This window comes from Schistocerca serialis, chromosome 1 (assembly GCF_023864345.2).
Source record: "Schistocerca serialis cubense isolate TAMUIC-IGC-003099 chromosome 1, iqSchSeri2.2, whole genome shotgun sequence".
Taxonomy (NCBI): domain Eukaryota; kingdom Metazoa; phylum Arthropoda; class Insecta; order Orthoptera; family Acrididae; genus Schistocerca; species Schistocerca serialis.
The window spans coordinates 1,252,030,437-1,252,102,525 of record NC_064638.1 but is presented as its reverse complement, the minus strand read 5'-3'; positions in this window follow the sequence as shown (position 1 = coordinate 1,252,102,525).

Here is a 72,089-nt window from a genome sequence, read left to right as displayed (position 1 = left end):
CGTATACTAAGTGACTGAAAGTGATGGAAAGGCTACACTGACTGGTCTTCGGATGCTGAAGCAAGCGTGGTTCATTAGACTTCGAACAGCCTTGACAGAAATACGTTCCTGAAACTCCACACTCAATTCGCCGGCAATCTGACTCTCCAGATCGCCCCTTGTGGCTGTGTGGGGGTGACGTCACGTCCATTCGTCAGACACTTCTGGTAGCGCTAAGCGGCACTTGACGCATGTGGAGACATCATCTTTGTGATACTGAACGTTTGTCATATACAATGTCGACCTCGCAATCAAGAATTCTTGTGTAAACACCGATGTGCTATGACCCATGCACGAACCATCGATTATCATCTCATGTTCAAAAACGGTTAACTACGCTCCTGGCTCTAGCAGATTGCTCAAGAATCGTGTTTACACTCGCACTGGACCACCTTTATATCGTCATACGTGGCACATCTTCAAAAGGGACAACCTTTACGGTGACTTTTGGCCACTCAGTTTATACCATGAGCATCTCAGTACTTAACTTAGCTGTATCGTTACGTTAATGGGCCCGAGGTGGAAAACCTTTCATGTAATAGGTCACCTATCCAGTCAGATGTTGTAATGTTTGAATCCTATACACTGGGAGTTAGATTAGTGGAGCAGATGCAGGAATCCTGCATCGCCGTCTTAGGCAAGGTCTTAGTGTGGATGGTCTGCCTTTCTCAGACCTGTTATGAAGTGTGTCACTGTGCAGTATGGATGACAGTTATGAGAACTTGTACAGTGTGGTGTGGGGTTCGTGTTGTTACGGATGAGGCGAGAGGAAACGGTAAAACCTAGTGCCGGAACACACTCTATTCCTCTTGAATACCATCAAAGGAGCCGCCGAGCTTAATCTGACCGACAGATCACCGTCAACTGCGCCACACCTCCTCACTTCGTGAGACACTGTGGAGAGGTTTGGAATTTAAATCGGAACTTGCCGAAAATTGCTGATGAAGAACTTCACGCCAGCAACTCTTCCCCCCCTTGCGGCGGCGCGGTTCTTTCCGTCCCTTTACGACGGACCTGCACCTACCTGTGAACATTGTCTCAGTAGATCATCAGTAGGGAAGCTGAGTGAAACCTACTGTACTTCGACGTGAACCAGGCTGCAATTAAAGACACTAATCTACGTTTCGGGAGAAACACGAGATGAGAGGTTGGAAATTTTGTTCTCAGTTAATATATTCTAAAACTTAGGTGAACAAGTATCACTGCCAAGCCCATGCTACTCTTAAAACAGTCACTCACAATCCCTTTCACACACGTTAGCAAGTTTATGGTGTTGCATTTCCCGAAAACGTAATAGCTACAAAAATACTGATTGCTTTAGATCGATTATGCTCGCCAAATATTAAGTCTGTCGGTACAGAACGCAGTCACAGTTTTTAGCCACCGACCTGCTCAATACGCATCGCGGAATGTATGTCTTATCTCGTCACAAAATTCACTTAAAAATTCCGAAATTTCTACACACACGTCGGAATAATTATGCCGTCACTTTCCAACATTTTTGATGTATGAAGCACTGCTAGATCCGGCAACTTATCATTTCCGCCGGAACTACTACTGCACACGTCCGATCTCTTTCTTGGCTAGGCTTCGACTTCTCTCTAGAATACTCTAAGTCTTCTCTACCAGCAGAGAAAGGCGCGCGAAGAATATTGCTTTACCATTGGTCACTTTACTCAACAGCCAATAGCAAAACACCATTCTCCAGCGTCAGTCCGCGCTTTTCATCAACAACCAATCGCAAAATAGTAAACCTAACGACTGCACTTTTTACCGACGTAATTATCTAATATGCTGAAGTTTTGTTTATCCGTAGAGTTATTTACCATTGTTATTTATACCTGAATTAACTTTCCCTTTACCATAAACTTACTTTACAAATCTATTCTACAAAAATCCCCTTTGCCCACACCCACACTTCTTCGAAATGTTCCCACACTAAATCCCACTACATAACTCGTTAAACAATTATCTTCATATTAACCTTAAATGACACTCACGCATCATTCATCCTACTAAAACACATTTATAACATTTTACATACACAAAAAGACATAACAAGACTTTATGAAAATACTAGAACAGTTTATGAAAAACATTCTATTACTTTAATGCACTCTAGTGGTCACAATCGAAACTAAAATCACAGTCCCCCTATCCAATATCGTCCTCTATCGGCTGCTACATAAACTACGTGCGCGTCCAGTCTCGCGTCACGATCTGTCACTATCCAGCTCTGAGACACATCTCCCTCTTAACCGCCTCCAAGGCAGGATCCTTACACGGCGCTACGCCTCACCTTGTGGGCAAATACTGGCGGTGAAGATTTTCCACCAACAGGATTCAAGCGTGCATTAGCAACCTCGGCTATGAAGACCGGTTTGAGAGTCAGTGCATCAAAAGTAAACCAACAAGAATACAATTTATAGAGTTGGGAACAAGTTACCTAAAATAAAATAGGAGCTCATTACACGAAATAAGCAAATGCGTCATTAACTAATATTTACAGTGACAACGATATTAAATAATTGTCCTTTAGCAAAATTGTTCGATTTTTCCAAGTGGGCCTGTCAATACAGATGTATCTATGTCTGGCGTAAAATCGAGAGAGGTTCTAGTCTAATGTAAAGTAGACCAGTGACAGAAACCTGCATGGCATGATAGCAGTCGTTATGTCTCCGATGACGGCAGCACTAAAGCAGAGTTATTGGGGTTGTTCTGGGTGAAGAGACCAAACTGCGAGGTTTGTTTTTTGTTTTTTTCACTATGGGACATAGCTTCTGAGGTCATCAGTCCCCTAGAACTTAGAACGACTTAAACCTAACTAACGTAAGGACATCACACACATCCATGCCCGAGGCAGGATTCGAACCTGCGACCGTAGCGGTCGCGCGGTTCCAGACTGTAGCGCCTAGAACCGCTCGGCCACCCAGGCCGAACTGAGAGGTCATCGGTCTCATCGGATTAGGGAAGAACGGGGAAGGACGTCGGCCGTGACCTTTCGAAGGAACCATCCCAGCATTTGCCTGTAGCGATTTAGGGAAATCACGGAAAACCTAAATCAGGATGGCCGAAAGCGGGGTTGAACCGTCGTCCTCCCGAATGAGAGTCCAGTGAGCTAACCACTGCGCCACCTCGCTCGGTCTAAGGCAGGGTTAGTGAATATGTTTTTCCGAAAATGCTACACCAAAGAAGCTTCCGAATTATGATGCTGTGTTAATTCCGTCCGTGTAAAGCCGCAGCAATCATTCATGGCGATGGCAGCCGTGTGGAGTTGTATACTTCGTTTGCTCCTAGGATATGCGGTGCCTGAGTTTTCGAGTCGTTGCTGTTGTTCCCTCTCTTGTCCGTGAGCGCTGCAGTTGCATACCAAGGAGGTAGTTATCACCTATTATTAATTACGCCCTTTGTTGTCTATGGTTCGTTACCGGAGAAGCGAATTTTTTTTCCAGTTGTTTCTTTAGTAATTCTAAAGCCAGGATCTACGCCGTACTGTTTTGGTATCCTGCTACCCGGTTGATCAGATTCTCTGTCATTTTGATTTCGATATATTCAGTGTTGTGGACTGGCAAGACAGCCAATCCACAGTGACGGGTAGCCGAAAGGCACGCGTTTAAGCTCACGCAGGCTGGCGTGAGGTCTGGAACAGTTAAAGGAGTTGAGTCTAGTAAAATAAGTACGTAGCTTCGGGAATACTTAACTTTAATCCATAATTGGTGAACATCGGTCTGACGGTACATGCATCACAAGATTAATAGCAAATGATAATGGCGCCTTGCTAGGTCGTAGAAAATGACGTAGCTGAAGGCTATGCTAACTATCGTCTCGGCAAATGAGAGCGTAATTTGTCAGTGAACCATCGCTAGCAAAGTCGGCTGTACAACTGGGGCGAGTGCTAGGAAGTCTCTCTAGACCTGCCGTGTGGCGGCGCTCGGTCTGCAATCACTGACAGTGGCGACACGCGGGTCCGACGGACGTATACTACCAGACCGCGGCCGATTTAAAGGCTACCTCCTAGCAAGTGTGGTGTCTGGCGGTGACACCTCATTCAGTAATCACACTATCCCAAAATCTGGGATTCTGATCCAGGATCCTGGTTTTATCATAATGCATGGCTTGTTCAAGTTCTAGGCAATGTTCTGCTAATGCTGATTTAAGATAATGTGGATGACCAGGAAAAACGAACTGTAATGTTCGGAAACAGCATTAGGAGTGTACTTGCTTGACAATCACGACGTTTAAATATCTGGGCGTAACATCGCAAAGCGATATGAAATGGAACGAAAATGTGAGGGCTGTGATAAGGAAGGCGACTGCTCAACTTCAGTTTGTTCAGAGAATTTAAGGAACGTGTGGTTCATCTGTAAAGGAGACCGCATGTACGGCGCTATTGCGAGCTATTTTTGAACACTGCTCTCGTGTTTTGGGTCCGTACCAGGACGGATTGAAGAAGAACATTTAAGCAATTGAGAGGGGGGTGCTAAATTTGTTACTGGAAGGCTCAAACAACACGTAAGAGTTATGCAGATGCATCGGGAACTCAAAAGGGAGTCACTGGACGCAAGCCAAAGTTCCTTTCGAGGAACACTATTGAGAATATTTAGAGAACCGGCATCTGAAGTTGACTGTCTAATGACTCTGCTGCCGCCGATGTACATTGCGCCTCAGGACCACGGAGATACGGAGACATACAGATGGTCGTTTTTCCTCGCTCTGTCTGCGAGTGGAACAGCAGAGGAAATGACTAGTAGTAGCACAGGGTACCCTCCGCCCCCACAGTATAGTGGCTTGCGTAGTATCTATGCAGATGTATCTGGTAAAAACATTACATCATGTTTTCTTTATTTTTTTAGTCGATGGCCACTTCTCGCTTGTCTAAATAATTTTGCAGTTCATTGTGGTCTCCTTAAGACTTTACTGGGCGATAAACGACAGTTTCATCTGCAAACATAAAACATCGCTTATACGGGGTGGTCCATTGATCGTGACTTGGCCGAATATCTCACGAAATAAGCGTCAAATGAAAAAACTACAAAGAACGATACTTGTCTAGCTTGAAGGGGGAAACCAAATGGCGCTATGGTTGGCCCGCTAGATGGCGCTGCCGTTAGTCAAACGATTTTTAAAATAGGAACCCCAATTTCTTATTATATATTCGTGTAGTACGTAAAGAAATATGAATGTTTTAGTTGGACCACTTTTTTCGCTTTGTGATAAATGGCGCTGTAATAGTCACAAACATATGGTTCACAATTTTAGACGAACAGTTGGTAACAGGTAGGTTTCTTAAATTAAAATACCGAACGTAGGTACGTTTGAACATTTTATTACGGTTGTTCCAGTGTGATACATGTACCTTTGTGAACTTTTCTGAACATTTCTGAGAACGCGTGCTGATACAGCGTGATTACCTGTAAATACCGCATTAATGCAATAAATGCTCAAAATGATGCCCGTCAACCTCAATGCATTTGGCAATGCGTGTAACGACATTCCTCTCAACAGAGAGTAGTTCGCCCTCCGCAATGTTCGCACATGCATTGACAATGCGCTGACGCATGTTGTCAGGCGTTGTCGGTGTATCATGATAGCAAATATCCTTCAACTTTCCCCACAGAAAGAAATCCGAGGAGGTCAGATCCGGTGAACGTGCGGGCCATGGTACGGTGCTTCGACGACCAATCGACCTGTCATGAAATATGCTATTCAATACCGTTTCAACCGCACGCGAGCTGTGCACCGGACATCCATCATGTTGGAAGTACATCGCCAATCTGTCATGCAGTGAAACATCTTGTAGTAACATCGGTAGAACATTACGTAGGAAATCAGCATACATTGCACCATTTAGATTGCCATCGATAAAATGGGGCCCAATTATCCTTCCTCCGATAATGCCGCACCATACATTAACCCGCCAAGGTCGCTGATGTTCCACTTGTCGCAGCCATCGTGCATTTTCCGTTACCCAATAGTACATATTATGCCGGTTTACCTTACAGCTGATGGTGAACGACGCTTCGTCGCTAAATACAACGCGTGCAAAAAGATCCGTCATCGTCCCGTAGTTTCTCTTGGGCTCAGTGGGAGCACTGTACACGACGTTCAAAGTCGTCGCCATGCAATTCCTGGTGCATAGAAATGTGGTACGGATGCAATCGATGTTGATGTAGCATTCTCAACACCGACGTTTTTGAGATTCCGTATTCTCGCGCAATTTGTCTGCTACTGACGTGCGGATTAGCCGCGACAGCAGCTAAAACACCTGCTTGGGCATCATAATTTGTTGCAGGTCGTGGTTGACGTTGCACATGTGGCTGAACACTTCCTGTTTCCTTAAATAACGTAACCATCCGGCGAACGGTCCGGACACTTGGATGATGTTGTCCAGGATACCGAGCAGCACACATAGCAAACGTCCGTTGGGCATTTTGATCACAATAGCCATACATCAACACAATATTGACCTTTTCCGCAATTGGGAAACGGTCCATTTTAACGCAGGTAATGTATCACGAAGCAAGTGCCGTCCGCACTGGCGGAATGTTACGTGATACCACGTACTTATACGTTTGTGACTATTACAGCGCCGTCTATCACAAAGCGTAAAAAGTGGTCCAACTAAATCATTCATATTTCTTTACGTACTACGTGAATATGTAATAAAAATGGTGGTTCCTATTTTTAAAAAAACGCAGTGGTTATCCGTTTGACCTATGGCAGCGCCATCTAGCGGACCAACCATAGCGCCATCTGATTTCCCCCTTCAAGCTAGACGCGTTTCGTTCTTTGTTGTTATTTCGTTTGATGCTTATTTCGTGAGATATTTGGCCCAGCCACTATCAATGGACTACCCTGTGTAGATTAAGAACAGCGGAAGGGTTCTATCACTTCCTTGTAGAATTCCAGATATCATTTACGTTTCGCTCTATGATTTATTATGAACTGTGGTCTTTGTCACAGGAAATAAGGAATCCAGTCGCACAACTGAGACTCTACAGTCTACACCGTAGTACACAATGCGATTGGAAGCCGCTTGTAGGAAACATGCAATCAACTTGATACCTCCTGTTGATAGCACCCATTTTTCCACCTGAATTAAAAACCATCTGTGATACAGAAGAACAATATTTTCTAAACCCGTGCTGGTTGTGTGCGAAAAGATTTTTTCTGCGAGGTATTACGTAATGTTCGAACAATCACTGCAGGTCAGTGTTAATGATGTGGATCTTTAATTCCGCAGATGACTTCTACTTCATTTCTAATTAATTGTGTGACCTGGGCATCATTCCAGTCTTTCGTACGGCTCTTTCGTCGAATAAGCACTTGTGTACGACTTCTAAATAAGAAGCTTTCTCATCAGTACAGCCCAAAAGGAACCTAGATCGTACATAGTACGGAATGGAAGAGTTCCCTTTATTAAGTGCTGGCCGATGTAGCCGAGCAGTTCTACGCGCTACAGTCTGGAACCGCGTGACCGCTACGGTCGCAGGTTCGAATCCTGCCTCGGGCATGGATGTGTATGATGTCCTTAGGTTAGTTAGGTTTAAGTAGTTCTAAATTCTAGGGCACTGATGCCCTCAGAAGTTAAGTCCCATAGTGCTCAGAGCCTTTATTAAGTATATATACTACACCAACAGTATCTACCTCTAAATCACTAATGTCAGCAACTATCCTTGTTTGTTTTAAATTTAAAGCGTCACAATTGAGGAAGACAGAATGTGCCCCTAGATTAATGTAGAGAGAGTGAGAAAGCCACTATTGTTACTTCTTTCCATTTTCTCACTCCAAATGGCGTCGCAGTATGACTTATTTCCAAATGAGAGAAAATCATTGAATGAAAACTCTGATACATACTACTACTTTTTAAGTACACATTTAGTCACCAAGTCAGTGTTAGTTACAGTTGGCAAGTTAATACGCACAATAGAGGCACTTCTTAAGTTTCCAACCTGTCCTTATGTCGAAAATACATACGAGTGTTAATGATTACTTAACGACAGTACAGAAAGCTGCGCGTAATTTCAGTTATTAGAAATAAAGTCACAGTTTCTACAGAAGAACTCCTAAATGCGTCGTATTTACTCTCAGCTGATATAGATACACAGAGCTCACTGACCACACGACCGACCGTCATGAGCGCTGAAGACTGGCTCAGCTCCAGATCGCAGTCCGCAGTCCCGCTCACAGTATTAAAGCGCGCGTAATATTCTGATTCTGTCTGCCCATATCCCAATGTAGCCAGTCAGCTTTCGATTTAGATCCAACGAATTACATGTTTTCCACCTTGAACGAATCCCATTACAAAGCTACTTATTACATACTTACTTTACTTATTAAATATGTTTTCGAAAAACAAATAAAAGCAAAATCAATCTTTTTATTAATTGTCTGAATGACAACCGCGTGGGCTAGCCGCATGGTCTATGCCGCTTTGACACGGTTCGCGCGGCTGTCCCCCTCGGAGGTTCGAGTCCTTGCTCGGGCATGGGTGTGTGTGTTGTCCTTAGCGTAAGTTAGTTTAAGTAATGTATAAGCCTAGGGACCGACGAACTCAGCAGTTTGGTCCCATAGGAACTTACCACAAATTTCCATTTTTTTCGGAATACCAGAACTAGGTATTGTGGTTATAAGGTTCCGTGAAGTGATTCACGTTTCCCAATTCCCCCTACGCATATGACTCATATACGAGATACACATCCTTGTTCTTTATACACACAGTTATTTACAGTTGCAAAAGTTCACGCGTCACGCGTCACACTTATTCACTCATTCTCTCAAGCAAAAAACAAATGAATTTAGCAATATTTAATATAAATCATAATGTCAGCAAAAATGACAATCTTTACTCTTCATAAAGTCACTTATTTATGAAGGCTCTAAATTTCCGTGTTTTGAGTGATTTTGCGTGTCTCTAAAACTACTGTAGATGTGAAGCTAAAGTTAGCACTGCTGTTACCTATTGACATGATGTCATACAAAGTTATATGTCGTTTGTCTTGTGGAAAAGGTAGAAAGTAATTTATAACTTAACGTTTGGCAGCTGGGACGTTAGTGACACCTTTCGGTTGAAGCCACAGGCTGGCTCACGCGACGAAGCATCCGTCCCAGTGAAGGTACGACTAATTGCATGTATGCAGCTAATTTATGTCTAATTCTATATGAGCAGTGCCTATGCCACAGGAAGACACTGATCAAGTTCAAAGAAGGGCAGTTCGTATCGCGAAATACGGAGAGAGAATCAAGAATATGATACGCCAGTTGGGGAATCAATCATTAAAACAAAAAGTGGATTCATTTTATTCGATTTCTGTCACGAATGGCCAGCGTAATAAAATAATAGAAATCAGAGCTCAAACGGGCCGGCTGATGTAGCCGAGCGGTTCTAGGCGAATCAGTCCGGAACCAGGCGGCTCCTGCAGTCACGGGTTCGAATCCTGCCTCGGGCATGGATGTGTGTGATGTACTTAGATTATTTAGGTTTAAGTAGTTCTAAGTCAAGGGGACTGATAACCTCAGATGTCAAGTCTCATAATGCTTTGAGCCATTTGAATCATTTTTGAGATCGAACGGAATGTGGTTCTACGAATGTGGTTCTATGAAGGATCAAAGGTTTAATCAGTTTTTTATTACAGAAGGTGGGCAGTTCCCTGACCGATTGGACTAGGAAGATCAGTTGAATGAAATGCATATTGCCTTGAAAATAGGTTATAACATGAATACTATAAGAAGGATAATAGAATGTAGCCAAATTAAATGAGGCTACGCTGAGAAAAATAGGTTAGAAATGAATCTGATTAGGAAGTGAGATACTAAAACTTTTGCTGCTTGGAGAGCAAACTAACTAGCGTTAGACTTTGTAGACAGGATTCCGATAACAAATTGACATTAGCGAGAAAATGCTTTCCTGTTAAAGGTAAATATGCTAGTATAAATTTAAATGTTGAAATACTTTGTGCAGGTATTTTGAATGTACCCTTGTGCAGAAGTGAAACGTGGTAGATAAGTAGTTCACATAAGAAGAGAAAAGAATCTTTTGAAATATTTTGCTACAGAAGACTATTGAAGTTATATGGTACATTGAATAATGAACGAGGAAGAACTGGGAAGAAAAGTAACTTATGAATCAGTTTAACTACAAGAATGGCTCAGTTGATAGAATATATCCTGATGCATCATCTGTGATTTCCTGTCAGAGAGGTCACAGTTCCTGATGCATCATCTGTGATTTCCTGTCAGAGAAGTCACAGTTCGTAGTAACTGACGGAAAGTCATCGAGTACAACAGAAGTGATTTCAAACGTTCCCCAAGGTAGTGTTATAGGCCCTTTGCTGTTCCTTATCTATATAAACGATTTGGGAGACAATCTGAGCAGCCGTCTTGCGTTGTTTGCAGATGACGCTGTTGTTTATCGACTAATAAAGTGATCGGAAGATCAAAACAAACTGCATAACGATTTAGAAGAAATATCGGAATGATGTGAAAAGTGGCAGTTGACCTTAAATAACGAAAAGTGTGAGGTCATCCACGTGAGTGCTATAAGGCCTGACGGAAGTTCAAATCCTCCCTCGGTCATGGGTGTGTGTGTTTGTCCTTAGGATAATTTAAGATAAGATTTCACACACATTTGAACAATATTTTTTGCTATAAGGAACTCGTTAAACTTCGGTTACATGATAAATCAGTCTAATCTGAAAGCCGTAAATTCAACAAAATACCTAGGTATTACAATTACGAACAACTTAAATTGGAATGAACACATGGAAAATGTTGTGGGGAAGACTAACCAAAGACTGCCTTTTATTGGCAGGACACTTAGAAAATGTAACAGACCTACTAAGGAGACTGCCTATACTACGATTATTCGTCCTCTTTTAGAATACTGCTCCGCGGTGTGGGATCCTTACCAGATAGGACTGACAGAGTACATAGAAAAAGTTCAAAGAAAGGCAGCACGTTTCATATTATCGGGAAATATGGGAGAGAGTGTCTCAGAAATGATACATTATTTGGGATGGACATCATTAAATGAAAGACGTTTTTCGTTGCGACGGAATCTTCTGAATTTCCAATCACCAACTTTCTCCTCCGAATGCGAAAATATTTTGTTGACATCGACGTACATAGGGAGGAACGATCACCACGATAAAATAAGGGAAATCAGAGCTAGTACGGAAAGATATAGGTGTTCATTCTTTCCGCATGCTATAAGAGATTAGAACAATAGAGAATTGTGAAGGTGATTCGATGAACCCTCTGCCAGGTTCAAACGGCTCTGAGCACTATGGGACTTAACATCTGGGGTCATCAGTCCCCTAGAACTTAGAACTACTTAAACCTAACTAGCCTAAGGACAACACACACATCAATGCCCGAGGCAGGATTCGAACCTGCGACCGTAGCGGTCGCGCGGTTCCTGACTGAAGCGCCTAGAACTGCTCGGCCACTCCGGCCGGCCCCTCTGTCAGGAACTTAAATGTGATTTGCAGAGTATCCATGTAGATGTATATGTAGAAGGACTGGTCAGTCTGGTCGTGTACAGGTGCGCGGGTCGTGGTGGAGGGTGTAAAATTTTTTACTGCGGTACAGTAACTTTTACTACAGTAAACAATTTCAAGCGGATGCAGATTTCAGCAGTTATACATAGAGGAAGTGGCTTATGTGGGATAGATTAGTGTGGAGAGTACCATCATACCAGCTGAAGACCACAACAGTAACAACAGAATTACCATATTAATTAATCTGCCACATAACCTGCTGCTGATAGTTTCAAGCTGTGCAACGGGAGACGTTGCAGAGAATTTAGCTGGGTGTCTATCGTTTCATGAATTACTGGTAGCTGCACCTTCGAGAGGATATCCTGGCCCCACGTTCAAAGTCCCAGATACGATCGCGGTAGAATGTTCATGTTTTTTACTTCAAGGAGTTCAGAGATCAATTTGTCGATGAATACAGGATCCCATAATTTCCTAGAAGGTCAAAACTGTTTACAGGACCGTAATTCGAACCCAGAATCTTGCTTTCTCGAGAAATACTACTGAACTATCCACGAACGACCCAGAACCTTGCCCCCCACAGCTTCAATTCTGCAAGTTCCTCTCCCCTTACTTCCAAACTTCAGCTGAACTTTGGGAAGTACTTACGTTACAGAAGTAATTACTGGCAGAAGTAAAGTTGTGAAGGAGGGTCGTGACTCGTCCCCGGATAGCTTGCCCAGCAAGACAAATTCCGGTTTCGAGTCGTGCGTGGCTGCTCAAATGGTTCAAATGGCTCTGAGCACTATGGGACTTAACATCTGAGGTCATCAGTCCCCTAGAACTTAGAACTACTTAAACCTAACTAGCCTAAGGACAACACACACATCCATGCCCGAGGCGGGATTCGAACCTGCGACCGTTGCGGTTCCGCGGTTCCAGGCTGAAGCGCCTAGAACCGCTCGGTCACCACGGCCGGCGTGCGTGGCTGCGGCCTACAGTTTTAAACTGCGAAAAAACTTCTTAACGGTAGACCCTACGCAGCACAATAAAGGTCTCACTCTCTACGAACTGCCGACGGTCCGCTGTACGCCGCGCCTCGTTATGTTATCCGATTTTTATAGCCACTGGACGCCTCAGTGCCTCAGAGCTCATAAAAACGTGTTTCATAAATTCCCATCGTTCCAGTCGACCTTTTCGAAATGAGCAACAACAACAACCGGCGGCGTAAAACATTTAATGTTAATTAAACACAATCGTCCGAAGAAAATTCAGGCTGCAATTGAAGTAGTGTTTATTTACAGATGCGCTTTGTGGAAAGAACATAAAGCGCGTTCTGTAGGCAGAATTAAATTTACAGAACTGAAGGTCTCGCTGTTTTTATAATGTTGGACTCCCGTGTGAAAACACACAGTGGCGAATTTCTAAAAACATTTGTTTCAACAATATTTTCTTTGTTATACAAATACGTTCAGCTAAGTAACAGCTGTGTAAAATGAAAATCAGGACAACTTGTATTTTATCATATAAATATTAAGGTTGTTTTGATTGAGTGCGGAAATAAAAAATTCATTTGCGGGGCACAGTTTAACTGAGACCTTTGATATCAACAGTTTACTGGAACATGTGATTACGTAGCATGGGCTCATCGTTCGGAATAAGAAAGGAAAATCTCAGGTTTAACATTTCGTTGTCGATGAAGTCAGCAGAGACATTGCTCGAACTACCGTTAGACTAGAATTTGGAAGGTAAACTGATGTGAGTCCATTGTCTTTACAAAAACACTCCGTTATTCATAGTAGTTATCTGGAACTTCGTGTGTATATACTCATTACCTAATAAGTTATGATTTCTGATTAAAAGTTGTACGAAGTGTACTTAACATCAGAAGGTCCGGTAATGCGACGCATGATGTATGCCGTAGTGCTCTTGAAGACATAAAAAGCGATTATCTTCAGAGGAAAATTCACGACTACATCCCCTCGTTATATTCATACTCGGGTTATCTACAACTTACGGAATCTCCTCACATTATTCAGATTGTATGTAAAATGGAAATAAATTCTTACTTGTGTATTGAATTAACTTGTAAATAATTCCTAGCATCTTTATTTCCAAAGCAATCTTCTCTCGTGCACGCTTTAACACTACAGCGAAATACACTTCCGCAGCCTGCTCATATTTTTTCTGCGTGGGAACCCAGGCTTCTGATCTATAGAGCATAGCGGGTACTGCCCTGTCTTTGTAAAACTTCACCTAATTCCGTTTAGTGACTTTTTTGTAACGTATTTACAATTCTTCCACAAATTACCTTAAATTTTAGGAATTTGTTATTAGTTTCATTGCCAAAATTTCGTCCTATGTCATAACCGCGAAAGGTGGACTATCTGTTCCACAATTACATTATTTATAACACTTTTAGATATTTAGATCTCACAGGTGATTTCCCCTTGAATACCATTAACTTCGTTTTATTGGAGGAGACGTTCATGTTACATTTAAAAGCCAACAAACTAAGATCACAGCGGCTATTTCAAGATTATCTTCCTTTTATCAAACTGTTATTTACGAGTAGTTATCAGCGTATAGTAGAGTACTGAAACATTTCTTTCTGTTGATAATTATGTCATGAAGATTTTTGTTTACAAACCCTACATCTACATACATACTCCGCAATCCACCATACGGTGCGTGGCGGAGGGTACCTCGTACCACAACTAGCATCTTCTCTCAATGTTCCAATCCCAAACAGAACGAGGGAAAAACGACAGCCTATATGCCTCTGTACGAGCCCTAATCTCTCTTATCTTATCTTTGTGGTCGTTCCGCGAAATGCAAGTTGGCGGCAGTAAAATTGTACTGAAGTCAGCTTCAAATGCTGGTTCTCTAAATTTCGTCAGTAGCGATTGACGAAAAGAACGCCTCCTTTCCCCTAGAGACTCCCACCCGAGTTCCTGAAGCATTTCCGTAACACTCGCGTGATGATAAAACCTACCAGTAACAAATCTAGCAGCCCGCCTCTGAATTGTTTCTATGTCCTCCCTCAATCCGACCTGATAGGGATCCCAAACGCTCGAGCAGTACTCAAGAATAGGTCGTATTAGTGTTTTATAAGCGGTCTCCTTTACAGATGAACCACATCTTCCCAAAGTTCTACCAATGAACCGAAGACGACTATCCGCGTTCCCCACAAATGACATTACATGCTTGTCCCACTTCATATCGCTCTGCAATGTTACGCCCAAATATGTAATCGACGTGACTGTGTCAAGCGCTGCACTACTAATGGAGTATTCAAACATTTGAGTATTCTTTTTCCTATTCGTCTGCATTAATTTACATTTATCTATATTTAGAGTTAGTTGCCATTCCTTACACCAATCACAAATCCTGTCCAAGTCATCTTGTTTCCTCCTACAGTTACTCAACGACGACACCTTCCCGTACACCACAGCATCATCAGCAAACAGCCGCACATTGCTATCCACCCTAGCCAAGAGATCATTTATGTAGATATAAAACAACAGCAGACCTACCACACTTCCCTGGGACACTCCAGATGATACCCTCACCTCCGATGAACACTCACCATCGAGGATAACGTACCGGGTTTTATTACTTAGGACGTCTTCGAGCCACTCTCATACTTAGGAACCAATCCTATACGCTCGTACCTTTAACTAAGGTCTGCAATGGGGCCCCGAGTCAAACGCTTTCTGGAGGGTCAAGATGACCCTGACTAGGTCATCTATGTAGATGTTGAAAAAGTTGGGGACAGACCACTAGCCTGCCTAACTCCGTGTGTTTTTGTTAAAAGCTTAGACAACTTATATTCACTTTCGATTATAATGTTTGTCTCTGTGTGAATAGCTTTTAGAGAGTAAATTAGATGCTTTGGGATGCTACCCTTTCCCATAATCTACCACAGTAGATGTCTATCAGGGATAGAGAGCAGTTTCTGCCGTACCCCTGTTGTGAAAGGAGAGGGTGGAGCGACACTTCCAAAAAAATTAAAAAATTAAAAAAATAAAAATTGGTTCATCTGGTGCAGACGACAGTGGCTTGTAAGAGCCTCTTGCTGGGGTTACAGTGAAGACTGCAGCGATCTTCGAGGCAACATGGGACCACGTGCTCCCTCTATGTGTTAATGAGCGGAAGCAGCAACGCTCCGTAATGGAGGCAATTAACAGAGACACTGGAATGGAATCTTGGAGATGGCGGCCTCGTCGTCACCCTTACCTTGCGCAGAGCTCGTATCCAGGGGACGGCCAGGGGACACCTAAATTACTGAGAAAACAATCACATTATCACAAATAACAATTAATTGGAACCGACCAACACTGAGAACTCTTAACGCTCATTATCATTTCAATAGTGAAACGTTTCGTGTGTTTTCTGACCAACGTGCTTAGTTCAGAAGAAGCAGCTGCCTGAAATTTTCTTCATGTGGTAGTCATACGTAATGAAGTGGTTAGCTCTGTGTTCTTCCGGCCGGCCGGAGTGGCCGAGCGGTCCTAGGCGCTACAGTCTGGAACCGCGTGACCACTACGGTCGCAGGTTTGAATCCTGCCTCGGGCATGGATGTGTGTGATGTCCTTAGGTTAGTTAGGTTTAAGTAGTTCTAAGTTCTAGGGGACTGATGACCACAGCAGTTAAGTCCCATAGTGCCCAGAGCCATTTTTTTTTTTTTGTGTTCGTCCGATTTGTCTTTTGCGAACTGCAGATAAATTACGACTGCTTCAAAAATATTAGCTTGGAAAATTATGCCCAAGTTTTCAATTCCTTTCAGCTTTTTACGTACATCGCTTATGTTCAATTCACATAGAAAATGCATCCCCTAAGTCGTGAGCGGCACTGGCTTAACAGTTCTTCCTTGGGTTGGTGCCTGGCTTAATTACGAAGGTGTGGCTGGAACTGGACAGGTGGAACACCTTCTCATGTCGGGGATGCCAATGCAAGACATTAAGTCCTTGGAGTTAGTGATTAGGGCTTGTCGTTAACTGCCACGGAGCTTAAAAGTGGACTGTCGCAGTTCATTAAGTGTCCAATAGTTCATGCGATTCAGGAAATGGTTACGGATAAGATAGCAGCTCGTGCTATGCGGGAATTACTTTATTCAGGTTATGGCAAAGAACAGGCACTGAATGAGACAATAGGTGAATAAGTTCTTAGGACTAAAAGGGGCGGTATAGTCCTTAATTTAGGGTATAGTAAACAATATGTAGTCCGCTATACTGTCGAGGGCTGGAAACCTGAGGACAGATAGAGGGCGTTTTTGTATCAAATGCCGGAGATGTAACAAGAGCTATAGCAATTAATTTTTCACATTGTTTTCGGGTGATTTTGCACTGATCACAGACTAGAAGTTAATCGGTATTTAATCCAGCAGGAATAGATAGGAAGGTGGCAAGGGACGTCGGGAAGACTTGAGGAGTTTTCAGTATGGTAAAACCGGGTATATTCTTCGATTTTGCACCCAGCCCAAATCTACTCAAGCGATAGTTGGCAATTAAGGAAACAGGTTGATGAGGAGGTTGGGGAGAGGGGGGGGGGGGGGTAGGAGGGATAGTGGGCCGCTAAGGACAACCAAGTAGCGGAGACATAGGACATCCGGCCGATGGGAGATGGCCTTTTATTTGTTGGTACTTCAATAATGAACCAGTATTGATTCTGGAAAGGCCGTTTCGACAGCTGATGTTCGATGGTTGGAAAAGCATCAACAACATTGCAAGGTACCACATATTCAGATTGCTAAAGATCGGTATCTGGCGACAAACAGCTCAGGAGTGGGGGTAATAGACGCAAGTTTGCGAATTACTGACTTCACTTGGTAGACTCGGTTTAGAGTGGTTGACAGTTTCACAATGCAGACGATTCTTAGTTCTGACACTATTGCAAACGTATGGTTACTTCCAAACTAGTCAGATGGTTACATAGACTTTGCGTTTTGCCTAGATAAGCAGTTGTTGTTTTGTGGTCACCAGAGAGATAGGCGAGAGAGAGGAGAGCAGAGTAAGCTACCAAGATTACAATATCAATTAGTGGTGTCTGAGATGGGAGAACAATTGTAATACTTGTCTGTCGAAGATAAGGAGAAGGTTAAATAGATTTCTGCTCACTTCCCGATGTAGACCTTACCTAGCTCATTAAATACGAAACTGAAATAATTGATACGAAACCTGTTAGGAAACAGTGCTATAGGTTATCCCCATCATGTCTGAATCAGCTGGAACAGATGATGGAAAAGATGATATAACAGGGTGTAATTCAGCCATCATCATCCCCATAGTTGGCCCCTATATTTGCGGTGGATAAGGCGCAGTGGAGAGTTTTGCCGGTTGTTGAATATCGAGAGATCAACAAGAAGATCATTTTGGATTCTATCCTTCTCCCAGATCATTTTTGTTTTCCCTCGTTTTAGAGTACTAGGATATTTACTACTCTTGATTTGAAGCAGACATATTATCAAATGTGAGATGAGATCTCCAACATTAGCAGCATATAGTACTGACTGTAATCTCTTTGAGTTTAACGGGGTACTCTCTGGACTGCCACAGGGGTGGTAGTATTATCTCAGCTTTTCGATAAGTGTTTTGGTGGCGGTTAAATTTGGTTTCGTTTAACATTAATTGGATAATGTCGTTTTTTATAGTAGGTCAAAGGAGAAATATTTGAAACATTTGTAGATTGTTTTTGGAAGACTAAACAAGGCAAGGCTTTATGACTAAAGAATAAATATCTATAACGAGCTTTCCCTATCCATTTGTTATAGGCAATGTGCACGATTCGTTGGTATGACGAACTTATTTTGTTAATCCATCCCTGGATTTGCGCAAAAAGAGGCTCCTCTCAATCTGTTGAGAAGGGGTAAAATTTGATTGAACCGAGTCCTAGGAAGCCACGTTTTTAGCACTCAAGGAGGCGTTCTTGGCACTTCCATTTCTAGTATTTCCAGACTTTGATGAGACTTCTACTGTGTAAATTGATGATTCACTGTTGGGGGTAGAAGCCGTGTTGCTGCAACAACACAAAGAGGGCCATCGTTCCATCACCTTTACTTCACGCTCCTTAAACCATTTGAAACAAAAATATTCAGTTTAGGAATTGGAGGCCTTAGCGGTTCTCTTTAGCTTGCAGAAGCTTAAGGCTTACCTGGAGTTCACCGTCTTTGAATTAGAAACCGACAATCAGGCACTTAGCTGGATCCTGGTTTGATCCCACTGAACTGAAAGGATACCAAGACGGGCCACGCTTATCCCAACGTTTACATTCCAGATCAGACACATAAAGAGCCGCGCGGGGTAGCCGTGCGGTCTGGGGCGTCTTGTCACGGTTCGTGCGGCTCCCCCCGTCGGAGGTTGAAGTCCTTCCTCGGGCTTAGGTGTGTGTGTGTGTGTGTGTGTGTGTTGTCCTTAGCGTAAGTTAGTTTAAGTTAGATTAAGTAGTGCGTAAGACTAGGGATCGATGACTTCAGCAGCTTGGTCCCATAGCAACTTACCACAAATTTCCAATTTTTCCAGACACATAAAGGATATGGACAATGGTGTTGCTGATACAGTGAACCATGTGTTCTGCCTTCAGCATCAATAAGATGCAATCGTGGCTCCCCAAGTTGAACACCCGATTGAGATAAACATTATATTGTCTGAATTTCTCGTTCTCTTTCTAGGACCAGAACAGTGTCAGGAGCGAGAGCCTAGAGTGAAAGTTTAAGTGGAGAGAGGATAAAACAGGAAGAAGAATGTCATCCGTATATAGTGAGGAAAGATATTCGATGTTGTTAGTCTTATGACCGTAAGCCTGAAATGGTGGTTCTGATAGAAGCAGTCGTCTATATTTTACAATATTTGCACTTCTCGCCAATGTGCGGACACCTTGGAGTGTACGAAACACGCGAAAAGATGAGAGAACAGTTCACTTGGCCGGTCATGAACACCGACATTAACAAATTTCTTAAGAATTTGGCTTCTAAACCAGTGAAGAGACCAATAGATAACGAGTATGTGAATATTTTTTTTTCTCTTTACCGCATTCTAAAAGCATATATCCATATATCTTCGCCATTGTTGAAACATTTTCTAGGTTTACCTTATTGATTCAAACCAAAGCAGCTACAGCACGAGCAGCAGTCAGAGTAAATTGAGGAAAATTTTTGGCGTTTTACGTCCCAATAGTGTACTTGTTTCTGATAATGCTTCTCCATTTACTTCTAGAGAATTCAGAAGTTTTCCTTTTCGTATGGGGGTTAAACATTAACGTACTACCCCACACTAGCCAAACTGCTCCTTAGCTGAGGAAGTAAATCACTGCGTTCTATCGCAATAATCAGCCAAGGTTGGATGATACGAGAGGGTTAGATTACACCTTTAATACGTCAGCTTACAACTTTAATACCACTAAATATGAGAGTGATCAGAATTCCCCTGCACGTTTGATGTTCTTCTATATGCCCAGCTCACCACTGAGAACTTCGTGAGGAGTTTGTTTGTTGCTGGAGAGGATTTCTCCTATTGTGATTAGAATACAATCGCTCAAGATCTGGAACAGTATACTGGCGGCGCACCATAGGCAAAAGCTAACGTGTCATAAGAAGAGGTGACCTCGCGAGTACCTGGTTGGCGACAAGGTGTGTAACGTTCTTTAATTATGAATTATTCGTGTTTCTTCATGGCTATACAATGCGTAATGTTTGTCTTACGGAAATTTACTTCGTAACGTGTTGTTGAGCAAATGGTGTGCTTAATCAGTCTTACTGTAATTCAAAGAAATTTAAACAACTTAATATGGAAAACTGGTATGTAATGCCTATAATGAAATCAATCCCTCTGAAATTACTCAGTCTCGTGAGCAGCGAGTTCTGTGGCCCTGTACAATAAACTGATAAAATTGCCTATGTAAATAAACAATGAAATACATTTTCCTTAGCTACTGAGTCGCAGCGGATGTAATGTTGGTGTTCTGCACTCTCCACAGTAAGCATACAAAATATTAAATCTTGGCACAGCCAAGTGCAATGCCGGCCGTAAAATGGCTTCACACAAATAATGTCAGTAGATTAATTGATAAACGAATAACGTTGCAAATGTTCAGTGAAAATACTGGATGTTGGTTCAGCGCTGTGAAATGCTGCCCGCATTAAAGTTATTACAAACATCTAATTCTGGCACATTAAATTTTTTCTGACACTGATTGAAAAATCATTTCTTTTAAGTAATATTCATTGGATTTAAATAAACACGATGTGAAAGAGGATGAGGAACTGATAAGGGGATATGCTAAGACCGACTGGTTCAGTTTGAAACTTGTATTCAAAATGAAGTTTCTCCTTCACAAAATCTGATATGAAACATTTTACGTCAACTTCAAAATCAATGAACTTCTCAGCTGTTCTACAATTCTCACTTACTGACGTAGTTAACAATATATGAAATTGTTACACGACAAATGGTCTGACATCGTTTGCCAAAATAGATTCCAAAATTTAACTTCCTTGTATCAGGTTTACAAAATACACAAAATATTACAAATCAGGTATACCTAATCAACCTATACATTAAATCTGATGGAAGATACTTGGTTCCTATATTCAAGGGTCCGTACTGTTAGAATTAGTAAAATCCACATTGCGTTGCTGCATACTGAAAACTAAATGTGCAAAATTTCATTACCGTACAAAACTGTGTCATGGTGCGTCCATAGGCCAACAACTAAGTTCTCACAGCCAGCCGCTAGCTTAAAGTCTTACATCTTACCTTTAACTGAATGCAACGACAACTGTCAGCTGCGCTCCGCGCGCCCCTACTTACAATCGATGCTGCCCCTCAGGCAACATCTTTGGTTCAGTGGTGCCAAAGATACAATCTATCCCACGTGTGATAACCATTTCATGTCGTTCATCATGAAATGTATTACAGAAACGGGCTCCACACACAAGTGGATCCCTCACAGGTGTTCCTGAAGAATTTCGGCGCTATAATTCGATCTAGTGAGGAAGGTTTAAAGAAACCTCTGCCCCGTTTTAAGGGACCGTTTGCCATTCAATGTTCGCTCTGTCACCATCCAGCTCAAGGATCTACATCTATATCTACATCTAGATGCATACTCTGCAAATCACATTTAAGTGCCTGGCAGAGGGTTCATTGAACCACCTTTACAATTCCCTATTATTCAAATCTCGTATAGCGCGCGGAAAGAATGAACACCTATATATTTCCGTACGACCTCTGATTTCCCTTATTTTATCGTGGTGATCGTTCCTCCATACGTAGGTCGGCGTCAACAAAATATTTTCGCATTCGGAGGAGAAAGTTGGTGATTGGAATTTCGTGAGAAGATTCTGTCGCAACGAGAAACGCCTTTCTGTTAACGATTTCCAGCCCAAATCCTGTATCATTTCTGTGACACACTCTCCCATATTTCGTGATAATACAAAACATGCTGCCTTTCTTTGAACTTTTTCGATGGACTCCGTCAGTCCTATCTGATAAGGATCCCACACCGCGCTACAGTATTCTAAAAGAGGACGGACAAGCGTAGTGTAGGCAGTCTCCTTACTACGTCTGTTACATTTTCTAAGTGTCCTGCCAATAAAACGCAGTCTTTGGTTAGCCTACTCCATAACATCTTCTATGTGTTCCTTCCAATTTAAGTTTTTCGTAATTGTAATACCTAGGTATTTAGTTGAATATACGGCTTTTAGATTAGACTGATTCATCGTGTAACCGAAGTTTAACGAGTTTCTTTTAGCACTCATGTGGATGACCTCACACTTTTCGTTATTCATGATCAACTGCCATTTTTCGCACCATTCCGATATTTTTTATAAATCGTTTTGCAGTTTGTTTTGATCGTCTGTTGACTTTACTAATCGATAAAAGGATGATCAGTTCTATGACTCCAAGTTAAAGCCCTTTGGCTGCTATATCAGAACTTGACACGGGGTATTCTAAGGTTTTGGTGAGTGGAGAGAGAGAGAGAGAGATTCCGGCGGTTTGAATTGGTGCGTTTATGGTGTGCGGCGCCGTTTCGTTGGTGTCGCTATCACGCGGCTCCCTTCTGTGTTGTCACGCGAATGTTCGCGGCTAGCGAGGCACGCATGGCAGGCGTGCCAGCCCGTCTTCGTGGCTTGTGTGACTCCTGTAGCACAAACGGCAGCTGGTGCTAGCGAGCGCTACAGGCGGCTTCGTTGAGCGAGTAAGTCTTTTCAGTCAGGATGTCGGATCCTGCTGTTGTGGGACAAGGTGGACAATGCATACTTGCAGGTATTTCTTTGATGAACAGAGCGAGCAGGGAGCCGAAATCGTCGGTGTTGTTTTACATTGCTTGTCTATCACCTTGGCTGCTACCAGTAATGTTGTTGAATTTGGATCTGAGTCGATACTTTGGCTGTGTAGTTTACACTGGCTCAAGTTCAGCACAATGTGTGTTCGGCTAAAATTGTGGGTGTCATGCTGAGGAGACTTCTGCATTTTACAGTAGTTCCATTTCACTGTCGATTAAGTTGCTTGCTGTGTGAGCGTGTACTTGTACCTTCCAGCTACAAGGTTGCATAATCTTGTGGTGAATGAAGAGTGTTTGCACCTCTTGTGTTCTTAGTTTGAAGATTGAGGTTAGGACTGCTTACTGTGTCCGAAATTTGTAAAGACATCTGTGGCTGAACATCGTTCTGGCTGTTGTTTCTGGACTTGGTTACACGTAATAAAGCACCAGGTTCATGGTTGTGCGGTGCACGCTACAAGTACTGTGGCCACATTCAAACACGTTGAGGGACCTCTGTAGTTGTAGACTAAGGTTCACTACTAGGATCTGAATGGTGTATGGGATCATACCCTGATTACTAATTACTGGGTCTAAAGGGTGATTAAAAAAAACATGTACAAACTGACGTGGCATATCTGGCTTACAACAAGGATCAAGAAACGCATAGGAACCGGGGGTCTCAAAGGTCATCCGGGCTATTAGCTGGCGTTCCAGTTATTTAGTCACCTGCTGCAAATGGACGCCCTCTACAGCAGATGCTCAAAGTTTTGACGAGAGGCATAGACACACACCTGACATCGACGCTGCACTGGCCAGACATACCTGGTGTATCTCGAATACATCCAGCTGCCACAACAATCCAGCTCCTCCTGTGACATAACATGTGTTTCGCACACATGGCCCTTCATATCGATTGGGAACAGAACGGATGATTGGGGTGGCCGTGCGTCTGACCCATCCACGATCAAACCAGTGTCCAGGAAAAATTGCTGGCAATGTGTTCTCACCTGTCTGCTGAAATGCGCATGGGCTCCGTGTGCTAAAGTCGAATATGGCGACGAATAGGAATGGGAACGTAATTCAACATCTCCGGCAGAACCTCTCGCAGGAATAAGAGATACGTACGACCATCAAATCGGTGTGGTAGAACGTACAGCCCAATTAAACGGTCTCCGACGATACCAGCTGTGATTTAGTAAAATAAAAGTAATGTTGTTATTCAATGGAAAAGTTGAATTGGAGATTTCATTTACTGTTTTATCACTCACAATTGGCGTTAGAATCGTGGATTGACCATTGTCGTAAGATATTGCATTATGAAATGTTAATAGTCTTTACTTGCAGTTTCGCGTAGCTTGAGTCAGTCACAGCTAGCTTGCTATTGATTAAGAAATTGCATTATCGTCTTTCTAGTTAGTTCATGATCGTAGATAAGATCATACCCGGTTGTGAAGTTATTGTTATGACAAAACAATTTCCTAAGGGACCAGAAAGTTCTTAAGGGCGCAAAAACAACAGTAACATCACACAAATAGGGAATTCAATATCGAAGCTGATGCAAGAAGACGAGGAAACAGTTTTTTTTTTTTTTTTCAATGTAACACGCGCATTGGTCTACTTATCTTGGTGTCTGTAATCTTAGGAAAATGCATAATTAAAATGAAAATAATACTGAGGATAGGATAGGAATGAGCACTGCTAAATGATTCAATATTTCCAGAACAAATATTTATTATAACTAAAACATATATCGTACATTATGCTTGGTACAACAGTGACGTTAGATTCTTTTGCCTGTTTCATGTCCATTGAGCGCTCTTTTGTATAGCCATTGTCCTCTTGAGTCGCTCGTGCGTCGGCACGGCAAGTTATAACAGTTATTCTTTTTACACTTCACTCACACTTAGACGGAACACGTTTTTATATATTTAGTAATAATTAGATCAGACCGCCACAAATCTGTGTCCGTCTTACTAAAGAAAAATAGTACAAGTATTTTCTGCTCAAAGCTTCATTTGTTCTCCGGCGAACAAAATAGTGAAGGATCGCATATCGATCTGTATTCTTTATATTGCCCCTCCAAGACGACGAATTACATTATTTAGGAAATTCCACCGTCGATATCCGACGCCTTATTATACACTAATCATTCTTTATAAACAAGTATTCGCCTTTTGGCTGAAATTGTTAGCTATTTGCTGTTTTAATGAAGCCAAAAATAGTGAATATCACACAGCCCACACTTTAAATGTAAATAGGTATTGTGAGGCATGCAAACGTGAAGCTTGTGGGTTCATGTCCGCCATATATGTAAGCAGTGAAGGTTCATCTCGCCCTCGAATGAGAACGCAGCTTCAAGACTGAAAAGGCCTCTCGCGAGCGTTGCACTCTCTCGTGGCGTTTGCCATCCTTGGTTCCTATGTGCCTTGCTGCATGTTAGTTTGAAAACTTTTTTTTTAATCACTCTGTATGTCCTGTTTTTCCCGCGTAAGGGTAGGCGGGTTACTACCAGCTTAAGTTAAGTTATCTGTACGAAGACTAGGGTTGAAATCCTATTGCTACTTAGCACTACGTTATCCGTAAGGCGATCCAGCCAGCGTAAGTAGGCCTGTTACATTGTGGCTAAGTATACTGGGGGCCCAGATTAGTAATTGAAATAGCTGGACACTGTGTGTCTGTTTACTGGCTGATGTAATTGGTTCTCTGTGTGTCTGTGAAGTCAAGTGTGTGTTACATCGTTGTGGTATTGTGTATGTTTCTTTGTGGCTGAAGCTGATCACCAACATAATCATTTATATACATATTTTAAGTGTGATCTATTGTTAGTGAGATGAGATTCACAAATTTCAAGACTTAAGGAATTTAAAGTAATTAAAATCCTAGGAGATTTTATTAAGATACCCTTTCCAGCTACAGTGTTTCTTACTAAACTGCTGAAACATTTTAAGGCTTGCAGTCCATTTTAAAGTAATACATTTTTCACAGTCATAGAATTCATATTTAATTACCGCAATTAGTTCAGAATTTTGAAGTTGCATAATTGTAATATTGAGTTGTTTTAAGCTGCAGCAAAAAAAAGTTGTCAAATAATCCAGAGTTGGTAAATCACAGTTTTGGTAACTGGCTTTAATCTGCCCACTTTCCACTATGGAAGACACCAGAAGAGAAACCATTGTTTGTGCTGCCAGTTAAGGGCCTGCGACTTATACGGATATCTGTTTCAGAATACACTGGTAGTCCTTGTCACAAGAGCCTACTACAGGTGGCTTCATACAGTGCAGTTACTCCCTCGCTGCTAGGAAGAAGTGACACCAGAACCTCCTTGCAGATAGCTCTGAGCACTATGAGACTTAACAACTGAGGTCATCAGTCCCCTAGAACTTAGAACTTCTTAAACCTAATTACCCGAAGGACATCACACACATCCATGCCCGAGGCAGGTTTCAAACCTGCGACCGTAGCAATCACGCGATTCCAGACTGAAGCTCCTAGAACCGCACGGCCACACCGGCCCTCCTTGCAGATTCTACTGCGTTTACCAAATTTGAGTAAAGAAAGTTCAGCTCAAATAGGATGTCAGTCAAATAAAACTTCCACTCCTTAACCTCATATCCCCACAGCACATACTCTCTGGACCCTGCCTTCTGTTTCACCACACCATGGTTTCTGTGGGATTAGAGAGACACATGTCACCATTGAGCTTTTGGCCAAGGTTACCATGCTGCTCTTCTGTCAACAAGGATTTACAGGAGCTTCGACAGTGTGTACAGAGGTATGCCAAGGTGAATAACCCACGAATGCTCGAGGAGAAATGCAGGCCATCTAACGATTAATGTTATATCATTTACTTGATTGTAAACAGTCTCTATGTGTACTCTAATAAAAAAAAAAAAAATCTGGCGTTAGGAGGGTTGTGATGCTGAAGAGGGAATCGTCGGCCTGAAGGAAAATATCCACGAAGTGGCTTTGAATGTTGGAGAGGTGTATATTCTGGAGATAGAACTGCAATATTCTGCCTATTTGTATGACCTGCATAGCGACTTGGTTTTGTATGCAGAGCGCCTAGTACCAAGGAATGATTCCACCCCTTAGCTGTTGACAACACGGGAAATAAACGGCGATGTATTCTACACTACATATACCTCCAGCAATGTCTCAGGCTGAGGACAGAGATTGTTAGAATAACCTATGGCATCTCCTTGATGCAGCTTTGCTGGTTAAGGAGTACATTGATGTAAACACCAAAGATTTTTCCAAATTAACGAACAATTCAATTTTCGGACAAACCGTGGAAAATGTTAAAGAACTTGGCAAAATTCGTTAATTTCACTGGGGGTAGAGGGCATCATATAGGTTGCAAGAGATTACATCAGTAGGCCAAATTTCAAGAGGGTCACAATTTTTAAAAATCCGAGGTGGGGAATCAGATAATCATTGTGGAAGTATATTGAAAGACGATTAAAATGGTGATGGACTCTGGGTCTCAGATCTGCGCAGTTCCTAGGAGTTTATACGAAGAACTGTTGAAGACTGATGCAGAGCTTTCTGTCAGTGGTTTTATGGTAAGAGGACCCGTTGGAGAATATGCAAGACCTATAAAATGTAAAGTGTTTTGGGGGTGAATATCGAAGGAGAGGTGTTTAGAATGGATGTTGTGGTAGTGCGTAACTTGGAAGTCGAGTTGGTAACAGGATCAAACTGGCTGACAGAAAGTAGATCACTGAAGAAGTGAAACAAGAATGGGATATGGAGATAACAAGAATGGGATATAGAGGTAGACAGAGGGCTGTATATTTTTGTGGAAAGGAAATTACGGGGAGAGGAAGAGAGTTTACTCATAACTATTATGCAGCCGTAGAGGACGAAGAGGAAGAGCAGAACGAAATAATGAAAGAAAGGGAGTATCATATGTATTGGAAGAAGAAGATGCAGCAGAACCGTCGGAAGAGGAAATAAGAATAAAGGTAGCTCCCGTACAAGAATTACCAGAAGAGGCAGCCGTGGAACTCACTAATTTATTTCTAGATTATAAACAGATAATTTTCATGGAAGCCAGTTAAAGCACCGCCTTAGTAAATAAAAATGAGGCCACAAACAACGTATTTTACGGATCCGTATCAGATTCCGCAAGCAGAAAAAGTAGCAGTTGAAAGGGAATCTTGTCGGCAGGAATCACAGAATATGGATGCAGCCAATCCAAAAGTCCGTTATTTGTTGTAGACAAAAAGGAGGAGACGGGCAAGGGATCGAATGAAGGGTAGAGCCACGCGTCGTAACACATCTGAAATGTAACGTCCACTGTTCAAAGTGCCGTCAATGTGAACAAGAGGTGACCGAGACGTGTTACCAATGGCACCCCATACCCTCATGCCGGGTGATACGCCAGTATGGAGATGAAGAACACACGCTTCCAATGTGCGTTCACCGCGATATCGCCAACACGGATGCAACCATCATGATGATGTAAACAGAACCTGGATTCATCCGAAAAAATGACGTTTTGCCATTCGTGCACCCAGGTTCGTCGTGGAGTACACCATCGTAGGCGCACCTGTCTGTGGTGCAGCGTCAAGGGTAACCGCAGCCATGGTCTCCGAGCTCATAGTCGATGCTGCTGCAAATGTTGTCGAACTGTTCGTGCAGATGGCTGTTGTCTTGCAAACGTTCCCATCTGTTTGCTCATGGATCGAAACGTAGCTGCACGATCCGTTTCAGCCATGCGGATAAGATGCCTGTCATCTCGACTGCTAGTGATACGAAGCCGATTGGGATCCAGCACGGCGTTCCGTATTACCCTGCTGAACCCACCGATTCCATATTCTGCTAACAGTCATTGGATCTCGACGAACGTGAGCAGCAATGTCGCGATACGATAAACCGCAATCGCGATAGTCTACAATCCAACCTTCATCAAAGTCGGAAACGTGATGGTACGCATTTCTCCGCCTTACACGAGGGATCACAACAACGTTTTTCCAGGCAACACCGGTCAACTGCTGTTTGTGTATGAGAAATCGGTTGGAAACTTCCCTCATGTCAACACGTTGTAGGTGTCGCCACCGGCGCCAACCTTGTGTGAATGCTCTGAAAAGCTAATCTTTTGGATATCACAGCATCTTCTTCCTGTCGGTTAAATTTCTCGTCTGTAGCACGTCATCTTCGTGGTGTAGCAATTTTATTGGCCAGTAGTGTAGATAAATATTTCAAAGTTTTACTTTCTTTTAGAGTAGTCACGAGAATTGTGTATAACCAGTTGTCAGTGATGTGGAACTCATAGGATAACTTTAGGAGCGCCAGTTTTTTGATAGTTCGAGAGAAGCTGTCTATTTCCCGAATCTCTGGATGAAGGAACCACATTATGGCGTTCGTTTCAGAACTGTTACAGAGATTCGTCAGGTAGTAGACCGCTCCACTCGATGTATCACCACATCTGTCGCTGCTAAATGTGTCCTACGACTTCCACATTGTTGGCAGGGGCTTATACACAATGCTTGTGCCTACTCTCACGGACAGGAAAACTTGGAGATATGTGTCTGCTTTGTTTAAGTTGTAAATAAACATTTACCACTATTAAAGTTCCGACCCTAGTACTTCCTATACGATTCGATGTAATCTTTAAGTCACTGCACTTACTAATTAGGCTCCAGTTAAATGACAGTTTGCGTTTTCTTGACTTGTTCTATGTACTCACCAGCAGCTACGTGTATAATAAGTCACGTTACACTTTTTTTCTGAAAGCAGGTTGGTTTTGTTCTGGAGTCCAATCACACCATACTGTTCCCCATACTTTTGGATACAGAATCCTGTTTTCAACATGATCTACTTTCGGTATGGCGGCCTTACATCACCATACTCCGAGGGCCTGTGTGCCCTCATGGTACCCTTGTAAGTAGGCTGTTTATGTTTTCTCTATGTAAGTAGGCTGTTTATGTTTTCTCTATGTAAGTAGGCTGTTTATGTTTTCTCTATGTAAGTAGGCTGTTTATGTTTTCTCTATGTAAGTAGGCTGTTTATGTTTTCTCTATGTAAGTAGGCTGTTTATGTTTTCTCTATGTAAGTAGGCTGTTTATGTTTTCTCTATGTAAGTAGGCTGTTTAGGTTTTTTATTGGTAACGCCACCTCTGTATGACAATCACTGGCTGTGCTGTGGGCAGTCTGTGTCTGCTTTGCATTGTTGTAATACTCGCCATTGTAGTGTTAGGCAGCTGGCTGTGAACAGCGCGTAGCGTTGCGCAGTTGGAGGTGAGCCGCCAGCAGTGGTGGATGTGGGGAGAGAGATGGCGGAGGTTTGCAATTTGTCATGAACTGATATATATATTATGACTTGTGATGATATTAAGGTAAATACATTGTTTGTTCTCTATTAATATCTTTCATTTGCTAACTATCCCTATCAGTAGTTAGTGCCTTCCATAGTTTGAATCTTTTATTTAGCTGGCAGTAGTGGCGCTCGCTGTATTGCAGTAGCTTGAGCAGCGAAGATTTTTGTGAGGTAAGTGATTTGTGAAAGGTATAGTTTAATGTTAGTCAGGGCCATTCTTTAGTAGGGAATTTTGAAAGTCAGATTGCGTTGCGCTAACAAAATATTGTGTGTCAGGTTAAGCACAGTCGTGTAAGAATTGTTCAAAGGGGACGTTTCATATGGCGACCCTTAGCCTAGGATACCTCACTGGAATCTTCTGATTTTTTTCTTGTAGTTTGTGTATTTAGTGTAGCTTTTGTTTATTGCTAGCGCGTAATTGTAGAGAGAATCTCCTTTGTAGTTGCAGTCTTTCATTGTTGTACTGTAAAACAGTTGTGGCATGCATGTAGATTTGCACCAAGTATTTCGCAGCTGCGCTGGTAATTAACTAGATATTATTTTCAGTGCTATGTTAATGTGTTCTCTTATTTTTGATCTTCAAATTGTGCTTTTCTTTGTTATCGTGTGAAATACTCTGACAATAATGGCGTGTGAAAAACGTAATACTAGGCTCCAAAGTAAACTGAGAAATGACAGTGAAGACGAAAGCAGTGTGTTAACGCCACCATGCAATGAATTAACAAATATTCAAAGTAGTAATTTGGTAATTGTGAATAGGGAAATGGAGCGGGCTGCAAATAATGGTGTAGACATTGAAACATGTAGAGAACAGGGAAGCATTATCGATCGATCGGTCGGCAACAGCTCGCCTCAGGAATCCGAAATGACAGGAAACAATCTCGCAAATACTGTAGATTCAGGTTTTGGATCCTCACCGTTTTCTCAAATAAGTCAAGACACATTTTCTGCTTGTCAAAATGTGAATGTTGCCGGTGCAAATGCACTGCCGAACAGCGTAGAGAAACAGATTCCAGACACTAATACATTATTATTGCAATTAATGCAACAAATGGAACAAAATCAGAGACAAACACAGCAACAGTTAGACACAATGGAACAAAATCAGAGACAAACACAGCAAAAGCTTCAAAAGTTAGACACAGTGGAACAAAATCTTAAAAAGTTAGACTCATTGGAACAAACACTTGAACAAACACGTGAAGATTTAACTACTGAGTTACATAACATTGAATCGAAATGTCAAAAAGTCTGTAATGACGTAAAAACACAAATTTGTGAGCATTTTCAACCTATTTTTTCGCAGCATGAAAATGCATTACAGAATCACGAAGCAGCCATAAAAGAACTGCAAATTATTGTTCATGAAAATCATGAGACCTTGCAAGCTAAATTTGACTCAGTTGCATCTACCGATTCGGTTACGCAACTTGCAAAAACTCAGGAAAACTTTAAGGACACAGTAGATATTCTGAAACTTGGTTCAGAAAAACACACTGAAGAAATAAGTACACTATCGGAGAAAGTAGCCGAACTTTCGGATCAGGTCACTAACTTATCTACAAAGGTAGATGATGATCTGAATGACACAAGACCCGTAGCCTTCACTGACACAGAAGAGTATGAACAAATAAGAAAATTCAAACAAAATCAGAATCAAATTAATACACAACACCAAAGAGAAATCCGGGAAGTACAAGATCAGCTGACACAGGTAATACAAGAATTACGTATTTCAGAGGACACTCGCGCTCCAACACGGGAAGAGGGACTTAGAAACACGGAAAAGCCGCAAAATAATAACACAGGGCATTTCGGAAATTATGAAAGAAATTGGCAATGTGCACCGAATTTTGAGATGGAACGGCCGACACGACCTAACAATGACCGATATGCGACTCGCCGACATGACGATTTTGACTATAAGCTGTTCATTACTACACGTAAATTCAAAACATTTAAGAATTCTGGCAACGACATTCATCCACAAGCATGGCTCCATCAATTTTCTCATTGTTTTCCTCCCAACTGGTCATTGGAGCACAGATTAGAATTTATGTGTGGCTACTTAGAGAATGAACCAGCTGTGAGAATGCGATCGGTCATTCACGATTGCCACAGTGAAGGAGAATTTTACCATGCCTTCCTCTCAGCATATTGGTCGCAAGCTACACAAGACCGTGTAAAACATGGCATCATAATGATGAAACATTTCGAACAATCTGAATTCTCCAGTCTTGTGAAATATTTTGAAGACATGTTGCACAAGAATCAGTACCTGTCAAATCCATACAGCCCCTCAGAACTCATCCGCATTTGCTTAATCAAATTACCTGAACATTTACGACATATTATTTTGGCAGGACGTTGCAAAGACGACATTGAAGCTTTTCAGGGACTGTTACAAGAACTGGAAAGTGACACTGACAATCGCGGAACGCAGGAGCACAACAATTACAGATCACATCAGTCGCAATTCCGCGATGAAAGAAATAATAACTTGACACGACAAGGCTATTCTCACAACACAAATCGTGACCAAAACGGACACCACCCATATGACAACCACTGGCAGAGTAATAATAGTTACAGAGAAAGATCGCATTTCCGTAGTAATGAATATGACAGAGATAACCACAGAAACAGACAATATGGGAACCAAAACAATTATTACCAGGGGAGACAGAATAACTTCAGACGCAACAGTTCAGCGCGGAGTTACGATTCAGGGAGAAATTCTCCACCACGTGACCGACAAGGAAGAAACTACGGAATCTACCGACATGACGACAGACGATATGATCGTAACGACAGACCTGAATTGCATCAGAATTGGTGGGATTCAAACAGAGCAGGGCCCTCTCGTCACGGTGAATTTGTAGAAGTTAGGTCTCCAAATCCCAACAACGGCGCGCGCCAACAAAGAGACAGACAATGACTAGCACAGCAGGCAGCTGCGTGCGGCCGCTGGCTCAGGGAAAAATAACAAAGACGCTAGCCTTGAGAAAAGATTTAGCATTCTTTACCGATGTAAACAACATGATAATTGCTTTGAAGTTGAAAGTCTGCGTACTAGGAAGAGTAAAGGATTGCACCACATTTCTCATGTAAAACCATTTATTGACAGATAATCTGCCTTTTAACTTTGTCTTTGCCATAAAACGTTTCACTTCACGTTACTAGTATGCTTTAGAAACTGTTACCATGCAACAATGTTTGAAGTTCAATATCCAGCCAAGAACCAAGAGAAATTATTTAAACAGAAATTACGAATGCATTGTTATTGCGAACAGACGACACAGTGTAATTGTGTGTGTACATTCTTGCTTGTTAGTTGTACGATTAGAACATTTACCAGTACTGCTAATGAGATTTTAATGCAACATTTTGGTTTACTTGAAAATACATTCCGGATTTAAAGTACTTTCTGAGAGATACCAGATGACACAGAGGTTAGTTTATGTGACAGCTACACGATTTTTATCACGACGCTACTAATGAGTGACAATTTACAATGTTGCTTTTGCGGTGTATCTGTTTTATATCTGCACAGTTTTCTGAATTCTTCTGGAAAGAAAAACATGTTTTAGTAGTAACTTTTGTGGTATAGCAACAATGAGACAGCCTTTTTCGTGGCACAACATTACGTTACTGTACAGTACTTTCTTCATCACAACAATAAGCATAATAACTAAGATATCTCTACGCAAAGCATTTCACTTTTGTTTATCATGAGGTAAGTACATTGGCTTCTGCAGAACTTAGCTTTTGGAGGAAAATAACTACGACACTTCCACAGAGATTATCTTACAACAAGATGCACATTTAGCGCTACAGGACACGCATTCCAGTGATCAATTTTATACTTAAAACATTTATTTTTTAAGATTTTTGAATTACAAAGAAAGTTTTCCGTGATATATTTCATTTCATTGCTGTAATCTGTAACACCTGAGGGTATAATTACATAAATCCTCAGGGGGGTACACGCCTACTTTGTGTACCATGTGTGTGGCAACCACAAGGAACCCTAGCTAATATGGTATTTGCTTATACAACTTTACACATCGGTACCATATTTTTCTAACACACAATTTACACAGCTATCTGATCATTTAACTGAGAGAGACAAACATTTTTTTTACTATATCAGTGACAGATGTTTACGTAATTACACAGTTGGATAACTTCACACTTACGAAATTGTATTTTGTCTGTACTTTGAGAAATGCTCACATTTTTCGGAACCATTGTGATACTATGAGAGCTTTGAATGATGGATTTGGTAAAGGGATTATGATTTTTAAAGTACGTTTGAGGCAGATGACACTTTTGACATGAGCAGAGAATTTTTTTAATTATTGGAGGAAGCTACGACGATTTTGAGATTTGACTGAGGTGTTATGATGTTATTTTTACGACGACGATGTGTATTATGCTGCTGAGGTATGTTTACGATTAATAGGATGAGGCTATATGAGTTATTTGATTATGCTTCATATTTATAATGACGAAATATTGACGAGTGTCGATGGATACGTATATGTGTAATAAGGTAAGGAGTAATGAATAGTGGGTAGGGACTCTTGACTTGTGAAAAAGGATGTTGGAAACCAAGAATCGTACTTTAAGAGTTATGACATGTGTGAATCATATGTGAATGTATCACAATGCCACTGAACATTTTTTGGACACTTATATTTATAGGATTTTGTTTATACAGATTTGCAACGCTAATTCTTGACCTGTGAAATATTTTTATGTGAGACTGTCACTTTAGCGAAAAGTGCTGTCGTAAATATTTCCGTACGAAAGTTAAGTGACCACCTGCACGTAATGCGTCGCGGGCACCCAGCTGTGTCAGACGTCTGGAGAAAAAGCCATTATTGTGAGCCCTTGTCAGCGGCACAGGTAGAACAAAAAAAAAGGGGAGGCCATTATCCTCGGAAATATTTTTACATCTGCACACCTGATTATGACAAGCGTCTTTCTACGAGAGTTGAGAGAATTTCTACTAACTTATGAAATGTCACATGACTACTGAATGATATTTTTATGCTTTGCTTTTCATAGTTGCTTATTTCATTTGACATCTGTTTTCCAGCTGTGTTGCAGCATTGCTTTTATAAAATAAAATGCATTTGCTAATGTGAACACTTTCTGTCAACAGATCTATTAAATAATTATTTTATGATCCACATTCTTTAAAAAAGGAGCACTTGGAAAGGAAAGAACAATAAGAAGGATCTAGTAACAGTAACACATAATTTTCTTTTCAAGTACATGGTAATATTTCTTTTTACAATCAGTTGTTGTGGTGCACCACTTTAATTACATAGACATTAAGATGTGAATATACATTTCCCTTATCTGCATTGTTGTTTTTACTGTAATATTTTTTCTGCTTGCGCTATGTCATGTTTAGGTATAAGTTGCTGCTGTTTGCCAGGCATAGTGTTATTGAATTTGACTTTTGCTAATTTATACTGTAGCTTGCTTTGCAATTTTCCATTTTTTATTGCTGTTTATATTAATTGTTTTATGTGCTGCTGCATTGCCTCATCCCTTAGTTTAGCATCTGAGCTCAGTAGATTTAAGTTAGCTTAAGAGGGGGTAGCCTCTAAGAGAATGAGTTGCGATGAATTGGAAGAAATGCATTGAGAAGTTGTACGAAAAAAAAGTACAGAAAAAAGGTTTAGGTAGGATTTTCTTGTAAATAAATGTTGAGGTAAGAAATGTGTGAACATATAAATACAGAAAGCATGCTTAGATAGAATTTTTTTTGGTGGAAACAAAGGATGAAATAAGAGGAAAGATATATGAAGTTTTGGGTTGGACTGCAGTACCAAATGTTACACTGAAAACGAACCCTGTCCTTTCCTATTGGTGTTATCCCACTATGTGTTTGTGTACCCTTGTGTATTTGTTTTCTTCCTGTCTCTGTGTAGTTTCATAGAATTTTTTTTCTTTTAATATTAAGCTACATTCACTATGAGGAGGAATACTGTTATCCTCAAATATAAGTTGCATTAATAATATGTTATTTTCTTTGTAAGGTTGTTTACAATTCTGTTCTGTTTCATTGTTCATGTGTGAAATTAATGTTTCGAAAACTATTCTCATTATTTTATGTATGTACTTATGTCACTATTTTTGTAACACTGATGTATATGTTTATTTCTATTCTTTTGTAAAGCCTGTACTACAAATGTTATCTGTATTATTATGTTTTTAATGATGTATTTTGTACCTTTGTAATTGTATTCTTATGTTATAAAATTGTAATTGTCACCAGTTCATGACATTATTAACTTGTTAGTTACATTTCACTGCACACGTTTCTGTTGGTCATAGTATGTGGACAATATGTGAGAAGTAGGGACTGTTAGTGTTTGCACGTGTGTTAATAACTCAGCAAGGGACTGGATAACAGCATTGCTGGTTCTAAGGACAATTTCAAAAACTTTGTGAGTGCACAAGTGGTGGTTTATGGACTTGCTATATTATCCGCAAGACTCTTCAATGGTGATTGTGCACCTGCACAGTCACAACAGATGGCTGCTGGCCATCTCTACAAGGACTACAGTGGGTCTGCATCTTTGATGGCCCACCAATACCGTAATCTCTACAAGGACTACAGTGGGTCTGCACCTCTGGTGGCCCACCAATACCACAATCTCTACCAGGACTCCAGTGGGTCTGCTCTGTGATGACTTACCTACCAATACTCTTCAAAACTTCGAATGACTCTGCTGTGGGTTTGCTCCATTGTGGCCCATTACCTGTCAGCATGTCAAGAGTCAGCACTGTCTTTCCATTGGAAGAACAACACTACTTCTTCAAGACTGCATGGAAATCCACTACTTCCGTGTGCATTTTCTTTTACTGCTCAGACTTTGAGAAAAGAAACGGCAGTTTCACTGTGATGAACAATGTGGACTGTCTTTATGGACTGTGAGAAATTTTTAGCTTTTGACCAACAATGTATCAATAAGTGTGTGCCTTTGATTTCTTTGTTATTGTAATTATGAAAAATTTTTTTCAAATCTGTATTGGCCACTGCCCAACCCAATTTGTAAAAATTTTTGTGGGGAGCATGGGGGCTATGTAAGTAGGCTGTTTATGTTTTCTCTATGTAAGTAGGCTGTTTATGTTTTCTCTATGTAAGTAGGCTGTTTATGTTTTCTCTATGTAAGTAGGCTGTTTATGTTTTCTCTATGTAAGTAGGCTGTTTATGTTTTCTCTATGTAAGTAGGCTGTTTATGTTTTCTCTATGTAAGTAGGCTGTTTATGTTTTCTCTATGTAAGTAGGCTGTTTAGGTTTTTTATTGGTAACGCCACCTCTGTATGACAATCACTGGCTGTGCTGTGGGCAGTCTGTGTCTGCTTTGCATTGTTGTAATACTCGCCATTGTAGTGTTAGGCAGCTGGCTGTGAACAGCGCGTAGCGTTGCGCAGTTGGAGGTGAGCCGCCAGCAGTGGTGGATGTGGGGAGAGAGATGGCGGAGGTTTGCAATTTGTCATGAACTGATATATATATTATGACTTGTGATGATATTAAGGTAAATACATTGTTTGTTCTCTATTAATATCTTTCATTTGCTAACTATCCCTATCAGTAGTTAGTGCCTTCCATAGTTTGAATCTTTTATTTAGCTGGCAGTAGTGGCGCTCGCTGTATTGCAGTAGCTTGAGCAGCGAAGATTTTTGTGAGGTAAGTGATTTGTGAAAGGTATAGTTTAATGTTAGTCAGGGCCATTCTTTAGTAGGGAATTTTGAAAGTCAGATTGCGTTGCGCTAACAAAATATTGTGTGTCAGGTTAAGCACAGTCTCGTGTAGAATTGTTCAAAGGGGAAGTTTCACCCTCTAGTGGTCCATGTCCGAGCCAACGTCTTGCTGCATCAATAACCACCCCATCATACACCTACTACTGCTTCCTGCGGGGTGCTTCTTTTACTGGGTATTGGGCCAAAGAGATGAAGGTTATAACAATACCTCCACTAACAATTAATTAGTTCAACAATTATCACGTCGTGCACTCAAAGTATGATCTTTTTATTGCGCAACTAAAAGGTCTTTAATGTGGCAGGTATTGCTACATCAATTGATTACAGTCACTGAAGAAAATTAACAATAATATCACTTATCTTGTATTTACAATCCAACAACGATCTCTCTCTGGCTTTGGATCGTAATTAAAAATGTTGTCTACGTAGCGTGACTATCGCTGTTGGTGCGAAAGGCGCTCGGATGTTAATTACACCGACTTGAAGAACTTACGAAGACAATCTTTCAGGATTAATTTGATGATTTCTGTTTTTCATTGCAATGTGTTTCATACTCTTTTAAACAATGGTCACTTGAAAATAGTTCTTGACACTCACTTTTCACAAAAATTCACATTTATTAAACTTTTTATACTTTCGAATGTTCAAAACATTACTTCATCATACAATTTCGTAGCAGTTACTGCTCTTAATAAAACTCACAAAATTTTTCATTGTCCACAACTCAGACTCATCCTTTCATTTCCAACACAAAGTCAAGACCATATTCAACAAAAAAACTTGACTACCCTGTACAGTAGAGCATCAAGGATAACAATAAGTACAAAGATATTCACACTAGATATTATATCGATTTCAACATCTCAAAATATCGACCTACATACATATAAAAATGAAACCAAACTTGAATAAACTGAAAAATATGAGACATTACGTACAAAAATATGCATTAATCTACGGTATCGAAAAATAGGGTTGGCGGGTGGTAATGGTTTCGGATATAAAGAACCAATACAAGGTCGGGAGGTGCGAGATCCGGGCTGTAGGGTAAATGAGGAAGAACAGTCCAGTGAAGTTTTGTGAGCTCCGCTCGGATGCGCAGACTTGTGTTAGGCCTAACGTTAGGATGGAAAAGCAGAAATCTGCTCGCATTTTTGTCGCGACAAACATGCTTACTTCGTTTCTTACATTTCCTGCTGGTAGCATTGTACACTTCAGAGACGATCGTTGCAGCGTGAGGGAGGACATCAAACAGAATAACCCCTTCAGTGTTCTAGAACACCGTCGCCATGGATTTACCGCTTGAGGCTGCGGCTTTGCGAAGGAGAAGGCGTGTGACTTCACTCTATGGATTGGCCTTTTGTTTCCGGTTCGAAGTGATGAACCCACGTTCATCAGCGATTCACGAGAGACTCCCACCCGAGTTCCTGAAGCATTTCCGTAACACTCGCGTGATGATCAAACCTACCAATAACAAATCTAGCAGCCCGCCTCTGAATTGCTTCTATGTCCTTCTTCAATCCGACCAGATAGGGATCCCAAACGCTCGAGCAGTACTCAAGAATAGGTCGTATTAGTGTTTTATAAGCGGTCTCCTTTACAGATGAACCACATCTTCCCAAAATTCTACCAATGAACCGAAGACGACTATCCGCCTTCCCCACAACTGCCATTACATGCTTATCCCACTTCATATCGCTCTGCAGTGTTACGTCCAAACATTTAATCGACGTGACTGTCAAGCGCCACTCTACTAATGGAGTATTCAAATATTACAGGATTCTTTTTCCTATTCATCTGCATTAATTTACATTTATCTATATTTAGAGTGAGCTGCCATTCTTTACACCAATCACAAATCCTGTCCGAGCCATCTTGTATCCTCCTACAGTCACTCAACAATGACACCTTCCCGTACACCACAGCATCATCAGCAAACAGCCGGACATTGCTATCCATCCTATCCAAAAGACAGTTCTGATACTAAATGTAACTGGGTTTTCTCTTTTGATGCAAGTCAATTGTCAGGATGAGCATTATAAAGCATTCTGTCAGGGTGAAAATATTAAATTAATCAATTTTTCTCTCTTAACAACATGTGGGCAGGGTGGGTTCTTCCTTGGCTCGGATATGAGGTAGAATGAAACAGCATTTTTACATAAGATAACTTTTATTGAAAGTTTCGTACAACTGTATCTTACTGGATGTTCTGGTTCGGAGAACGGCAGCTGTGTCGTTTGCGTAGCCTTCTGTTGCGGCAGCGGCGGCGTCTGATTACGCGTGGCAGTGTGTATCTCGTGTCGTCGTCTCGCCCAGCTGACTGGAGACGCGCAGCGCGAGGTGGCCCGTTTAATTATTGCGAGCGAAGTCGTGTATCGGATGGTGATATCTTGGGTGTGGCGTCCCCGTGTTTCTCTTCTCTAAGCGGCCGCGTGTGTTGTGCGTCGGCCAGCGAAGCGGCGCGGCAGGGGAAGGCCAGTGTCCCGGACTCGAACAACGAACTCCCGCTTGCCAGTCTTCGGCTGTCAGATCTTGATCCCAGCTCACAGGTGACTGCTGATGTGAGGCCGTCTCCTTCCCGTCCTCACGAGTCACCCGGGTATGTAAAAACCAGACGTCAAATACCTTTTAACTTCTGTCTTCTGGCGCCAAGACTGCTGCTTGCTATTCCATTATAGCGGCGGACTTGTTGCGACTGTGCATGATGTAGTCTCTTCTTGCATGACGGTCTTCAGCACCGAAATTGACTGAAAACTACTGCTACACTTCTTCACTTCTTCGTCTTCTTCGTCTCTCGTCTCCGTCTCCGTCTCCGTCTCCGTCTGTCGGGCCCACTGCGTTTTGCGTATTTATTCACTTCAGTTTACTGGAGGTGAACGACTTCACGGTCATTGCCTCTTCTGTCACGTTGAGGAGCTTCTCGAAGAATCTTCCTAACGTCGGTCATTGGCTCTTGGAATGTAAGCGAGGGCCTTTGCTCACATGCGTAAATGAGAAACACGTGAGCCGGTCAGGCGATGCCCTGACGGCTGAATCGACAGCGCCCGCTTATGTGGAACTTGCTGACTTCACCGTCATTGTCTCTGCTGTTCTGCCCACTGTTTGCCAGTATGTAACTATCTAAACAAAACCAAGTTTTTCATTTATATTCTAATATCTACTTCACTTTGATTTCACTAATTTATTTACTTCAGTACCACTCAACAGTAGATACAAAACAACAGCGGACTTACCACACTTCCCTGGGGCACTCCAGATGATACCATCACCTCCGATGAACACTCACCATCGAGGACAATGTACTGGGTTCTATTACTTAAGAAGTCTTCGAGCCACTCACATACTGGGGAACCAATCCCGTATGCTTGTACCTTAGTTAGGAGTCTGTGGTGGGGCACCGAGTCAAATGCTTTCCGGAAGTCAAGGAATATGACATCCACCTAATACCCTTCATCCATGGTTCGCAAGATACCATGTGAAAAAAGGGCGAGTTGTGTTTCGCAGGAGCAATGCTTTCTAAAGCCGAGCTGATGCGTGGACAACTTCTCTGTCTCAAGGAAGTTCATTATATTCAAGCCGGCCGAAGTGGCCGTGCAGTTAAAGGCGCTGCAGTCTGGAACCGCAAGACCGCTACGGTCGCAGGTTCGAATCCTGCCTCGGGCATGGATGTTTGTGATGTCCTTAGGTTAGTTAGGTTTAACTAGTTCTAAGTTCTAGGGGACTAATGACCTCAGCAGTTGAGTCCCATAGTGCTCAGAGCCATTTGAACCATTATATTCGAACTGAGAATATGTTCGAGAAAGCTGCAACAAATCGATGTTAAGGATATTGGCCTGTAATTTTGAGGATCCTTCCTTCTACCCTTCTTATACAGGGTGTTACAAGAAGGTGCGTCCAAACTTTCAGGAAACATTCCTCACACACCAATAAAAAAAAGATGTTATGTGGACATGTGTCCGGAAACGTTTAATTTCCATGTTAGAGCTCATTTTAGTTTCGTACACCTACGCTCAATGAAGCACGTTATCATGATTTTATACGGGATACTCTACCTGTGCTGCTAGAACTTGTGCGTTTACAAGAACGACACAACATGTGGTTCATGCACGATGGTGCTCCTGCACATTTCAGTCGAAGTGTTCGTACGCTTCTCAACAACAGATTCGGTGACCGATGGATTGGTAGAGGCGGACCAATTCCATGACCTCCACGCTCTCCTGACCTCAACCCTCTTGACTTTCATTTATAGGGGCATTTGAAAGCTCTTGTCTACGCAACCCCGGTACCAAACGTAGAGACTCTTCGTGCTCGTATTGTGGACGGCTGTGATAAAATACGCCATTCTACACGGCTGCATCAGCGCATCAGGGATTCCACGCGACGGGGGTTGGATGCATGTATCCTGGCTAACGGAGGACATTTTGAACATTTCCTGTAACAAAGTGGTTGAAGTCACACTGGTACGTTCTGTTGCTGTGTGTTTCCATTCCATGATTAATGTGATTTGAAGAGAAGTAATAAAATGAGCTCTAACATGGAAAGTAAGCGTTTCCGGACACATGTCTTCTTTGTGTGTGAGGAATGTTTCCTGAAAGTTTGGCCGTACCTTTTTGTAACACTCTGTATACAGGCGTCACCTGCGCTTTTTTTCCAGTCGCTCAGGACTTTACGTTGGGCAAGAGATTCGCGATAAATGCAAGCTAAGTAAGGAGCCAATGCAGTAGAGAACTCTCTTTAAAACCGAATTGGAATCCCATCAGAACATATCTTTAATGCGTAAGAGACCTCTGACATCCAACAGCGAAGAAATGGAGTATCTAAATGAAACCAGCATTATGATAGATTCTGGGCGAACTTTCCTTTTACTGGAAAGACGACTTACACTTTCGGTTGAAGAATAACGTTGACGAATGAGCTCATCGTAGACAAACACGTAAATTCTTTCATACCTGAAGTGGTAGGTATTTAGAGTATAATTATTTCTGTTGCATAACACAGCTACTTGTCTACCGACTGTGCAATTTCAAGCTGATGAACTCCCCAGTGCCCCCAGAGGTTCAACTCACTGGGCATCGTGTTATGAGGCGGAGATGCTGGCAGCTAAAAGCCCTCCATCTGGCGCTGCCTGTGTGAATTATTCAGCGCCACGAAGTGCGCGCCGGCGCTCGCCGCTTGGCGCCTTGTGCCCTGACGGCGTCTACTAAAATTCCCTCGCATCCGGAATTCCGAGAGCCTTCACCTGAGGCACGGGCCGGCGCGGGTAACGCATTTAGCGACACCTGACGTGCCTCACCTGCAGAATTCGTCTCGCTTTCCGAGAACATTGTTGCGCAAACGAGTGAGCGCAGCGCCGGTCTTTCTTACAGGCGCGCTCGGCGGTAGCACTGCTTTCCTGCTGCGTGCGGAAAAGGTTCCGAGAAACGGTGATGTGTTTTTTTATAACTCTGGCTCTGAGCACTATGGGACTTAACATCTGAGGTCATCAGGCCCCTAGAACGTAGAACTACTTAAACCTAACTAACCTAAATACATCACAAACATCCATGTCCGAGGCAAGATTCGAACCTGCGACCGTAGTGGTCGCGCGGTTCCAGACTGTAGCGCCTAGAACCGCTCGGCCACACTTTATAACTCTGGCTACTGTAACTGTATAGTAAACATATTGCCGTTGTCGGGTCTGCAGCAGCAGCTTTGGCTCACCGACTTCGTCTTGTACGACATGGAACCCAAGACCTATGCAGCAAGGTGTTCTAACCGTTACAGGAGCTTTCTGTACTTCACCATCATGGCTTTCCTCATCTGGGAACATCTTTTGCTGATATCACATTAAGATACACTATGTGATCAGAAGTATCCGGACACTTGACTGAAAATGACTTACAAGTTCGTGGCGCCCTCCATCGGTAATGCTGGAACTCAATATGGTGTTGGCCCACACTTAGCCTTAACGACAACTTTCACTCTCACAGGCACACGTTCAGTCAGATGCTGCAGGGTTTCTTGGGGAATAGCAGCCCATTCTTCACGGAGTGCTGTATTTAGGAGAGGTATCGATGTCGGTCGGTGACATCCTGTTGTGTACATAGTTCCGCGTAGTCAGCGCGTACACAACTTTTCCCACTAGAGCGCACCCCGCTAAGCACAACAGCGCAGGCGCAGCGGTCGTCCGTCACCGCACTACGAGATGGCGCTGCCATAGAGATGGACCAAATTCTGCTTCCGCCGATCCGCGTATTAATATGTAACGCAGCCAATGAGATTGCTGCTAACGTAGAGCCTTTTCTCCTCGCGGTTCACACTCGCGCAGTGATACATGAACGCGCAAGGTATTATAACAAGTGTACAGACCTCCGATTAGTCAGTCTGCACTTGTCTGCACCCATCTGTACCAGTCTGCATTTGTCTGTACCTGTCTATAGTCAAGATTCAGTCTGCGCCTAGTAAGATTACCATATTCCTGTACCTAGCTATGAAGATAAATGTGTGTGAAAATTAATCAAGTTCTGTTTGAAGTTGGTCACCGTCAATCTGCTACTCTAAGCGTGCTAGTGGCATTTCTATCGTCTGACCTAACGGCAGAAGATAAACACGCCACGATAAGACCACGAGACATATTGCTGACACTCGCCTACTTCTTTAGAGCGACAAGTCAACTAATCTGATGGTGTGTGTACTGAGGTCTTACAGTAACGCAGACCACACATCCCAAAGGTGTTCTACGGATTCAAGTAAGGACTCTGTGCCGGCCAGTCCTTTACAGATATGTTATTGACATGTAACCATGTAACGCCGGAAATGCATATCCTCCTATTTCCATCTATTGCACTATAATTTGTTTTCCTTATTTTTGCTACCTGAATATATGACATTTCTGTGTCTTTACATATTGTAATTGTTTTACTGTTTTTATATACATATTTATGCATTTATGTCGATGTATAATTGGTTTGTTTCGTAGATATTATTTGTATTTTTACGCTGGGTCTTGCCTAGGGAAAACTGCTATCGAACGATTACATCGATAGGTCGTGTGAAGAATCAAAGTGTGTAGGATCTTTGGTAGTGTTAACGCTGCCGCGTGAAGCGCGGGCAGAACAGGGAGAGTCTGGCGGGGGTAGCGAGTGGAGCAGGTGTTGTGTGACGCTCCCGCGAGTTGCCGCGCTTTCGGGGTTTGGCAGCATGTAATTGCGCTCGACTCGCGATGATAGTTTCTGACATGGTGTCGCGGACGGGAAGCATTAGCTGGCGCACATCAAGAGCCCGTTTCGCCTGGTGACCGTGTCGAGAAGAAGGCGCGCCAACATCCAGCTTCTGCAACAGCGACGGCCGACAATGAGTGACTGTCGCCACCTCCTCGATCGACGGCTTCAAACCTTCAATCAACCAACAAGGGAGACTAAAAGCACGTAAAGTTTCAGAACTGTATGGCAGACCTCAGCGTTTCAAATTGTTCCATTTGCCTCGCAAAATTACAGCAACTTAGCATGAACCTTTGTTGCTCATTGTCCCAATTGCATTGCCAAGCAGGGTCCCTTCCTTTTCCGAAATGAACCCGAGTGTCGTTGAAATTCAAACGCCAGCATTAAAATAATATAATTAGATTTCACTGCTTTAATTTCAAAGTTCAGTAGCGGGCTACAATATTTAGGTTACACGAGCACAAATTTAGAGTGCGAGTTTTGTTAGCATATTTTAGCTTACCTGTGACTGCAGCTCAGCTTGGTACGTACTAAATTTTACTATTGTTAATTGTTCAGAATCATTTAATTCAAGATCAAAGTTAAATCTCTTATTTCTAAATTGCGTAGATTCAAGTAGCTTTTGAAATGATTGTTGAGGTAGTCCAAGACTAACTGTATTTCGATGTGCTTCAGAAAGAAAGCTCACTATTAACTTCAGTCACTAAATCAACTTTCGATTTTCCGGTTTTATTAATTCTTTTGCTAAATTAAGTCAGAGTGTAGCGAAATTTATTACTTCTGACAAACTTTCAGTTTTCACACTACACGTGTCAACCTTCAGTTGCCACGCTTCTAGTGCTAATTATATGTGTAATAACCTTTCTTTTTCAGTTACTATAGTAATTGTCCTTAGGACTGGCGACCGTGATTTCCCCAAATCTCAAATATCTAATTACCGCTAGTTAATTGTTAACGTAACGGCCGCACATTTACTTTCTTTATTAACTTTACCCCTTTTCAAAATTAATTTCCACCAGTTTTATTAGCACATTTCCTTTCATTTAGATGTAACCCTTTCCTCCCTCTTTACCGACAGATTAACTTCGGTGACGATTGCTTTTCCAAAACTCCCATTAGGTACACGCGGTTTCATTTTTCACTGTCATTAAGGTCGGTAAGTGAGGGGGAGGTTACACGTGGCGACCTGGTGACAGGACAATCTTCAAATTTGAGGTTGTTCTGGACACGAATTTTGCATTGTGCAAATCTCGTAACAAAGTACTGGTTACGAAATGGTCGATACGTCAGCGAGAATATTCGTGTGAGGAATCCTAATTAGAGTTGAGATTTTGCATGTATATTGAAAATTATTAAAATGAGTGAAGGCAACAATTACCAAAATTTTGTAGACTTGGATACGGAACAATCGGTCGAACAGTGGGAAATGCGCACAGCGGTACCCATTGTTCCGGGGCAGGCGGCTAGCATGAAAGATGCGACCGCCGAAACGCAACAAAGAGCAGAAATGGAATTCCAGACTTTAGAAAATGTTTCGGAATCGGAAGTGAAAATCAAATCTGAATCCCTTGATAACGAATACGGGGGGGCGATGAAAGAGGAAGCCGCTACGGAAGTAAAACCGGTGGTTTCCGGGAATTTAACTGATTTATTGAATGTTTTGATTAACGAAATCAAGAGTCAATCGGCAGAAATTAAAGATCAGGCTGCCAAGCAAGAAGCTCAGGCTGCCGAGCAAGCAGCTCAGGCTGCCAAGCAAGTAGCTCTGTCTGAAAAAATTGAACGAATGCTAGACAATCAGAACAAAGCTATTAATGTTGTTAACAACAATGTTGAAGTTGTTAACACAAAAGTTGATAAAATCAAAGACGATATTGTCGTGATTAATACCGAAATCGGTAACCTTAAACAGGAAATGATAGGCGTTCAGGCGGAAATTGCGAGCATAAATACTCGTTTTGATTCCGAAATTAGCAGAATCGAGAAAAGTGTAGGAGACGCAGTTGCTCCGATCATCGAGAATAAGGTGACGGAACAAATTCAATTAGTGAGAAAAGAGGATCAACAGAAGGTGGAAACTTTAAAGGCTTTAGTATCCGAAGTAGATACCAAAGTGACGAAGCAGGCTAACACCTGCGAAGAGAAAAAGAGGGAAGTGGAAACGCTTGCGGCAACCACTTGCCAAGTGATTACGAGGGTGTCGGAATTAGAAAGGAAACTTGACGAAAAGCAGAGCTATGTGCCAATCTGTGCACATAGTTCGGAGTTGTTGACGAAAGAGGAGCGGTTCGACCCCTTGAAAAAAGGCGGTATACACCCGACGGATTTCATTAAAAATTGTGAAAGAGTTTTACCCAGATCATGGACTAATGAGAGAAAAATTAATGCGGTTATTGATGTGTTGGCTGGTGATGCCAAGCGTTGGGGCCTAAATCTCAACATTACGAACCTGACTTTTGACGAGTTTAAAAATTTGTTTCTGGCTGAATACTGGTCAGAGCAAAAACAGCAAAGTGTCTGGCGCGAATTTGTCGTATCGAGGCCTTTCGATGCGAATTCGCGCGGCTCGATGAAGGAGTTTTGTGAGGGCTGGATCCGCAAGTTGGAGTATTTGCGTGACCGCCGCTCGGAATCCGAAATAGTCTGGGAACTCTACAAGAAGCTTCCAGATGATACAAAACGATACGTAGGAAGCAATTACAGGACAATCAATGATTTCCTGGAAAGAGTGGAGGACGAGGACAATTGGCGCAATAATCGCGACAGTGGTAGAGGCCGTGGTAACAACAACGGGTACCACCCTAACCATAACAACGATAACCATGGGAATAATGCATACCGCAGCAATAACAATAATGGTTCGGACCGTAATAACAATCGGTACAATGCAAATAATAACAGGAATGACAGAAACCAGTATCATACTAACGTGATACGGGCTTCACAGAATAGTAATAACGCCAGAGGGTGTGATCAGCCGCCTCAGCAGCATCCGGGGAGCGTATCTGCTGGGACGAGACAGGGAAACCATTAGCCGCGCCGGTGAGGGGCCGAGCGGGCGTGGAGAAATTTTGGCGGCCCAATAACAGGAGAAAACCCAGGTATCGTCATTATGAAAATTCCGTGTGGAATAATCAACGGCGGGAGAGTGTGCCAGTGTTAAGAGAAAAGAGTGCGCCCACAAGTAGTAGATCAGCTGTATACACGGCAGTAGAAAATACATTCGCTGTCAGTGAGAACAATTTAAGTAGTGTTCCGGAAATCGATCATAAAGTGGCAGCTGTAATACCCACAGCGGAACTGGAGATTGAGTTTAAGAATGATTCGCAATTGTTTAGAGAAGATCAGATGTCGGATAAAACGTCCGTCATTGAGCGAGGGGATGCAGAGAGGGATGAGGTCTGGTTAAGGCAGTTCGGTCGCTTATACGACGAACTAAGAGATTATAGGGGTCTGTATGGGAGAAGTGTTTATGGGGAGCGCGTGCAGTATTTGCCGCGTCTCGTCCCACAGGAAGATAGTATTTGTGAAGTGATTGAAAGTTCTGGCCCTAACCGGCAGACTTTACCAGAAATAGTTGATGTTAATGGGGAGCACGAGCAAGATTCGTCGTGTTTCGTCCCGCAGGAGTTAGATGTTGAAGGAGTAACGGAAAGTTCTGGCCCTAACCGGCAGACTTTACCGAAAGTTATAGTGGTAGAAGTAGCCGACCCATCCGACGCAAACCTCCAGCTTAAACATTGCGAGAGTATTAAGGGGAAAGATTACGAAAATTTTAGTGATAGCCGGACACAATTGGTAGAAAAGCATGTGGATTACAGCGTGTATGAGGTTAGAGCTGACGTTATGCGGTCAGACGGTAGCAGTGTGGGTTGCGCAGATCCAGAGGAAGTAATTTCAGATGCTACTGGGCACATTCCTCCAGGTAGATTGGCAGATGAGATCAATCTGACCAAAGAGGAATCAACGAAGGTGCCAATTAGTGAATCGATAGCAAAGCAACACTCACTAGTTGACGAGTTACAGGAAAAGGTTTCGGTATTGGAGGCGACGCTACAGACTAAGCCTCAGGACAAACGTGTTAAAATTAAAACTGTATGTAAACAGAGGTTGAAAAAGCCGCCAGATAAATCGGATTTAGGATCAAAGCCGGATGGTTTTTTCTGGAATGACCTGGATATAGACGAGGATTTACTGTGGGAAAATAAAGAAACAGTCGAGGACAAGTGTAGACAGATAGTAGTGTCCGTTAATATGCACGACCTACAACTAAACGTGTTGATTGACACCCTGGCAGAATTGAGTGCTGTATCTGGGAAAATATTTGAGTTACTGAAAGACAGACCTGGCATCGTAGTTATGCCAGTAACAGGAGTGAAAATTATCGGTGCTACTGGGAAGGCCAGTAAACCGGTCACAAAACAGATTTTTGTCAACTTCGAGATATGTGGGGCACGATTTGAACAAGAGTTTGTCGTCGTGCCAGACTTAACTACGGAAGTAATTATCGGGTTAGATTGGCTATTAAAGTACCGTGCAGTGATTAACTGCGAAAGCAAAACGTTGACATGTACGTCCCAAGATAAAACAATAGTAGTTAGTTTTGACGAGGCAGGAGACGGTGTGCATAGGCAATACCAGCCTATACACATTGTTAACTGGCCGGATGGTATTGACGTAGGTATGAATCTGAACTACTGTAATGTGAAGAATCTCGGCATTGACAATAATGTAGAAAGTGAATTGGAAAGTATTGTAGACGGTGTGTCAAACGTAACACACGAACAAAGACGAGGCCGACTTTCCCGTACCTATTGCCATCACAACCATAGGGCATGGGGCAAACATGTAGCAGTATTTGAGAGAATTATGAACACCTTGAGACATGAATCTACGGGATTTTCTCCAGAGGAAATCCTGTTGGGTGACAGAAGTACAAGTTTAGTGGAAGAGATAATCAAATTCCCTCCACGGATTGACATTAGTATTGGTGTGAAAAAGGATCGTTTGCGAGAAGTAATGAAGCTAAAAGCCGATGCTCGCATACGTCGTCATGACACTAAAGCGCGTTTTGATTAATCAATTTAATTTTAATCAATTTAATCATGATCTAATCAACTGAAAAATCCAAGCTGCTAGTTTAAGTTTTCAGCTGAGTCACAGTAGATTAAGGAATGTAAATATGATTTTGTAAATAGCTGTAAGATTTCATAAATATGTGATTTACTAGTCATTGCCGATGTACTTAGACGCTGTTTTAAGTTTCAGGCTAGTACATGCGTGTGATGATGGACAGTGTTGAGTTATCCACTGTGATAGTATTAAGGGACTCCTTGAGATTACTCGGGAGTGAGTTTTTCCTAAAGAATTCAGTGAAACGGACGTTCTGGAAACGCCGTCACAAGGGCGAGTGAGATCAAGCGTGCCGCACACGCGGGCGCAACAATACTGGCGAGGCGAGCCGCTGTCGGCTCTTGTGCCGCTGTTGGCTCTTGGGCCGCTGTCGGCATTCTTTGTACTTACGAGTACGAAAGGCGGAATAGTTTTTCTTCCCGGACAGCTGATGTGAAAGAATTCTGTTGTCAATACTTATGTTTTTTTCGATCTACTGAATGTTATTTTCTTGTTTAGCATTAAGTGGACTCTCATGGCAAGCGTATTAATTACGAAAAGGTTATATAAAATGTGTATTCTATGTAATTAATAATTAATTTGCGTATTTTGATCTACCTGTTTTTATGACCATGTACTCTGATTAATTTTGTAAATAGTATTCCATTTCTTGATACTGCTAGGAATTTAGATTTTTAGAATAGCTAAACCATTTTCTATGTTTTCTATGAATTTTAATATGTTGTCAACCTGTTTTATTTTGATCAAGATGACAGAGTGGAATAAGATTAGGAGTGTTTCCACTCAATTATTATCGTCTAAAAATTGGTTTATGGTTAATTAGGCGAATGCTAAATTTTGTTGATGTTTTGAGCATATGCATTTCCGCTGTTTCTTTTTTTTTTTGGACATTTTCTGAGTCTGTTTACGTTACACGAACATCCTCAGACAATGTGGGGCACGTGTAACGCCGGAAATGCATATCCTCCTATTTCCATCTATTGCACTATAATTTGTTTTCCTTATTTTTGCTACCTGAATATATGACATTTCTGTGTCTTTACATATTGTAATTGTTTTACTGTTTTTATATACATATTTATGCATTTATGTCGATGTATAATTGGTTTGTTTCGTAGATATTATTTGTATTTTTACGCTGGGTCTTGCCTAGGGAAAACTGCTATCGAACGATTACATCGATAGGTCGTGTGAAGAATCAAAGTGTGTAGGATCTTTGGTAGTGTTAACGCTGCCGCGTGAAGCGCGGGCAGAACAGGGAGAGTCTGGCGGGGGTAGCGAGTGGAGCAGGTGTTGTGTGACGCTCCCGCGAGTTGCCGCGCTTTCGGGGTTTGGCAGCATGTAATTGCGCTCGACTCGCGATGATAGTTTCTGACATGGTGTCGCGGACGGGAAGCATTAGCTGGCGCACATCAAGAGCCCGTTTCGCCTGGTGACCGTGTCGAGAAGAAGGCGCGCCAACATCCAGCTTCTGCAACAGCGACGGCCGACAATGAGTGACTGTCGCCACCTCCTCGATCGACGGCTTCAAACCTTCAATCAACCAACAAGGGAGACTAAAAGCACGTAAAGTTTCAGAACTGTATGGCAGACCTCAGCGTTTCAAATTGTTCCATTTGCCTCGCAAAATTACAGCAACTTAGCATGAACCTTTGTTGCTCATTGTCCCAATTGCATTGCCAAGCAGGGTCCCTTCCTTTTCCGAAATGAACCCGAGTGTCGTTGAAATTCAAACGCCAGCATTAAAATAATATAATTAGATTTCACTGCTTTAATTTCAAAGTTCAGTAGCGGGCTACAATATTTAGGTTACACGAGCACAAATTTAGAGTGCGAGTTTTGTTAGCATATTTTAGCTTACCTGTGACTGCAGCTCAGCTTGGTACGTACTAAATTTTACTATTGTTAATTGTTCAGAATCATTTAATTCAAGATCAAAGTTAAATCTCTTATTTCTAAATTGCGTAGATTCAAGTAGCTTTTGAAATGATTGTTGAGGTAGTCCAAGACTAACTGTATTTCGATGTGCTTCAGAAAGAAAGCTCACTATTAACTTCAGTCACTAAATCAACTTTCGATTTTCCGGTTTTATTAATTCTTTTGCTAAATTAAGTCAGAGTGTAGCGAAATTTATTACTTCTGACAAACTTTCAGTTTTCACACTACACGTGTCAACCTTCAGTTGCCACGCTTCTAGTGCTAATTATATGTGTAATAACCTTTCTTTTTCAGTTACTATAGTAATTGTCCTTAGGACTGGCGACCGTGATTTCCCCAAATCTCAAATATCTAATTACCGCTAGTTAATTGTTAACGTAACGGCCGCACATTTACTTTCTTTATTAACTTTACCCCTTTTCAAAATTAATTTCCACCAGTTTTATTAGCACATTTCCTTTCATTTAGATGTAACCCTTTCCTCCCTCTTTACCGACAGATTAACTTCGGTGACGATTGCTTTTCCAAAACTCCCATTAGGTACACGCGGTTTCATTTTTCACTGTCATTAAGGTCGGTAAGTGAGGGGGAGGTTACAACCAATCCGCCACATGTCGTGCGTTATTAACAGGTAGTCGATCGTGTTGAAAGAAGCGATCGCCATCCCCGAATTTCTGTTCAACAATGGGAAGCAAGAAGGTGCTTAAAACATCTGTGTAGGCCTGTGCTGTCATAGTGGCACGCAAAACAACAAGGGGTGCAAGCTCCCTCCATGAAAATCAAGACCTCACCATGACACCACCACCTCCTATTTTTACTGTTGGGACTACACACGCTGGCAGAAGACGTTCACCGGTAATTCGCCATACCCACACTGTGCCATCGGATCGCCGCATTGTGTACCGTGATTCGTCACTCCACACAACGTTTTTCCACTGTTCTACCGTCCAATGTTTACGCTCCTTACACCAAGCGAGGTGTCTTTTGGCATTTCCTGGAGTGATGTGTGGCTTATGAGCAGCCGCTCAGCCATGAAATCCAAGTTTTCTCACCTCCCGCCTAGCTGTCATATTACTTGCATTGGATTCTGGTGCAATTTTTAAATCCTGTTTGATGATCTGGATAGATGTCTGCCTATTACACATGACAACCCTCTTCAACTGTTGGCAGTCTCTGTAAGTCAATAGACGAGATCGACCTGTACGCTTTTGTGCTGTACTTATCCTGTTTCCACTTCACTATCACATCGGAAACACAGGGTTATTTGGTAACCGTGATAGCGTTACGGAGATGTTTAACGAACTCAAGTGGCAGACTCTGCAAGAGAGGCGCTCTGCATCGCAGTGTAGCTTGCTCGCCAGGTTTCGACAGGGTGCGTTTCTGGATGAGGTATCGAATATATTGCTTCCCCCTACTTATACCTCCCGAGGAGATCACGAATGTAAAATTAGAGAGATTAGAGCGCGCACGGAGGCTTTCAGACAGTCGTTCTTCCCGCGAACCATATGCGACTGGAACAGGAAAGGGAGGTAGTGACAGTGGTACGTGAAGTGCCCTCCGCCACAGACCGTTGGGTGGCTTGCGGAGTATAAATGTAGATGTAGATGTAGAAACAGTGGATCTAGGGATGTTTAGGAGAGTGGAAATATCGCGTACAGAATATGCCACAAGTGACACTCAGTCAGCTGACCACGTTCGAAGTCCATGAGTTCCACGGAGCGTCCCGTTCTGCTCTCTGACGATGTCTAATGATTACCGAGTCAATGATATAGAGTAACTCGCAGCACAATGCACGTAATATGAAAACCGTGTATTTTGGTGGTGTCCGAATACTTTGATCACACAGTGTATCGTGATGCCCCATTTTACTTTCGGCGAGATAGCGTAGATAAAGTACAAAAATTACAGATCCCTGGATAAATCAGGTCTTCGGAATTGGAGTATTGGCGAATGAAGCCGGATTGAGACAGTGCAGATGTGGACGCCGAGTACAGAGTAGCCGATGAAAAGTATCGAGCCACCCGTAAGTAATGCATAAGAGGCGAACCCACCAGCATAAATGTAGGCGATGAATATTGTACTGTCAGTAGAAAAGCAGCAATATCACTACGGATTGGTCAAGAGGGCTCAGTGATAAGGAACGTGGACCAGTCATTGGATGTCACTTAAGAAATCCGTCAGGGGCATTTAAACTCTTCTGTGGCTGCGGAAGTCGGCTGCTGGTGATATGATTGTGAAGTGGAACAACCACAGCTAAAACCAAGACCGGCAGACATGTACTGAAGGACAAGGAGCGTCGAGCATGGTGAAGGACTGTTCTAAAAAAACCGCATTAAATCAGTGGAAGAAATCACCCATGAGTTCCAGAGTGCTACCAATAGTCCACCTGGCACAATGTGCGTAAGGCGTTACACCCGAGAGTTTTCCCACAAACTCTCCTGGCATCTAGCGGACAGCCACTAGATGTGTAACCTGATGAGCGAGTAATATCATTACTAGTTGTAGCAGCGGTCATGCATCATGCCCATATCGCGGACATAGCGTCATTTAGAACAACGCGTGCTCCGAAGAAATGAACTGTAGATTCTGTCTGTAATTTTGCTTTTGACTTGGGAGACGGAAACAGTCCTGTGACAGTCTATCCCCTAGACACAGCCTCTGCTGAAATCACCGCACTAATTATTCAGCTCTAATCAGATCACAGTGCAAAATTTTGAGTCCTCAGTTTCGTCATACTACAATTTCCATGTCACTAATGCATATCATTAGGTTACGCATAAACAAGGAACACGTGATACCGTGACGGGAAGAAAGTGGCTATTGACTAGAATTGACAAGGACCACCATCAACTGGAATCACTCAATAGAGGAAAGTCCACTGGACCTGACGGGATACCAATTCGATTCTACACAGAGTACGCGAAAGAACTTGCCCCCCTTCTAACAGCCGTGTACCGCAAGTCTCTAGAGGAACGGAGGGTTCCAAATGATTGGAAAAGAGCACAGATAGTCCCAGTCTTCAAGAAGGGTCGTCGAGCAGATGCGCAAAACTATAGACCTATATCTCTTACGTCGATCTCTTGTAGAATTTTAGAACATGTTTTTTGCTCGCGTATCATGTCATCTCTGGAAACCCAGAATCTACTATGTAGGAATCAACATGGATTCCGGAAACAGCGATCGTGTGAGACCCAACTCGCCTTATTTGTTCATGAGACCCAGAAAATATTAGATACAGGCTCCCAGGTAGATGCTATTTTTCTTGACTTCCGGAAGGCGTTCGATACAGTTCCGCACTGTTGCCTGATAAACAAAGTAAGAGCCTACGGAATATCAGACCAGCTGTGTGGCTGGACTGAAGAGTTTTTAGCAAACAGAACACAGCATGTTGTTATCAATGGAGAGACGTCTACAGACGTTAAAGTAACCTCTGGCGTGCCACAGGGGAGTGTTATGGGATCATTGCTTTTCACAATATCTATAAATGACTTAGTAGATAGTGTCGGAAGTTCCATGCGGCTTTTCGCGGATGATGCTGTAGTATACAGAGAAGTTGCAGCATTAGAAAATTGTAGCGAAATGCAGGAAGATCTGCAGCGGATAGGCACTTGGTGCAGGGAGTGGCAACTGACCCTTAACATAGACAAATGTAATGTATTGCGAATACATAGAAAGAAGGATCCTTTATTGTATGATTATATGATAGCGGAACAAACACTGGTAGCAGTTACTTCTGTAAAATATCTGGGAGTATGCGTGCGGAACGATTTGAAGTGGAATGATCATATAAAATTAATTGTTGGTAAGGCGGGTACCAGGTTGAGATTCATTGGGAGAGTGCTTAGAAAATGTAGTCCATCAACAAAGGAGGTGGCTTACAAAACACTCGTTCGACCTATACTTGAGTATTGCTCATCAGTGTGGGATCCGTACCAGGTCGGGTTGACGGAAGAGATAGAGAAGATCCAAAGAAGAGCGGCGCGTTTCGTTACCGGGTTATTTGGTAACCGTGATAGCGTTACGGAGATGTTTAACGAACTCAAGTGGCAGACTCTGCAAGAGAGGCGCTCTGCATCGCGGTGTAACTTGCTCGCCAGGTTTAGAGAGGGTGCGTTTCTGGATGAGGTATCGAATATATTGCTTCCCCCTACTTATACCTCCCGAGGAGATCACGAATGTAAAATTAGAGAGATTAGAGTGCGCACGGAGGCTTTCAGACAGTCGTTCTTCCCGCGAACCATACGCAACTGGAACAGGAAAGGGAGGTAATGACAGTGGCACGTAAAGTGCCCTCCGCCACACACCGTTGGGTGGCTTGCGGAGTATCAATGTAGATGTAGATGTAGATGTAGACATCTTGGCTCAAAGAAGGGCAGCCCGTTTCGTGTTATCGCACAATAGGGGTGAGAGTGTCACTGATATGATACGCGAGTTGGGGTGGCAGCCACTGAAACAAAGGCGGTTTTCTTTGCGGCGAGATCTATTTACAAAATTTCAATCACCAACTTTCTTTTCCGAATGCGAAAATATTTTGCTGACACCCACCTACGTAGGGAGAAATGATCATAATAATAAAATAAGATAAATCAGAGCTCAGATTTAGGTGTTCCGTTTTCCCACGCTCCATTCGGGAGTGGAATGGTAGAGAAGTAGTATGAAAATGGTTCCATGAACCCTCTGCCAGGAACTTAACAGTGAATTACAGAGTAACCATGTAGATGTAGATTTGCATTTATTATTCCCACATTTCGTAGATCTCTAAAACAATTAATTTTGTACATTATTTACTACTATCCAGCAGGCATAACTGTTCGTAAACATTACAGTGCGACTTCAAATGTACTAATGTGCTGTGGTCTCATAATATCAGAGCCTACAGTGCACAATTGGGGATTGGTTTGGTATGTATTTCATACCATACGTGATGTATTAACCCACTAATTCAAATACACAGCCTCTCAGAACTCATTCCGTGCACCAAAACAATCTTATTCTAGTCGACTGCCTAACAGGAAAACTATACCCTAGTATCTTGCATGTCAAAGCTCGTCTGAAGACATATTACATCGACAGGAATTAATCTAAAAGGTATTTATATTCCTGCCATGGATTTCACCAAAATATTTAACTATCTATCTGTACTGTTTTCCCTCAATTAATTTTTATTCCAATACACACGTCACACGCCTAATTATGTACCGATCATGGCAACTTAATAATGTACCGTATCCCTGGTGCTATTCTCGAAGCTTTTCTTTGTACTCACCATTATGTGCCATGATCAGAGTTGCTCTACAAACGCTCAGTATTTCACACACGATATTTATCCTAACACGGTAAAATTTAATCTAGGATCAATTCCCAGTGCAATGCGGCCCTACTGGAATCGCTGGGCGAATGGTTATGTACTCACCCGCATTTTTCTCACGGAGTAAAAAATCTAGAGCTTCGCACGATATTACGAATTCTCCTACTCAAACAATTACCATAGGTAATATTCCGTGTTCAGCCAATCCTGTGTGTGGTGAAGACAAAGCCCATCTGTAATATCACTGAATAAAAGAAATTAAGTTTCTGGAGCTGATATGAAAATGGATTTCACGCACAGATATTTATACAGCACACACGCAGTCCTAAAATTAAAAATTGTTCTAGCACTTCTTGTCCGTCTTGCCTATCAGCTCACTCTGACAAAGACTGTAGTAAATTTGCTTAGCCTTAACGAAATGTTTGACCTAATCAAAAATCTTTACACAGCTTGCTTAAATTATTCCAGCTTAGAAAATAATACACGATAATATCACCAACTTACATCTAACACATGCAAATACATTGTTTTCCAGTCAAGACCAACGAAGCTGGATCATTGGTCTAAAACAAAGAGTCCTAACGTCCCCAGATTTGCCTGCCCATAACTGCATCAAAATTCCGAAAATCTCGCCCATCTGTATGTCATGGTTGTTGTCCTGAAAATAAGAAACATTATTTGCAACCACAGGCTTCAGTACTGTACTTCACATTTACACCAATTTGCAGAAAAATGTTTGGAGCGCACAATAAAGTGAACCGATCAGACCAGGAACCAACTTCAGAGTGCTGGAACATGGCTGCCCACAAAGGAGACCTCCATCCGCTCAGTGGTTCGGGCATCCTCTTGTGACACTGGCCAACCACACCCCAAACTCACAACTACTTTGGAATATCAGCCTTCTCTGGTTTACTTCAGTGTCAGAGTGTGATGTATTAAGGAAGCACACCAGGGTAGAACTTTTATGAGTGTAGTTTTTCTATTGGCTAAAAATATTCTTTATAGATTCTATTTTTGAGACTGATTCGTATAAAGTGCGCCATAAATGTTAAAGTGGGATTTACTGTGTGGGGGTCTGGCGTATCCGAGCGCTCGAATGCTACCGATGTAACAGTATAATAGTTACTAATGGAACAGCGGTACTGTTAGTTTCGGATAGTTATCACAGGGGACATTAGTATCAACTAAAACACTATCCTGATCCAAATTTATCTTCGTAACATGATTCGTTTATGGTAAACAGTCTATCTCGCACCGGCTTAAGTTGTCATTTCGCTCGTTTATATATGAAGTAAAACGCGAATGCTTGAAAATGGAAAATAAACGTATTTATACGGATAGAAAGAAAAAGTTTCGAAATGTAATCCCACTCATCAAAAAGCCTCGATTGGTAAGCAGAAGCCAGTTAATCAATATAATTGTGTCGAAACGAGTTTCGACATCGGCGAAGAAAAGGGCAGATCTATGGTGCTGGCATTGCCCATTAAATGTCTGTGCAATTACAACATTGAAAAATACATGTTGAAACTCTGAACTCCCGTTTTATCAAAACAACGTTTTTCAAGTTAACAGAAACTATAACTAATGAAATGTACATGAAATTGTGTTATACCATCTTGTAACTATTGAGTCGGCGTTTTTTCTCCTGTAGTAAGTAGGGTTTTCGCGATATATTTTAATTCAGGTTTTTAGTGGACGTTCTTATAACGATATTTTTGTCGAAAAAACTGATTTTTGTTTCAGAGTGCTGTCATTTTGTAAGAAACGGTTTTCTTTCCTCAAATATCGCCACGTACTACATTTTGGCAGTATCATATGTTTCAAAGCAGGTTTTGAAATTTTGTTCTGGGTCGAAAATTGTGACATTTAGAGCTTCCACCAACCGCCCTTGCATTCCGCGAAGTCCTTTCATCATTGTCGTGTAGTGTTCCTGGGTGCAAGTTTTTTACACAAAAAATTCATGACGCAATCTTAAGGGTGCACAATAAAGGTCCTAAGTTAGTTCTGTAATTACTTCTTTATTTTATTGAAAAAAACCGTGATATCGGTTCCATAATCGAGCGTCACTCTGGTCTAACCCCTTAAATGGATGCAGTAAACAAGAACAGATATTTGAGGCTAAAAAACTTCATTTTTACACGAATATCAACATTCGAAAATTCAAAATGCCGGAAGAAATACCTGTGTGTCACGTCCTCCAACGAATCGTTTTACACTGGAACTTTAATTGAATCAAAAATTTGGCACGAATGATTTCTGTGAACTCTAGCAAACTATCAGAAACAATAATTATTTTGTGATGTATCATGACACACATTTAATCACGCTCACATCTGGTGAAACCTGCTGACGCACTACGCTATGTGGTCAAAAGTATCCGGACACCCCAAAATTATACGTTTTCTATCTTGCCACCTACTACCAGGTACACCATATCAGCGACCTCAGTAGTCATTAGATATCGTGAGAGAGCAGAATGGGGCGCTCCGCGAAGCTCACGGACTTCTAACGTGGTCAGGTGATTGTGTGTCACTTGTGTCATACGTCTATACGCGAAATTTCCACACTCCTAAACATCCCTAGGTCCACTGCTCCCGAAGTGATAGTGAAGTGGATACGTGAAGCGATACGTACAGCTCAAAAGCGTACAGGCCGACCTCGTCTGTTGACTGACAGAGACCGCCGACAGTTGAAGAGGGTCGTCCTGTGTAGTGGGCAGACATGTATCTACACTCCTGGAAATTGAAATAAGAACACCGTAAATTCATTGTCCCAGGAAGGGGAAACTTTATTGACACATTCCTGGGGTCAGATACATCACATGATCACACTGACAGAACCACAGGCACATAGACAAAGGCAACAGAGCATGCACAATGTCGGCACTAGTACAGTGTATATCCACCTTTCGCAGCAATGCAGGCTGCTATTCTCCCATGGAGACGATCGTAGAGATGCTGGATGTAGTCCTGTGGAACGGCTTGCCATGCCATTTCCACCTGGCGCCTCAGTTGGACCAGCGTTCGTGCTGGACGTGCAGACCGCGTGAGACGACGCTTCATCCAGTCCCAAACATGCTCAATGGGGGACAGATCCGGAGATCTTGCTGGCCAGGGTAGTTGACTTACACCTTCTAGAGCACGTTGGGTGGCACGGGATACATGCGGACGTGCATTGTCCTGTTGGAACAGCAAGTTCCCTTGCCGGTCTAGGAATGGTAGAACGATGGGTTCGATGACGGTTTGGATGTACCGTACACTATTCAGTGTCCCCTCGACGATCACCAGTGGTGTACGGCCAGTGTAGGAGATCGCTCCCCACACCATGATGCCGGGTGTTGGCCCTGTGTGCCTCGGTCGTATGCAGTCCTGATTGTGGCGCTCACCTGCACGGCGCCAAACAAGCATACGACCATCATTGGCACCAAGGCAGAAGCGACTCTCATCGCTGAAGACGACACGTCTCCATTCGTCCCTCCATTCACGCCTGTCGCGACACCACTGGAGGCGGGCTGCACGATGTTGGGGCGTGAGCGGAAGACGGCCTAATGGTGAGCGGGACCGTAGCCCAGCTTCATGGAGACGGTTGCGAATGGTCCTCCCCGATACCCCAGGAGCAACAGTGTCCCTAATTTGCTGGGAAGTGGCGGTGCGGTCCCCTACGGCACTGCGTAGGATCCTACGGTCTTGGCGTGCATCCGTGCGTCGCTGCGGTCCGGTCCCAGATCGACGGGCACGTGCACCTTCCGCCGACCACTGGCGACAACATCGATGTACTGTGGAGACCTCACGCCCCACGTGTTGAGCAATTCGGCGGTACGTCCACCCGGCCTCCCGCATGCCCACTATACGCCCTCGCTCAAAGTCCGTCAACTGCACATACGGTTCACGTCCACGCTGTCGCGGCATGCTACCAGTGTTAAAGACTGCGATGGAGCTCCGTATGCCACGGCAAACTGGCTGACACTGACGGCGGCGGTGCACAAATGCTGCGCAGCTAGCGCCATTCGACGGCCAACACCGCGGTTCCTGGTGTGTCCGCTGTGCCGTGCGTGTGATCATTGCTTGTACAGCCCTCTCGCAGTGTCCGGAGCAAGTATGGTTGGTCTGACACACCGGTGTCAATGTGTTCTTTTTTCCATTTCCAGGAGTGTAGATCATCACACAGGAATTCCAGACTGCAACAGGATCCTTTGCAAGTACTCTGACAGTTAGGAGGGAGGTGAGAAAACTAGGATTTCATGGCCGTGCGGTTGCTCATACGCCACAGGTCGTAAGCTGTCATCGAGGCTAAGGGTGGGCCAACACCATATTGAATTCCAGCATTACCGTCGGAGGGCGCCGCTAACTTGAAATTCTTGTTGGTGCACCCTCTAAGAAAGCCGCTTTAATTTTTTATGAAACTACTGTATTTTTTTAAGATCAGCAGAAAATAGAATTTGCTTGCATGACAATTGACATTAATTTTTTCACTGATAACAAATTGACTCAGTGAGGTTTTTCTTAAGCTTCTGACCTCTCTGGTTGCTTGTTTAATGAGACACGCTGCTCGAGGATTCCGTCGCAGTAACTGCCGGATAGTATGTTAGCCAGGTGCATCTGTGGAAGTTATACTGTTCGTTTGCAAAAGAAGCAAGTTAACAAGAGAAATGTAGACTTTACACATAACTGCTTATGCTTCTTTAAAGTAAGAAAGGTGAGTAATTCAGACAAAAATAGATCGCTAATTCTGTTGCATTTTTTGATAGAATTCCGTAACTCATCATATTTTTAATCGTGAATGACTAGAGTGGAAACGTACCAAATGATTTTCTTTCTCCAGTTATCGGAGAAGTATGATAATAATCCAAAGCAAATAGCATATCGTACTTATGTCACTACTCCTACTCAGAGTGAAGCAATGAAGTTCTTCACCTTAAATATCTCGCGATGTGTTAAAGATATAATTTGCTTTCATTTTTATGAGCAGTTACAAGCGGCTCATAAAAGGACTTACGCTTGTTTCAACGAATAAAACTATCCTCGTTTTAGGCTCTGGAATAACAGGTGTTGTTGAGGAAACATATTTTATATTCCTGAAGCTGTGATCTCTCTGACTACTTGCAGAATCCTGTTGACTACTCATCAAGCGGAAAATAACCGTCAATAACTTCGACAAAGTAAATGATATTTGATGTGAATAAGTTTAGTCCTTCACTCATAGGATCAAAACAATTGTGTGCGTTTGATGCGCAATTTTAATTTCCACAGCTTTTACCCTTTTTCTTCTTTAGAGAAGCGTCATCAGTGGCAAATTTTGACTAAAAAAAAATTTAAATTTTTCTTCTTGCCATGTTAAAATTTCCTTTTTATGAAAAAACACAGCACCGTTTAGTGAATGTCGTCACACTAAAATGATAGTGCAGTTGCAGTTACGACAGGGGTCTCCTAAGCGAGGAAGTGAGAACAGGTCATTTCAATAGCTTACGAAAAAGTGCATCCTCAGTATAAAAATTACTCTGTAATTTCTTCATTTATGTTGTCACAAAGCCACACTAACGTACATTTCCACTACTATCATGACGCTTAAAAATTACGTAGTTTCTCTGGAAATGTTTGTAGTTATTCGTATATAACAGTAGATAAGAAAGTTTTGCGTATTCGGCATGTGGTAAAATATGCTACCAAAATCTCGTTTCAACATCTCAAACGATTTAGGAGATAAAAAGGATGATATCAATAGTTTAAGTGATCTTGCTACGTAAATCCATTTTCTCAAGATTGGAGGCAACATAGATCTCCCCCCAAGATTAAAGGAGAATTCAATATGTTAGCTAAATTCCATACACAGAAATGTGTGATCCGATTTGCACCAAATGCTAAATCGTAGCAGACCTACTTTTTCGTTGCAGTTTTGGAATTTTGTGCTCTGTGTTACATGAAAAAACTATGACAGTTGACGGAATGATGAGCATTTCACCATGAAGCTGATATATAAAGCTACGAGACAAAAAGAATCAAAATTTTTTATCGAATAGTTTCTTTAAAATAGTGTGAGAAAAACTGCAAATCTAACGTTGAGTGCGTGACGTACTGCTTGGAGTGGCCTTGCAGCAGCGGTCTGGTCAGCGGGCTAACCGTTGTTCTCTGTGTGGACCCCGAGGAGCGTCTAAATACGCTGGACCGTGCGGCGACCCAGCACGTAGACTATCTGTTTTCTTTGTGTGCTTACAGATGTGCACAACCGCGGTTTCAGCTCGAACAGTGTAGCACTGATATCGTCAGTCTACCGCCACATTAGGCTGTACTATCTCGTGTACAGATACATACTCAACTGCCTGAAACTGTTGACCTAGGCTGAGAAACACGAATTTTTTGTGATTCTAATAACAGCAATGATGCCGAAGGGAAGGATCCATTATTAAAGTGGAAATGTCCATAATCCAAATTACGGTCGCCCGCAGTATTAGAGTGGCACCTCGCTCTAAACTACAAAATCTCGACAAATGAGAAACCGAACATAATTCGTTCCCACCAAACACCAACATGTAGCTGTGTGGCCAGGCAGGTACCCTCATTCACGGTTTGTGTGCGGGAAATCCGCCAGCAAACATGCTTATCTGAGTCGCGAACACTCAGTTATAGATCAAACAAAGGCAAGCCGTATGGAAGTGAAGAAACTTATTAATCCCGAGTACCTCCGATTTCCAACTACTAAAAACAATGCGGCAACAGCGGCAAAATGGGCTATAGGATACACACTAACTAACGTAATACGAAATTGCTATCCTAACCTCAACGATTCTTATTCCAACATTGAATGCGAGCATCATAAAATAAGAACCAAAGAAGAATATCAAGAAATGTACACTAACATACCACATTATTGTTAACTTCTAAGATCCCAATATATTTAAAAAAAGGAAAAAAATGTATAAATTATCTGATCTGAAAACGGATTATCCACGAAAGTAGTACAGAAGTTATGCCATCCTATTTACAGGATTTAGACGCTTGAATTAATGAAGTAAAGTGACCTGACTGCTATATTTAGGAACTATGACTTATAACAGGCAAGACTTACTTTACTCAACGATTTTTTAATGAGCGTATCAAATAGTTAATTGATTTGTGTGAACCTGATTAGTACAGCAAACATCTAAATTTACTTGAAAACATGTGAACAACGGTGCTTATAGCCCCGCTGGGTGTAATGGGGATGAAGTACCCAGAGCGTTAGCGAAAATCACAAATAAAAGACGCAAATTAGGTACACTTCATATGAAATGGTGAAATGTGAACTGGAAACAGCGTCTGCTACGTCACTTACCTTCTGTTCTGAAAAGCAGTGCATAGAAAGATCGTTCGTAATAGTCGCCATGTTTGATGAACAGCTTGAAAGTGTAATTGCTTCCTAAATGTAGATAGACGCGATGACATAATATTAGTGCTCAGAGCATGTGGTACACAAAAAATTGTAACAAAATGAAGTCTAAATATCGCTAACGATCCTGAATTTAAACGTTCTACTATTCGGATGAGTTGTTAGGAAACCGAATCTGTACCGTGCATGGACCATTACTCTTTTCACAAAGTCATAAAGGCGTTTGACACTATGAAACACCCTTTGAAATTCTCCAACAGTCAACAACTTCTTGGTCCACTTCTGGCCACTACGTAAGGAGTTATTCGGCTTGGCATCGATTAATGGAGTCCAGTAGGCATGCCAGACCATCGAAATCCCGAGCTGGTCGGAGGACTGTACCCATAATGTTCCAAAAGTCCTCAGTTTGGGAGAGATCCGGCAACGTTTCTGGCCAAGGTAGGTTTGGTGATCACGAAGACAACAAGCAGAAACTTCCGCCGTGCGCAGGCGTGCATTATGTTGCTGAAACGTAAGCCCAGGATGATTTGCTGTGAAGAGTAACAAAACGGGGCGGAGACTATAGTTGGTGTACCATTGTATTCTAAGGGTGCCGTGAATGTCAATGAAAGGGATCCTGCTGTGGAAAGGAATGGTTCCCCAGACCATAACTTCTGGTTGTCGCGCTATAAATCATGTTGATTTCCTACAGCTGTTTGGGCCATCTCTAGACAACTTTTCGCTGGTCATCAAGGCTCATTTCGAAGCGGGACTCATTACTGAAGATATTTTTAGGGAAGGCGGATCCGCCCGGCGGATTAGTGTCGATGTCCGGTGTGCTGGCCAGCCGGCGGATAGTTTTTGAGGCGGTTTTCCATCTTCCTCGGCGAATGCGGGGTGCTCCCCCTTATTCCGCCTCAGTTACACTGTGTCGGCGATTGCTGTGCAAACACTGTCTCCACGTACACGTACACCATAATAACTCTACCGTGCAAACATCTGGGGCTACACTCGTCTGGTATGAGACGTTCCTGCGGGGGTGGGGAGTTTGGGGGGGGGGGTCCACTGGGGGCAGAACCACACACTAATCCTGGGTTCGGTGTGGGGTGGCGGTGGGTTGGGTGGGCCGCTGTGGCCTGTTGTGGGGTTGTGGACCACTGCGCTCTACGACGGGGCGAAGCCTTTCAGTAGTTTCTAGGACCCCGATTTAATTCACACTCACACATAAACGCACCATGAGTCATTGTCTCGGCTGCTATTTTTTTTTTTTCATAGCAGGACCCATTTGGTTTTCATCTGCAACCTCTTACGACACAGCAGTACGTCGGCGATATACTACACGCCGTTTTGTTGTCCGTTGTAAGTCATCCACGGCTTACGTTTCAGCAATATAACGGCTCCCTGCACATGGCGAGTGTTTCTACCGTTTGTCTTTATGCTTGTCAAATCCCTACCTAGACTAATAAAGTAGACAGATCTCTTCCCAGCTCAGAATGCTTGAAACAGGATGGGGAAGTCTTTCAACCAGCTCGGGACTTTGGCTAGCTAACGTTCCAATTGGACAGAATTTGGCACGATATTCTTGAGGATATCCATCTGTTCTATCTGTCAACGCCAAGTCGAATAGCTGCTTTCGAAAGGGCGAGAGGTGAACCAAAGCTTTATTGACTTTCTCAGTTTGTAAATGCCATTTCTCTTTAATAAATCATCCAGTTTCTAAGAAATTATCATCATTTGTTTTTTCTGAGCATCTACATCACATCCACTGAGCCACGAGGGTTGCCGCGCGGTCTGAGGCGCCTTGCCACGCTTCACGCGGCTTCCCATCCCCCCGCCCCTCCGGAGGTTTGACTCCTCCCTCGGGGGCATGGGTGTGTGTGTTGTCCTTAGCGTAAGTTAATTTAGGTTAGATTAAGTAGTGTGTAAGCTTAGGGACCGATGAACTCAGCAGTCTTCTCCCATAGGAACTTACCACCATCACAGCTCCACATCCACTGATTTCCGCCCCATTTGGATAACTCCTCCATGGTGTGTCGGTTTCTTTTTTTTAAATGCATCGATGTAGCAAGACGCTAGCAAGTTTTACCAGTAGCCAGTCGTTTGTCAATCTTCGTACATCCATATTTAAATTGGATGATGGTGGGACAACAGCTGGTATAATTGTTTTATTGAAAATGAAACTCCTCCAGCTGTATTTAAGATTTCATATTTATTTGGCTATTAGTTTGGACGTTGCGTCAACGTCATCTCCAGGCCCATTCACTTTGATTACATCAATTGTTGTGGGTGGCTGAGTACTAGAGGTCAGCGGTGAGACCAATACGTGCTCCACACGAATTGGTCTCACCGCGGACTCCTACTACTCAGCCACACACAATTGATAGCATCAAACTGTACAGGCCTGAAGATGACGAAACGTCGAAACTAGTAGCCAAATAAATATGAAATCTTAAATACAGCTGGAGGAGTTTCATTTTCAATAAAAAAAAGTCATTTATCAAGTTCCTTCAGCATTCAAGACTATTTGTTACTATCACGAACAAGACTATTATTCTATTTATTTCAGCACTATAAAAGGACCTACAGCAGTTCAAAGATTCTATATTAATTATTAATTGTACATACTGTAAATATCTTTTTTTTTTACAAAAAATAACTTTATCTTGAAAGATGAACAACAGGTAAAGATGATTCTTTTACCGTTGTACTGAGTTCATCGAGCTGTTGATGCAAGATTATTGATTCATTACGTCTCAGTACGCTAGTGGAAGAATAATATTAAGAATAAACGAAAAAAGGTGCATACCTATGTCTTGAGAACGTATAGGATCTTCAGAGTGGCGTAGGCAGTACTGAAATACGGAAGCTGAAGCCATGGAAGCCAAGTGGGGCACTGGGAACACTGACAATATGAGCTACCAACGTGTGAGAGACGGCAGCTGGTGTAACGAACTCGCCTGATCAAAGATTCTTTGATCTGATTTAACACAGGCTTACTGATTTAAGTCAAGCTAGGTGAACTAGGAGCGACCTTGGAAAAAAATACCTAGGAATTGGTTTCGCCATTTACCGCGTTTAGGCTGGTATGTTATGGGGCTCTGTTTACAGAGCTGAGTACTAAGTGTGAAAGCTACACGGAGATGCTCTGCCAGATCCAGAGGCAGACATCACAAGATATGCATTCTGCATCACGGTGGTGTGGTTTACTATTAGGTTTGGAGAGCGTACATTCATAGATGAGTCAACAAACACGTTGCTTGCTGCTACAAAATTTCGTGCAAAGTTAAAATTAGAGATATCCGAGCTTACACTGAAGCTTACCAGCGCAGAGAATAGATGTAGATGCAGATACTTTCGTTCTTTCTGACGAATAATTACCTATATGCTTCCATCGTACCTATCTGAACTGCGAATTGCAGTACTGATGTCGAGGAAGGGCGTCTCAGTTGCTCAGGCGATGCGCTACAGTTACTCTGTAGGGTTTCAGTTTCACTTCGTCTACAGCCGTGCTAATAAATTGTACGGATTTCGATGCCGGTCTCTTTTGTTGAGTAAGAGTGAAATACAAAATCTGCCTGCTGCGTCTAAATACGCTAACATCCTAAGTCGTTGCGTTCTTGAGTTCTATCTAGGGAATTTATAGAAAATTCTAAGCCGTTTTATTAATATGTTATTCGGTAAACGGATCGAAGCAATCTATCCAGACACTGTGTGATATTCATTGAAATATAGAATGACACACGAAAGGCATAAATTTTAAACGACCTGTTCCAAAACTGTATCACAAAGGAAGATTGCACTCTAGTTCTCCTTTAAAACATTGCACAAACGACAGAATTACATATATAGAAATAAACGATCAGGGGACGAATAAGGAAATGAAATAGCTCAACAGAGGAAAAGCCATTGGACCTGACGGGATAATAAATCGATTGGATACAAAGCATGCTAATAAGCTTGCCCCTCTTCTAGCGAGAAGCGCTCCTAATGATTAGCAAACAGTACAGGTCATTTCCGTTTTCAAGAAGGGTCGTTGAATAGATGCATAAAACTATAATCCTATATTACTGTTGTAGAATTTTGGAGCATGGTTTAAGCTCACGTATTATGATACTTCTGGAGGCAGAAAATCTCCTCCGTGCGAATCAAAATGGATACCGGAAACAACGATCGTGTGAAACCCAGTTCGCTGCGTGATGTTTAAAGCTTTCCCGGCGTACTGATTGTTCCATAAAAACACGCGAGAACTGCCGGTTCGCTGTGTTTCTCCACGAGACCCAGAAAGTAGTAGGTATGGACCACCAAGTACACAACTGGCCATTAAAACTACTACACCACGAAGATGACATGCTACAGACGCGAAATTTAACCGACAGGAAGAAGATGCTGTGATATGCAAATGATTAGCTTTTCAGAGCATTCACACAACGTTGGCGCCGGTGGCGACACCTACAACGTGCTCAAATGCGGAAAGTTTCCAACCGATTTCTCACACACAAACAGCAGTTGACCGGCGTTGCCTGGTGAAACGTTGTTGTGATGTCTCGTGTAAGGGAGAGAAATGCGTACCATCACGTTTCCGACTTTGATAAAGGTCGGATTGTAGCCCATCGCGATTGCGGTTTATCGTATCGCGACATTGCTGCTCGCGTTGGTCGAGATCCAATGACTGTTAGCAGAATATGGAATCGGTGGGTTCAGGAGGGTAATACGGAACGCCGTGCTGGATCCCAACGGCCTCGTATCACTAATAGTCGTGATGACAGGCGTCTTATCCGCATGGCTGTCACGGATAGTGCAGCCACGTCTCGATCCCTGAGTCAACAGATGGGGACGGTTGCAAGACAACATCCATCTGCACGAACAGTTTGACTACGTTTGCAGCAGCATGGACTATCAGCTCAAAGACCATGGCTGCGGTTACCCTTGTCGCTGCATCAGAGACAGGAGCGCCTGCGATGGTGTATTCAACGACGAACCTGGGTGCACGAATGACAAAACGTCATTTTTTCGGATGAATCCAGGTTATGTTTACAGCATCATGATGGTCGCACCCGTGTTTGGCGACATCGCGGTGAACGTACATTGGAAGGGTGTATTTGTAATCGCAATTACTGACGTATCACCCAGCGTGATGGTATGGGGTGCTGTTCGTTACACGTCTCGGTCACCTCTTCTTCGCATTGACGGCACTTTGAACAGTGGACGTTACATTTCATATGTGTTACGACCCGTGGCTCTACCATTCATTCGATCCCTGCGAACCCTACATTTCAGCAGGGTAATGCACGACCGCATGTTGCAGGTCCTGTACGGACCTTTCTGGACACAGTTAATGTTCGACTGCTGCCCTGTCCAGCACATTCTCCAGCTCTCTCACCAACTGAAAACGTCTGCTCAATGGTGGCCGAGCAACTGGTTCATCACAATATGCCAGTCACTACTCTTGATGAACTGTGGTATCGTGTTGAAGCTGCATGGGCAGCTGTGCCTGCACATGCCATCCAAGCTCTGTTTGAGTCAATGCCCAGGGGTATCAAGGCCGTTATTACGGCCAGAGGTCGATGTTCTGGGTACTGATTTCTCAGGGTGTATTAACCCAAATTGCGTGAAAATGTAATGACATATCAGTTCTAGTATAATATATTTGTCCAATGAATAGCCGTTTATCATCTGCTTTTCTTCTTGGTGTAGCAATTTTAATAGCCAGTAGTGTAGGTGCCATATTCCTTGACTTCACCAAGGCATTCAATACAGTTCCGCACTGCCGCTTAATAAACGACGTACGGGCGTACAGGTCATCAGACCAATTTTGTGATTGGATTGAAGGGTTTGTAGCAGAAGAAGCATGTCATTCTGAGGTCGGAGAAGTCTCCAAACATAAAAGTAAAATAGGAACTGCCGGCCGGTGTGGCCGTGCGGTTAAAGGCGCTTCAGTCTGGAACCGCGTGACCGCTACGGTCGCAGGTTCGAATCCTGCCTCGGGCATGGATGTGTGTGATGTCCTTAGGTTAGTTAGGTTTAAGTAGTTCTAAGTTCTAGGGGACTTATGACCACAGATGTTGAGTCCCATAGTGCTCAGAGCCATTTTTGAAAATAGAAACTGTCCTATCGGATTGTTATAGGACAATTACTATTCGCAATAAATGTAAATGGCGTAGTATATAAGACGAAAGTCCATGAGGCTCTTTGCGGATGGTGTTGTTGAATACAGACAAATGGCAAGCTATGAAACTGTAACGAAATGCAGGAAGATCTGAAGAAGGGCAGCACGTTTCGTTGCAGGTTCATTTAATAAACGCAGAAGCATCACGGAGACACTCAGTAAGTCCGATGGCAGATGCTGCAAGAGAGGCGCTCTGCATCACGGTACGATCTACTGTTAATATTCCGAGAATATACGTACCTAGAAGAGTCAACAACATATTGCTTCCTGCTACGCAAGGATCGAGATAAGACCATGAAGTTAAATAAGAGAGATCCGAGCTCATACTCTAGCTTACCAGCAACCGTTCTCTCCGCGAAGCACAGGATGAAGTTTCGCAACTCTCCTGGCTTTCACAATGACCAGATCTTAATGTAACTGAGACTCTGTGGTCTACTTTGGAGAGGTAGCTGCGTGATCGCTGTGCACCTCCACCATCCTTACTTGGTCTTTCACTTTTTGCAGCAAGACTCTATTAGATTCCCTTGAAAACCTTACTATGCCTGTATTTGTTCATTCCGAGACTTCTGGAAGTTATTTTGAATGCCAACGGTTTTCCTACACAGTATTAGGCATGGTAATGTGTCGTGTTTTTGGGGTTTCCATATTTTTGTCCACTCCCTGTAGTTGGCTCACTTGGTCATGAAATACATGTTCATTCTACCAATCGCCGAGAAAGACTGGCTGCATCTTCACATCACAGTGCACGGGACTAGGCTGAGTGATACACAACTGGCCATTAAAATTGGTTCACCAAGAAGAAATGCAGATGATAAACGAGTATTCATTGGACAGATACATTATACTAGAACTGACATGTGATTACGTTCTTACGCAATTTGGGTGCATAGATCCTGAGAAATCAGTACCCAGAACAACCAACTCTGGCCATAATAACGACCTTGATACGCCTGTGCTTTGAGTAAAACAGAGCTTGGATGGCGTGTACAGGTACAGCTGCCCATGCAGCTTCAACACGATGCCATAGGTCATCAAGAGTAGTGACTGGCATATTGTGACGAGCAAGTTGCTCGGCCACCATTGACCAGACGTTTTGAATTGGTGAGAGATCTGGAGAATCTGC